General features: G+C 48.0%; 2 pseudogenes; both read right to left on the bottom strand.

Annotated features, from left to right (window-relative positions):
- Positions 1-39,623: 39,623 nt before the first annotated feature.
- On the bottom strand, positions 39,624-39,715 carry LOC143932455 (U2 spliceosomal RNA; annotated as a pseudogene).
- A 972-nt stretch (positions 39,716-40,687) lies between these two features.
- Positions 40,688-40,855, bottom strand: LOC143932458 (U2 spliceosomal RNA; annotated as a pseudogene).
- Positions 40,856-72,089: the final 31,234 nt, after the last annotated feature.

Below are 72,089 nucleotides of genomic sequence, written 5' to 3'. Positions count from 1 at the left end.
GCAGTGCCTGCCCTGTCATGTATTGTGCCATGCAGTGCCCGCCATGTCTTGTGCTGTGCCTTGAAATGTCCGCTATATAATTTGCCGTGTCCACCATGTCATGTGCTGTGCCATGCAGTGATCCCACTATGTAATGTGCAGTGCCCAACATATAATGTGCAGTTCCCACCATGTCATGTGCTGTTCTGTGCCCACCCTGCCATGTGTTGTGCTCAGCATGTAGTGTGTTGTTCCCACAGTGTAATGTGCTGTGCTGTTCAGCAGTACCCACCATGAAAATTGCTTTGCAGTGCCCACCATTTCATGTGATGTGTTGTGCCCACCATGTCATGTGCTGTACATTGTCCACCATGGCATGTGTCGTGCAGTACCCACCATGGAATGTGCTGTGCAGGGCTCACCATGTCATGTGCTGTGTCCACTATTTAATATGCTGTGCTCAAAATGTAATTGCCTGTGCTGTGTCGTGCAGTGCCCACCAATGTGCCCAATGGAATGTGCTGTGTTGTGCCCACCATGTCATGTACTCTGCCTATCTTATAATGTATTGGGCAGTGCCAACCATGTAATGCGCTCTCCCTCTCCTTCTCCCTCCCTCTCCCCCTCTCTCCATCTTAATTTTATTTATTTTCATAAAAAGGCCCACCAAAATTCTTAGCACCAGACCCATGATGCTCTTATGATCTGGTCCTGGCGGTGGCATTCATAAGTAAATAGCTGCGGCCGGCGGCATTCATATGTATATTATGTCCCCCTGCAGTAAGAAGATGATATGCTGTAACCTCTAGCAATCGAGCAGTAATATGGTACAGTAATCTCTAGCAACCAATTAACAAGCAGAAATCATTTGCTGTAACTAATCAGTGAGTCGAAATGTGTTCTGTAACCTCTAGCAACCAGTTAGTAAGCAGTAATGATATGCTGTAACCACTGGCAACCAATCACAATTGCTGCCTGATCTGATATCATAAACTGATTTTAAGTCTAGCTGCTATTTTATTATATGTCTCAGAGGTGGGGAATGAAATTGAATGGGGGGGGGGGGGCAAGTACATTTTTGCCCAGGGTCCAATCAATATTAAAGTCAGCCCTGCCTGTGGATCACAGGGGTGTCGTTTGTTCAGCACTCCCGTGACACATTTTCAGCAGACAGCAGGATGAAGCCCGCTGTCGGCTAACGGTCCAGGCTTGAGAAAGATCGCGGCCATATGGTAGGGATCTGCCCACATGCCTGGACCAGTATCCGGCTCAGCCTCTCAGAGAGCCACTAAGAGCCTGAGCCCCTGCCACAGCCCAGCGCTTCAGTGAGCGAGGGGGGGGGGGGGCAGAGCAGACAGCGGTGACTGACAGTCTCCAGCTCTCTGCTCACAGAGCTCTGAGAACCGAGCAATCAGCAGTGTTTGATTTCTTGGTTCTCAGGCTTAGAGCTGGTGGGGGTCCGATGCTGCATCCGCGTAGGTGAATATGATAAAAAAAAAATAAAATTCCCATACTTCTCTTTTCATGTAAAAAAAAAATCAGCTGAACATTTAGAATATTTACGCTAAGCTCACCAGAATAATGAACCCGAATCAATTTGGATCATTCTTTTGTCGTTTTATTTCAGATGCTTCAAACATTAACAAAAGGCCCAAATGATTACATTGTGGCATCCGAATCAACCATGCTTTTAAATTGACTGATTTTTTTTAAAAAAAATTTAATTGCCGACTCGTGAGATGGTTTTTCCCAACAGAATTCCGCTCAAGCTTGGCTTGCATACACACGGTCAAACAAAAGTTCTCTGAACTTTCGACCGTCAAGAACGCAGTGACGTACAACACTACAACGAGACGAGAAAATGAAGTTCAATGCTTCCAAGCATGCGTAGGAATTTTGCGCGCCCAGAATTGCTACAGACGATTGGAATTTCCGATCGTAATGTTTTCCGTCAGAAAAATCGAGAACCTGCTCTCAATCTTTTGCTGGTGGAAATTCCACCAGCTAAAGTCCAATGTAGCATACACACGGTCGAAAATTTCTGACCAAAACTCACATCGGACTTTTGCTGGCGGAATTTCCTATCGTGTGTACAGGTCATAAGCCTCTATCTATACAGATAGCTTAGAAAATATGGGGATACTCTCATCCTGATAATTGTAATTGGAGAGAAACTAGGGACAACCCCTGCTGAAACCCCAGTAGAGAAACAATGGACTATCTTGGTACCCAAATGTTAAAGAAAAAACATACACATTTTAATTTTATTGAGCTAGAGGATGATGCGAGGATCCAACAGGACTAAAATATCATATATATATATATATATATATATATATATATATATATATATATATATACATTGACACTTTAAGAGATTTCATATTCTGAACCTCTCACCTCAGTATTAGTCGTAGCCTCTCCGCTTTCTGCTCCAGTCTTGCAGACAGGATGATGGCTCCAAGTCGGGGGTCCTGGGCGCAGGAGTTGTAGTGTTCCTAAAGAATGGTCAGAAATTAGACACCAGTTATATTTCTGACATTACCCTTAGGGGTCTATTTATATAAAAAAAAAATTGCTGTGCAAATGCCTAATACATTCCCACAGTCATCGCAAATAACTTCCGTATTGTGTCCAATATGTGTATTTCCTATGATCATCAGCTCCATCTCTGTGATTGTGCAGTCTAACCTTTGAACAATTTCTACTTTTGTCCCCCTTTTGTAGCTTTACATTTACTGTCATTTGTCCAGTCGATAAACAGCCTCTTGATTGGAATGTATGGGACATAAGAAGTAAAGGGCCAGCCGGGAGAGCCATGTGGGATAGCCTGGATCTCCCAGGAGGGTGGACAGGTGAGTATAATGCCGCGTACACACGACCGGACTTTTTGACGGACTTGGTTCGGCAGACTGGAATCCGTCGGACAATTCGATCATGTGTGGGCTCCAGCGGACTTTTTCTTCCCAAAAGTCTGGCGGACCTAGAAATAAAACTTTCTTCAAATCTTTCGGACGGACTTGCGTCCGGCCGTAAAATCCGGTCGTCTGTGTGCCAGTCCGGCGGAATAAAACCGACGCTAGGGCAGCTATTGGCTACTGGCTATGAACTTCTTTATTCTACATCATCATGTTCAAATCATTGGACTTTTGAAGTGGTCGTGTGTGGCCAAGTCCGTTTGTTTGAAAGTCCGGCGGACCTCAGCTGCAAAGTCCATCGGATTGTCTGCCGGACCAAGTCCGTCAAAGTTTACGCGGCATAAGACTTTTTGGTGGGTACTGGAGTGTGGGATTAAAGGATACAAATGTATCCCTGTTTCTAAAGCCTCAAGTTTTTCTACCTTAATGCATTCTCTGCATTAAGGTAACAAAGTTTCTGTGTCCAGGATCCCCCCACCCAATACTTACCTGAGCTAGATATCAATCCAGCGCTGTGCACAAGAACAGCAACTCTCTCTCCTCACAGGGCAGAGAGGCAGCAATGCTAGCCATTGGCTCCTGTTGCTGTCAATCTAATCATATAATGAGGGAGCAGTTGGCGGGGCTGAGCCCCACTGTCTGTGTCTATGGATGCTCAAAAGCAAGCTGGTACAAGTGCGCCCATAAGAAGCCGCTTCCAATGGGTGCACTCGCCAAAAATTAGGAGCCAGGACAGGGGACCTCAGAAGAGGAGGATCGGGGGGCTGCTCTGCGCAAAAACACTTCACAGAGCAGGTAAGTACAACAATTATTAATTTAAAAAAATAAAATAAAAGCTTTCAAATCATATTAAACTTGAGTTTGCGCATCCCTGACAGTACTTATTGGGATTGATTTACTAAAGCTGGAGAGTGCAAAATCAGGCTCCCTTCTGCATAGAAACCAATCAGATTCCAAGTTTTGTTGCAAAACTTTAATAAAACAAGCAGATTGGCTACCATGCACAGCTGCACCAGATTCTGAGCGATCCAGGTTGGTTAACCACTTGCTGTCCATGTAACGCATATGTGCAGTAGCATAGAGGGTGGGCAGAGATTTCTGTGCTGAAAGTGCACTCAATTAAGCTCAGTGACGCTCTAGTAATGATTGGGAGCCATTGGAACCAGCTAACCATTATGTAATCACCAATCACAGTGGTCGCATGATTTGTCAATTCTTGCCACCCAGGGTGTAAAGAACCTCCTAAAGTGGTAGTAAAGTTTTTTTTTTTTTTTTTCTTGTACCTACAGTACAGGTAAGTCTATAATAAGGCTTGATTGTAGGTACAGTGAATATCTCCTAAACTTGCAATGTTTAGGAGATATTCACACCACATGTAGCTGGTGACGTTACCAGCACATGCGCTCTGAAGGACCAGCATACCCACGCCATCATTTCAGAGCTCCTAGTGATTCCCGCACGCATGCGAGGGAGTGACGCCATTGCAGCCCAGCCAATTAGATGGTCGGAGCTCTTGAATCGTTATCCTGGGAATGCTAACTGTCACAGTTGCTTGTGCGCTGTCAAACCATCAAATGGTTGGTGCCATAAATGTTCACATGAGCAGCACCATGGCAGTTTTAGATAAAACAGAAGCTAAGATGGCAGCTAAATGGCAGCTAAATGGATGGCTTTAAATACATTCAATCTGGATATTCAGCACCCAATGTAAACCTTCAATCACCTCCAGCACCAATTTAGGGAGTTATACAGAGACTGTTTCTTATGAAACAACAACTATAATGATCATACAACAATCCCCAGGTAAGCTTGTAATTCTCAATTTTTTTTTTTTATTTGTCTTGCAATGATTTTCTATATAAGAGTAGGACCACACAATACAGAGGCGCCTTGGTGTGGCGTGTGGCTTCCACATATATTTGCAAAAATGTGCATCTGAGAGCTCTGGATTTATTCAAGCTTTGGAGACGAGGCATGTTAGTCCCCAATTTCTGGCTAGTAAGGCCAAATTACTACCGCACGCACCTTACTAGCCAATTACAGACTTAGGTGTTCAACATTTTCTTTTTTTTTTTTTTTTGCTGAGTTTGGTGAAAAATTGGGAAACAGGAGGAAAGTTTGTTATATACATCAATGCCAGAACTCTCAGATAGTAGGGAATGGACACCATGGAGCTCTCATTCTGTATGCTGATATATTTGCAAATGTATGCAACTAAGACCTCTGTTTTTATTAAAATATTAGAAAAAGTTTAAATGTCTCATGACTTTTATTGTACATCATCTTATCTAATTGTTCTTGGCTGGATGAGGTTTAGGGCTCATTCACCCCAGATAGATGCTCCAGCACAGGTAGATGGAGTTCTCATACAAAGTCAATATTAATTGGTTTTGCTCACGCCAGATGCAGATTTTAGAACAACTGGGCAGGTTTAGAATTCCAGAGATGAACACAGTTCATGGTATAGGCCTCATGCCCACTGAACGTTATAAAAATGCCAGCAGCATTAGCTGTAGAAAGCTGTAGCTGTAGAACGAGTCTTGCAGTAGAATTTATCAGCGTTTTTTTTAGCAAAATGATACTGACACAAAAGCCTATGGCTCAAACGCTGATAAATTCAGAATAGCTGCGTTTTATCAAACTTAGAGCGTATTTACAGCTAAAAAACTCCTCTTAACCACTTGCCGATCAGCCCCCCTCATTATACTGCGGCAGGTTGGCACGATCCCGCGAGCCATCGTAGCTATTTGTCGGCTCTTTTGAGCAGGATAGCAGGCGCGCACGGGCCCGCTGCACTCGGGGGGTGCCGATGGTTGTGACCGGTGGTCGCAATGATAGCCGGCCACGAGCGATCGTGGGCACGAGAGGCAGAACAGGAACGTGTGTGTGTGTGTGTGTGTGTGTGTGTGTGTGTGTGTGTGTGTGCAGATGCAGATCGTGAGTTCCTAATAGCTAAAAACCACGATCTGTCATCTCCTATAGTCAGTCCCCTACCTCTACAGTTAGAACACAGTCAGGGAATACAGTTAATCCCTTGATCGCCCCCTAGGGTTAACCCCTTCCCTGCCAGTGACATTTATACAATAATCAGTGCATTTTTTTATAGCACCAATCGCTGTATAATTGTCAATCGTCCCAAAAATGTGTCAAGTGTCCGATGTGTCCACCATAATGTCACAGTCATGATAAAAATCGCAGATTGCCACCATTAATAGTAAAAAAAAAGAAAATAATAAAAATGCCATAATTCTATGCCCTATTTTTATTTTGTAGAAGCTATAACTTTTTTGCAAACCAATCAATATACGATTATTGAGATATTTTTACCAAAGATATGTAGAATACATATCGGTCTAAACTGAGAAAAAAATTGGGGATATTTATTAAAGCAAAAAGTACAAAATATTGTTTTGTTTTTTTCAAAATTGACGCTTTTTACTTTTTTATAAAAAAAAAAACTGCAGAAATGATCAAATACCACCAAAATATAACTCTACTTGTGGTAAAAAAAAGGACGTAAATTTTGTTTGGGTACACCGTCACATGACCACGCAATTGTCAGTTAAAGGGACGCAGTGCTGTATCGCAAAAAGTGCTCTGGTCATTGAGCAGCCAAATTTTCCCGGGCTGAAGTGGTTAAAACCCAAGTGTGTCTGTTTTTTTTTCCAGCTAGAGTATGCCCCAGCCAAAAAACACTGATAAGTCTTGTGTGCATGGACACATAGGATAACATGCTAACATGTTACTCTTTAAATATACTTAATTTCAGAAAGAGATGGTCTGAGACTGAAGAAGACACTCACTCCTGCTCTCATCCTTCTCTCTCAGGCCCCTCTCACACGGGCAGGATCCATCTTTTTTTCTTAGGGTATCTGTCCGAAAAAAACTGAGTGGATGACAGGTCCGTGTCCACTCTGCTATACAGAGTGGATACAGAAGCAGCCGAACTCCTCTATGGGCAGCTGGATGTAAACGGACTGCCCTCCGATCCAATCTGACTGCCCTCCGCTCCAATCTGGCTAGATGGAGGGGAACGGATCCTCTTTTTTTGCCATCCTCCATTTTTTTTGCCAGTTTGGATCAGACCTGGAGGGAGCAACGGACACAAGTCCGTTTATATCCAACTACCCATAGAAAAGAATAGAGGGCCTGAAAGATGGACCCAATTGGATCTCTTGTGTGAAAGGGGTCTCAATCTCTCATTCAGCAGATTGTGCAGGCAGTCCTCTTGTTAGTGCTGGATGAAGGGAATTAGTCTTCTTTGGTAAAACTTGTGCTATAAAACACTATTCCTATATGCAAGGGTTTTTTCAGGGAGGTGCGGGTACTCCCCCCTTCTAAATCATCCCTTTTCTCTGAGCACCATCCCTTAGTCCACCCCTACCCACCTCCCGTTATCATCCCTTGTGGAAAATACAGAACCAAGTATCATTTTATGGTGATACGTAATTTGTATGAAATTTGTTAATTATAACAAAGAACACAGTAAAATACCCAACAGCCAGCAGCTATAGACCCCCCACAAACAATGCCCCCCCCCAGAAACAATAGATCTCTTTCATCAACAATAAACCCCCCAAAAATAATACCTCCGACTAGCAACAATAGACCCACCCAGCAACAATAGATCTCCCAGCAACAATAGACCCCCCTCCCAAATTAATATCCCCCCAAAAAAATATGTGAGCACCAGCCGCCACTGTCTACAGATGTAAATCCAGTCCTGTTTGGGAGGTATGTTCAGGTACCTCTAGATTTCTAAACTTTATATCTGAGACTGATTTTTTTTTCCCACTGACAGTCTCTTCAAGATGACTTTTATATTTGGTGAATTATTACTAAATAGGACCGGAATGGTTAATCTGATCACATTGTGAACTCAGTCACAATATACAGTATATATTTGTTTTGCAATAAAGTCAAATGATGAAATGATTGTACCTTCCCCATGAAGTGCTTTCTGTAGAATCGAGCCGTAGGATCAGATTGAAGGATTCGCAATCTGTCATATGGAGGAGTGAAGTCAGACTCAGGAGAAGACAAGGAGTGGTTGGTGCCCTCTATCCAGTATCCACCACTGGGGGGCACTATAAGAAGTGGGAAAGGACGACCTGTTCTTAGCACCTGCAGAATACATTTGCACAAGTTTTAAAAGAAATAATAAATGATAAAAGAGAATCACTAAGGTTGAAAAATCAGAGTGCACCTGTCAACAGACGATTAACATTAACTCCTTGCCACATTACTGGAAGCCCTATCCCGCCATCTTCCAATCATAACTGTCACTGTGCTGGAAGTGAGCAGTGAGCACACTCTCAGCTGCCATGGACATGTATGTGTCTCCTGGCCAACACACATATGTTTTTCGTGGTCAGTAAGAGCTTAAAGTAATTACATATTCCTAACAAGTAATAAAAGATCACAAACCCTCATTCACCTCTCTAACTGCTTGTACTGTGAAGTAATTCAACCTCATACAACGAGTTGACGGGAGGGGACGAGACGACGGACGGGACAACGAGACGACGGGACAACGAGACGACGGGACGGGACGACGGACGGGACGACGGACGGGACGACGGACGGGACTACGGACAAGACGACGGACAAGACGACGGGACAAGGCGACGAGACGCGGACGGGACGACGGACGGGACGACCGACGAGACGACGGGACGAGACGACGGGACGAGACGACGGGTCGAGACGACGGGACGACGAGACGGAAGAGACGACGGACGACGAGACGGAAGAGAAGACGGACGACGAGACGACAAGATAAGACGACAAGATGAGACAACGGACGACGAGACGACAAGATAAGACGACAAGATGAGACAACGGACGACGAGACGACAAGATAAGACGACAAGATGAGACAACGGACAACGAGACGACAAGATGAGACGACGAGACGACAAGATGAGACGACGAGACGACAAGATGAGACGACGGATGACGAGACAACAAGATGAGACGACGAGACGACAAGATGAGATGACGAGACGACAAGATGAGATGACGAGACGACAAGATGAGACGACGGATGACAAGATGAGACGACAGACGACAAGATGAGATGACGGACGATGAGACGACAAGATGAGACGACGGACGACAAGATGAGACGACGGACGACGAGACGACAAGATGAGACGACGGATGACGAGACGACGGACGACGGGACGACGAGGCGACAAGATGAGACGACGGGACGAGACGGACGATGGGACGAGACCGACGACGACGGATATTCTAAATGAGGTCTCACTAAAGATCTATATAGGGGAATTAGGACCTCCTTCCTCCTACTGGTGATCCCTCTAGTGCATCCTAGAATTACATTTGGTTTTCCCACTGCCTGGTCACACTGTTTGCTCATTTTGCAATCTGAAATAAGTACCCCCAAATCATTTTCCTCTGTAGTGCTGGCTAACACTGAACCCCCAATGTTGTACTCTCTCATGGGATTTTTTTTCCCTAGGTGCATTATTTTACTTTTAGAAATATTGAACTGCAGTCTCCACTGCTTTGACCAATCTTCCAGCAATGCCAATCCATATTCCATGTTACAGACACCTCCAGGGATATCAACCCTATTAAACACCTTTGTATCATCAGCAAAAAGACATACCTTGTCCAACAAACCTTTTAGTTATATTACTTATGTATCATGGGCGTCCGCAGAACTTTTTTCAGGGGGAGGGCATCATTTTAGGGTCACCCATGCACCGCCCCTTTTCGACAATGTCATGATCACATTATCATGGTCAGAGACTGCAGACATAGTACAGTCCCTAGGATAAGTAATGGATAATGGCCAACAGGCCCTCTTACCAGATCCAGCAAAACTACAGCAGTGATCCCTCTGGCTGGACCACTCACTCTGGGTTCCCCTGGGGCGACTCTGGTCAGTAGTGTAGCATGTCTGTACCCTAGTAGTGGCTCAGTTTTTCTCTCTCTGGTGGTGCTGGGCAGCGTGGCTCTCTCTCTGGCTTCCGCCCAGCACACTTTCTTTGTCCTGTAGCGCTTTCTCCCTCATCTTTTTTCCAGGCTTCAGTCTCTCAATCTCTCTTTTGATCGAGCTGTAGCCTCTTCCCTGTGAAAAATGGGGCCGCCAATCTTTGGGACTACATGTCCCATGATGCTCTCTTAGTCTCCTTTGATTGGCCCTGAGTTATGGCCAATAGGGAAGTAACGGAGCAGGCAGGAAGCTAGGTGGGGACCCTGGTGAGAGCTCTCTCCCTGACAGGAGAAAGTGGGGGGTGAGCGGTCGGAGAATCCGTCAGAATGTGTCCTATCGGACCGTGTTGTCGGATAATCCGACTGTGTGTGGTATGCATCGGACTGATTCCGTCGGATCCAATTTTCCAACTTGTTGGAAATATTTTCCGACCAACTGGTTCGATCGGACATACTCCGATCATGTGTAGAGAATTTTGATCGGACCAAGTGCCACGCATGCTCAGATCAAATTCCTACATCAAAGCTATTGGCTACTAGCCTGAACGTAGTCCCATCGTAACAAAATTACGTCATCACGTTCTGAATGATCGGATTTTTCGACAACTTAGTCCGACCGTGTGTATGCAACAGTTTCGGACAAGATCCGACGGGCAAAATCCGACGGACAAAATCCGACGGATTTGGTTGTCGAAATCTCCAACCGTGTGTACAGGGGCTAATACATGTTGTGGCCAGCAGCAGAAAAAAAAGGACAAGCGTGTCCCACGGCCACCTGATGATGATGCACCATGTCCACGATCACCTCTGCTGACTGTAAACACAGGCTGCTTACCCACTTTTAGTGGCCTGTGAGCATCTGCCTCTCCTTGGTGGCCTTCCGGACATGATGTATTTTTTGTTTTGCAACACCACACTATACTGTATCAGATACTGTGTACACCACCAGATGTGTAGTAGAAACTCTAGACACTGTATTAGATATTGTGTACACAGCCTGCACTATATTAGAAAATGTACTTCAGCTGCACTATATTGTGTACTATGTACACCACCAGAAGTGCAGTAGAAACTGTACACACTATTAGATACTGTGTACACCACCTGCACTACATTAGAAATTGTACTTCAGCTTCACTGTATTGTGTACACTAGTGATGGCCGAACGGTTTGCCCGGTGGTTGCTTCGCGGCGAATTTCAGCTGTTCGCGGTCCGCCCAATCGGCGGACTATTGCCGCCGTTCGCCTGGCGGACTTCCGTGTTTTTACTGTGTAAAAGAACTTTGACCTGATGACACATCCATCATGGGGTACAGGACAGCCAATTGAGACATTACAGCACATGGACACTATGACATTCCCCCTAACTTATAAATACACCCGATCCGGCGGCCATTTTACATTCTTTCTTCTGTCACTATAGGGAGAGGTTGCTGTGTGGAGCAGGGAGAGATTGCAGTGACCCAAATTGCTAGCTATTTGGTACACAAAAGTTATTTTCAGGACTGGTATAGGTGTTAGGTGTACAGTGGTGTGAAAAAGTGTTTGCCCCCTTCCTCATTTCCTGTTCCTTTGCATGTTTGTCACACTTAAGTGTTTCGGAACATCAAACCAATTTAAACAATAGTCAAGGACAACACAAGTAAACACAAAATGCAATTTGTAAATGAAGGTGTTTATTATTAAAGGTGAAAAAAAATACAAACCATCATGGCCCTGTGTGAAAAAGTGATTGCCCCCCTTGTTAAAACATACTATAACTGTGGTTGTCCACACCTGAGTTCAATTTCTCTAGCCACACCCAGGCCTGATTATTGCCACACCTGTTCACAATCAAGGCATCACTTAAATAGGACACAGTAAGGTCCACCAGAAGATCCTTAAAAGCTACACATCATGCCGAGACCCAAAGAAATTCAGGAACAATTGAAAAAGAAAGTAATTGAGATCTATCAGTCTGGAAAGGGTTATAAAGCCATTTCCAAAGCTTTGGGAATCCAGCGAACCACAGTGAGAGCCATTATCCACAAATGGCGAAGACATGGAACAGTGGTGAACCTTCCCAGGAGTGGCCCGCCGCCCAAAATTACCCCAAGAGCGCAGCGACGACTCATCCAAGAGGTCACAAAAGACCCCACAACAACGTCCAAGGAACTGCAGGCCTCACTTGCCTCAGTTAAGGTCAGCGTTCATGCCTCCACCATCAGGAAAAGACTGGGCAAAAATGGCCTGCATGGCAGAGTTCCAAGGAGAAAACCACTGCTGAGCAAAAAGAACATCAAAGCTCGTCTCAATTTCTCCACAACACATCTTGATGATCCCCAAGACTTTTGGGACAACATTCTGTGGACCGATGAGACAAAAGTGGAACTCTTTGGAAGGTGTGTGTCCAAGTATATCTGGCGTAGAAGGAACACTGCATTTCATAAAAAGAACATTATACCAACAGTAAAATATGGTGGTGGTAGTGTGATGGTCTGGGGCTGTTTTGCTGCTTCAGGACCTGGAAGACTTGCCATGATAAAAGGAACTATGAATTCTGCTGTCTACCAAGAGATCCTGAAGGAGAATGTCCGACCATCTGTTCATGTACTCAAGCTGAAACGAACTTGGGTTCTGCAGCAGGACAATGATCCTAAACACACCAGCAATTCCTCCACCGAATGGCTGAAGAAAAACAAAATGAAGACTTTGGAGTGGCCTAGCCAAAGTCCTGACCTGAATCCTATTGAGATGTTGTGGTATGACCTTAAAAAGGCCGTTCATGCTCGAAAACCCTCTAATGTAACTCAATTAGGACAATTCTGCAAAGATGAGTGGGTCAAAATTCCTCCAGGACGCTGTAAAAGCCTCATTGCACGTTATCGCAAACGCTTGGTTGCAGTTGTTGCTGCTAAGGGTGGCCCAACCAGTTATTAGGTTTAGGGGGCAATCACTTTTTCACACAGGGCCATGATGGTTTGGATTTTTTTTCACCTTTAATAATAAACACCTTCATTTACAAATTGCATTTTGTGTCCACAAAAGTCCTTATAAGGACTGGTAACTTGGTCTGTCTAGGGTGCTACAGTACATAGGGTTGAGTGAGGTACAGTCTGCCTTTCTATAAGGACTGGTATAGGTCCACAGTACATAGGGTTGAGGTGCACTACTGCTGACCGCTGCCCTATACTGCAGCAGTCCTTCATTGGTATAGGGACTGACGTACAGTCTGCTAATCACTCACACACAACCTACTTGGTCCACAAAAGTCCTTATAAGGACTGGTAACTTGATCTGTCTAGGGTGTTACAGTACATAGGGTTGAGTGAGTTACAGTCTGCCATTCTATAAGGACTGGTATCGATCCACAATACATAGGGTTGAGGTTCACTACTGATGACCGCTGCCCTATACTGCAGCAGTCCTTCATCGGTATAGGGACTGAGAGTTTTGTCACAGGGTCATTTAAAAAATGACAGGCAGAGGAAGAGACAGGCTCTTCCGCAGGGGTGGTAGGGGTAGGGCAGGAGCAACAGGCTTCAGCCAAAATGGGAAGTTGCAGAAGGTGCGTTCAATTACTTTAAAGGATGCACCAGACTTGGTTGAGTGGCTCACTCAGCCTTACTCTTCTGCACCCTCCTCATCCTCTAGATCTGCACCCTCTTCTTCACTCTCTGCTATGTGCACCCCCAAAGACACTACCACCAACAACACCACCACCACCACCACCACATACCTTCCGCTTGAGTCACAGGAATTATTTTCCGATCCATATCAAGGCAGCAACTACCGCTACTCAGCAGTCGGACGACAGTACCCAGATCAGCCCAAGGAGGAGGTTGGTCCCCGGTGTTGCTGCCAACTCCGAGATCTCTACTTATAGCGGTGGGGGAGGTGACGTTGATGATGACGTGTCTAGTGATGTCACGTGGGTGCCCACAAGAGAGGAAGAGGAGGGGAGTTCAGAGGGAGATATGGACCAGGAGATAGGGAGGAGAAGCAGGAATAACTTACATTGCACAGGAGGGACAAAGCAGACTGCAAATGTATCAGGAGCGAGTCATCGACCATGTACGGTCACATCTGGCGCTCCCAGGACACCGGCACATGGCTCCGCAGTGTGGGCTTTTTTTAACGTGTCCGCTGCTGACAATAGCGTTGCCATCTGCAATCTTTGCAGTCAACGCATTAGTCGCGGTAAGCCCAACACTCACCTAGGGACGACCGCCTTAAGAAGGCACATGAGCAGCCATCACCGAGCCCAGTGGGAGCAACGGAACACACAAAGCCACACTCCAGGCTCTCACCGTCCAGCCTCGTCTTCTCCTTCTCCTTCTCCTCTCTCCTCACAATTGTCCTCCACTCCACCTTCCATCACGCCAAGCTCACGTTTTTCTGCAAAAAGGCAGGCTTCCGTGGGCCTAATGTTCGAGCGTAAAAAAATGATGACGCCGGATAACCCTCTTGCCCAACGGTTGACGGCTGGCTTGTTAGAACTCCTAGCCCGCCAACTACTGCCATATAAACTGGTGGATTCGGATGCCTTTCGCAAATTTGTGGCCATTGGAACACCACAATGGAAGGTCCCAGGAAGGAAGTATTTCTCAGAGAATGGCATCCCAGAGCTATATGGCCATGTTCAGCGGCAAGTGAAGGTATCTCTGGCACGCAGTGTCGGTGCCAAGATACATCTGACCACAGACACATGGTCTAGCAAACACGGGCAGGGAAGGTATATCCCTTTTACTGCCCACTGGGTGAACCTTCTGACGGCCGTCAAGCATGTAACCCGTGGCACCCGTGTAGATTTGGTTTTACCGCCACGGATTGCATGCAAGCCTGACTCTTCTTCTCCTCCTCCTCCTACTCCATCCTCCTCCTCAGCTGACTCCTCCTTTTCCGCTGCTAGCATCTCTTCCGCTGCGCCGCCCAAGCTCCCCAGAACCTATTCGACATGCCAGGTGAGACGTTGCCATGCCGTGCTGCGTCTGTTGTGCCTGGAAGCCAAGAGCCACACTGGCCCGGCACTCCTTTCAGCTTTGCGTTCACAGGCAGATCAGTCGCTAACACCGCTCAATTTGACAGTTGGTAAAGTGGTGTGTGACAACGGTGCCAATCTGCTTAGCGCATTGAAACAGGGCAAAATCACGCACGTGCCATGCATGGCACAGGTCTTAAACTTGGTCGTGCAGCGATTCCTTGTCAAATACCCTGGGGTCCAGGACATCTTGCGGCAGGCAAGGAAAATCTCGGCCCATTTCAGAAGATCTTACACTTCCATGGCTCGCCTTGCTGACATTCAGCGGCGACACAATCTGCCGGTCAGACGTCTTATTTGCGATTGCCCGACGCGATGGAACTCAACCTTCTATATGCTTGATAGGCTGCTCCAGCAGAAACGTGCAGTTAACGTCTACCTGTATGAACTCTGCGAACCGAATCTGGGGAGCTGGTTTTTTTTTCACCATGCCAGTGGCTGCTCATGCGCGACGCATGCAGACTTCTGCGCCCATTTGAGGAGATTACCAAACTGGTCAGTCGCAGCCATGGCGCCATCAGTGACATGGTACCTTATGCCTTCTTTATGGAGCGTGCATTGCGTCGTGTCATTGATCAAGCTGTGGAGGAGCAGGAGCGGGAAGATGAGGAAGTCGCAATGCTGGATGAATTCCCAGGGGGGCTACTCTATCTGAGACAAGTCAACAACAGGAGTCTGAAGAGGAGTCAGAGGAGGATGGTGCCGGGGCTGATGAGGAGGAGCAAGAAGAGCATGCTTTAAACCTTTCTGGGATCCCTGTTGTGCGTGGATGGGCAGAGGAGAATGAAGAGGACGACATTATCCTGGATGATGAGCAGGAGCCAGGCCACCACACCGCTTCCACTTTAGTGCAAATGGGGGCCTTCATGCTCCAGTGTTTTAATAGGGACCCCCGTATAAAAAGCATAAGGGTCAAGGACCAGTACTGGGTGGCAACGTACTTAGACCCCCGTTACAAACTGTCACGTACCTTACAGTGGAGTCAGACTGCTGAGGGTGGCCTCTCGCACGGTTCCGGTCTCCACGCCCCTGAGGATGGGGACAGGGAGCGTGAGGACACGAAAGGGTGCAGGTGCCTGAAGGTGGAAGTAGCAGACCTTGGAGATGCTGGGTCCTCACGGTAGAAGAGATGTTGACTGGTCACGTAGGTAGGCACCGGAAGGTCAGCAGGTGTGCAGGAAGCACTGCGTGTCTGTAACAGACAAGGTCGGCAACTGGCAGGCAATGCGGTACAATAACAGGAGGCAGGTGCGTAATCAGGAACAAGCAAGGGTCTGGCAACGTGCAAGCAAACAAGGTACAGATTCAGGAGACAAGCCAAAGTCGAAGTCCAAGCCGGGGTCAAAGGTAGTCCAGGAGATAGTAGCACAGGGTATCCAAAGGGCGGGTATCAGGAACGGGTCACAGGAACAAGGATCACGGGAGCAAGGTCACAGGAGCAAGGTCACAGGAGCAAGGTCACAGGAACAAGGTCACAGGAACAACGATCAGGTCTTACAGGAGTAGCTGAAGACGATCCAGCACTGATGTCAGGCCAGGATCCTGTTTATATAGAGGGGAGTGAGCCAGGATTGGTGGAAGTGGCCGTCCGTGCGTGAATACGTACATCCGTTCAGTTTGCGCGGGTGTCTTCGCGTGTTCGGATTGGCGTACGTCCACGTGTTCGGATTGGCGTACGTCCACGTGTTCGGATTAGCATACGTCCGTTCGTCCTGGAATTCGTACGCCTCTGACGGGGACACCGCGCATGACGCCTGGAACGAAGGGAAACTGCCGCTATACGGGGACGGGCATACGTATGGTGAGTTCCCTGACAGTGCCCCCCCCTTAAGGGCAGCCTCCGGGTGCCCCTTAGTACCGACCTTTGAGAGCGATGAAAAGCCCGTATAAGCCTCTGGGCATGAAGATTTGCTTCGGGTTCCCAGGAATTTTCTTCAGGGCCAAAGCCTTTCCACTTAATCAAGTATTGGTTTTGTCCTTGACGCTTCCTGTAATCCAGAATGGCTTCGATTTCAAACTCCTCCTCCCCGTCTACCAATATAGCTTCTGGAGAGCTTAACTCCCGACCCGGAAAGGAATTAGGTACATCAGGCTTAAGTAGAGAAGTGTGAAATACAGGATGGATTTTAAATGAGCCGGGAAGTTCAAGTTCATAGGCTACTGAATTAATTTTCTTCTTAATTGGAAAAGGTCCCAAATATCTCGGTCCCAATTTTTTAGAGGGACACGCCAGTTTCAGGTTTGCAGTTGACAGCCACACACGATCACCGATTTTTAAATCCAATTCCCCCCTTTTCTTCCTGTCAAAATTTTTTTTATCGTCCTCCTGAGCCTTAGAGAGGGTTTCTTTAAGTACCTGATTGTTGATAACAAAGAAATTCAGCCTATCCTGGACGGCTGGTACAGGAGAATCCGGTAAGGATGTTGGCAGGAAGGAGGGATGAAAACCATAGTTAGAGTAAAATGGTGACTGGTTTGTGGCGGAATGAGTAGAGTTATTAAATGCAAATTCTGCCAAGGGTAGTAACGAAGCCCAATCCTCCTGAGAAAAAGAAGTGAAACAACGTAAATATTGTTCTAACGTTTGATTAGTGCGTTCAGTCTGCCCGTTTGTTTGGGGATGGTAGGCTGAAGAGAAATTTTATTTGATACCCAGAGCTTCACACAATGATTTCCAAAATTTTGACGTGAATTGGACTCCACGATCAGAGACAATATCACCGGGAATTCCATGGAGTCTGACAATTTCTTTAATGAATACTCTGGCTGTCTCGGTTGCAGATGGAGTTCCCTTCATGGGGATGAAATGTGCCATTTTGGAAAAGCGATCCACCACCACGAAGATAGAGGAGAACCCCTTCAGAGGGGGGAAGCTCAACAATAAAGTCCATTGCGAACTTATCCCATGGTCTTTCAGGGATAGGTAATGGCCTCAACAATCCCCAAGCTTTATTTTTGCTGTTTTTATTCCGGAGGCAGGTTGAACAAGAGCTAACATAGTTCCTGCAGTCTTTCGCAAGGTTTGGCCACCAGAAATGCCTTTGAACTAAATTTATCGTCTTGTGACCCCCAAAGTGACCCGCCAGGGGATAGTCATGACAAGCCTGTAGAACGGAGGTGCGAAGATTTTGAGGAATGAATAGTTTACTTCCTCGCCAGAGAAGACCATCTTTTTCTTGGAGGTTAATATCTGGAGGGACTGATGCACCTTGAGACGACTGCCGAACCTGTGACAGAAAACTGGTTTGTGTTAATAGAAAGTTCCCGGCTTGCAAAATGGTGTCTGGAGGGGATGAGGCTTCGGTTTCAGAGAACATACGGGATAATGCGTCGGGTTTACTGTTCTTGGATCCTGGTCTGTAGGTTATGTGAAAATTAAAACGGGAGAAGAAGAGAGCCCATCTTGCCTGCCGGGGCCTGAGACGCTTAGCTGTTCTGAGATATTCCAAATTTTTATGATCTGTAAAAATTAATACTGGATGTGTTGCCCCCTCAAGTAGGTACCGCCATTCTTCTAAAGCCAGTTTGATTGCCAGGAGTTCCCGATCTCCCACATCGTAGTTCTTTTCTGACGTATTTAGTTTTTTGGAAAAGAACGCTACAGGATGCATTAATGATTTAGGTCCTTGGCGTTGGGATAGGATGGCGCCTACAGCGTTCTCTGAAGCGTCCACTTCCAGAGTGTAAGGTAGAGCAGGATCAGGGTGTTTGAGTATTGGGGCCGACGTGAATAGCCCTTTTAGTTTGTCGAACGCAGCTTGGGCCTCGATGGACCATCGGAAGCGGTTTTGTTTGCTGGTGAGTTGCGTGATGGGAGCTATAACACTGGAAAAGTTTTTAATAAACTTTCTATAAAAATTAGAGAATCCAATGAAGCGCTGTACCCCTTTCTTATCAGTTGGAGGTGGCCAGGATAAAATGGCTGAAACCTTTTGAGGATCCATCTCTATTCCCTCCGTTGATATTACCAGACCCAGAAAGTGAATGGTCCGTCGCTCGAATTCGCACTTCTCGGCCTTGGCGTAGAGCCCATGTTGTCTTAACCTCAGGAGAACTTGTTTCACATGGTCACGATGGGTTTCTAGAGAGTCTGAAAATACCAAAATGTCATCTAAATAAACAATTACAAACAAATCCAAAAAGTCCCTGAAAATGTCATTAACAAAATGTTGAAAAGTAGCTGGTGCGTTGCAGAGTCCGAATGGCATGACCAGGTACTCAAAGTGGCCAAAACGTGTCTGAAAGGCCGTTTTCCATTCGTCCCCCTTACGGATTCTGATTAGATTATAGGCCCCTCGTAAATCCAGTTTCGTAAATATTTTGGCTGATCGAAGTCTCTGGAATAATTCTGGAATCAATGGAAGGGGGTAGCGATTTTTAATCGTCACTTTATTTAAATCCCTGTAATCCACACATGGGCGGAGCGAATGATCTTTCTTTTCAACGAAAAATATTCCAGCACCGGCTGGGGAAGAGGAATGTCGAATAAATCCTTTCTTGAGGTTCTCATTGATGTATTCTTTGAGGACCAGGAGTTCAGGTTCCGATAGAGGGAATATCCTCCCGAATGGAATTTCGGCTCCAGGTAGTAACTCGATTGGGCAATCGTAGACCCGATGAGGAGGGAGTGTGTCTGCCTTTCTTTTGTGAAACACGTCCAGGAATCTGTGGTATGTGACTGGGACCAACCTCTGGAGCTCAGATGTAGAACCCGAACAGGCAATGACCGGATCCAGGTGGTTTGAGGTCCTGACACAATTTTGGAGGCAGTAAGTGGACCGAAACACGACCTCACCGGTTATCCAGTTTATTTGGGGATTATGGGCTTGTAGCCATGGCATTCCTAAAATAATTGGGAAGAGTGGTGAAGAAATGACATCCAGGCAGATTAATTCTTGGTGATCGGATAGAATGTTGGCAAGTAGTGGCTGAGTCTCATGGGTAATAGGACCTGATCTGATGTTGGATCCATCAGCTAACCTTATAGAAAGTTGGCGTTGCTTGGGTACCAATGGAATGTTGTGTTGTAGAACGAGAGTATGGTCAATGAAGCAACTACAGGCGCCCGAATCAATTATAGCTTGGACCTGGAGTGTTCCTCCTGGAAGCTGTAAGGAAAAGGGAACAGCTATATGAATTGATTTTGTCAGAGGTAATGCATTGGATACAAGAGGTGAGTCTTTGAACTTACGAATCTTATTTGGACATGTATTCGCATAGTGACCAGTTTCCCCGCAGTAAAGGCAAAGGTTATTCTGGCGCCGGCGTAGCTTCTCTTCAGGAGACAATGGTGAGCGAAGTAGCCCTAATTGCATTGGCTCTGGAGCTTCGGAAATGGGAGCAGGTGTGGAAGCAGGAGGATAATTCGGAACCTTGGGTAACATCCAAGTGGGGCGAAACTGGCCAACTCTTTCAGACCTCCGTTCCCTAAGACGGCGGTCAATTTGGATCGATACCTGTATGAGGTCTTCCAAAGAACTGGGAACTTCGATACGGGCCAACTCGTCTTTTAATGATTCGGACAATCCGATGCGGAATTGATAACGTAGGGCGGCGTCGTTCCATTGAGTGTCAGAACTCCACCGCCTAAAGTCCGTCACATAATCCTCTACAGGTCTGCGACCCTGTCGCAGAGCATGGAGACTGGCCTCAGCAGTTGTGGCACGCTGAGGATCGTCGTATAATTTAGCCATCTCATTCAGAAAAGAGTCCATGGTATAAAGTAAAGGGCTGGCCTGTTCCAAGAGGCGATGGGCCCAGGTCTGAGGTTCCCCCAGAAGCAAGGAGACGATGAACCCTACTTTTGTGCTTTCCAAGGAGAAAGTGCGAGGCTGTAGCAGGAAGTATAGTTGGCATGCATTACGAAAAGCACGGAATTTGCTGCGATCTCCGGAAAATCGCTCTGGAGTAGGAACTCGAGGCTCCGGGGACGGCACCACTATTGCAGGCATGGATGCTGGGGTTGCCGGACTGGCGGACCGAGATGCTGTAGCCCCTTGGGAGGCAGTAGTGTTTGGAGTTAATGTCTCCACCCTCTGCTCGAGTTGATGGTAACCATCCTGCAGGCCTTGAACTGCTTGGGTAAGGGCAGAGATTTGTTGGCACAGAGCTTCCAAAGGTGAGGCCCCCCTGTCTGACTCCATGTTTCTGGCTGGATCGTACTGTCACGTACCTTACAGTGGAGTCAGACTGCTGAGGGTGGCCTCTCGCACGGTTCCGGTCTCCACGCCCCTGAGGATGGGGACAGGGAGCGTGAGGACACGAAAGGGTGCAGGTGCCTGAAGGTGGAAGTAGCAGACCTTGGAGATGCTGGGTCCTCACGGTAGAAGAGATGTTGACTGGTCACGTAGGTAGGCACCGGAAGGTCAGCAGGTGTGCAGGAAGCACTGCGTGTCTGTAACAGGCAAGGTCGGCAACTGGCAGGCAATGCGGTACAATAACAGGAGGCAGGTGCGTAATCAGGAACAAGCAAGGGTCTGGCAACGTGCAAGCAAACAAGGTACAGATTCAGGAGACAAGCCAAAGTCGAAGTCCAAGCCGGGGTCAAAGGTAGTCCAGGAGATAGTAGCACAGGGTATCCAAAGGGCGGGTATCAGGAACGGGTCACAGGAACAAGGATCACGGGAGCAAGGTCACAGGAGCAAGGTCACAGGAACAAGGTCACAGGAACAACGATCAGGTCTTACAGGAGTAGCTGAAGACGATCCAGCACTGATGTCAGGCCAGGATCCTGTTTATATAGAGGGGAGTGAGCCAGGATTGGTGGAAGTGGCCGTCCGTGCGTGAATACGTACATCCGTTCAGTTTGCGCGGGTGTCTTCGCGTGTTCGGATTGGCGTACGTCCACGTGTTCGGATTGGCGTACGTCCACGTGTTCGGATTAGCATACGTCCGTTCGTCCTGGAATTCGTACGCCTCTGACGGGGACACCGCGCATGACGCCTGGAACGAAGGGAAACTGCCGCTATACGGGGACGGGCATACGTATGGTGAGTTCCAAACACAAAATGGCGGAAATGTTAGCGCCGTCACAGAGGGCTGTCAGAATGCAGCACTTCCAGGCCTTGCTTCGAGAAATGCTGCATTCTGCTTTTACGTGCGCTGGCAGAGGAGCAATTCCCACTCCCAGAGAAGGAGTTGCGGGTACCAATCCAACAGCGCCTGCAAGAAGAGGCCGGTTTGAAGATGTGTTGGTGACTTTGGATATGAGGTCATTCTTTCAGCCAACCCATCGACAGGTGTCATCCGGATCCAGCATCAGGGAACGCCTAGACCGTCAGGTGTCCGACTACATCAGGTTAACGGCCGATGTGGACGCTCTGAGGAGTGATGAACCCCTGGACTACTGGGTGGGCAGGCTTGACCTCTGGCCAGAGCTTGCCCAATTTGCAATAGAACTGTTGGCTTGCCCCTCATCCAGTGTCCTGTCCAAAAGGACGTTCAGCACAGCAGGGGGGATCGTGAACGATAAGCGTACTCGCCTAGCTCACGACAGTGTTAACTACCTCACATTTCTAAAAATGAATGAGGCATGGATCTCGGAGGAATTCAACACATGTGACCAGTAGACCATGTATATGTCTATAAACAATTTTTTTAATCGAGCACAGAGACCTTCTTTCTTCACTTGGCTCACTTCCTTCTCCAAAAAAAGCACACCGTACTATATGCCCGTACCCTCCTCTTTGAAGAGGTTGTCATATTTCTACTGGGGCTGCTTATTATGAGGGGCTCCCACCATCCCTGTGCTGTGCTGACATCCTCCTGGGGCTGTACCTCTGCTGTGCATATTATGAGGGGCTCCCACCATCCCTGTGCTGTGCTGACTTCCTCCTGGGGCTGTACCTCTGCTGTGCATATTTTGAAGTGCTCCCACCATCCCTGTGCTATGCTCATTATGAGGGGCTCCCACCATCCCTGTGCTGTGCTGACATACTCCTGGGGCTGCTTATTATGAGGGGTTCCCACCATCCCTGTGCTATGCTCATTATGAGGGGCTCCCACCATCCCTGTGCTATGCTCATTATGAGGGGCTCCCACCATCCCTGTGCTATGCTGATTTCCTCCTTGGGCTGCTTACGGTGCAGGTGTCAGTGCTGTATATCACGGTGCTGATGTCAGTGCTCTCTGTCACGGTGCTGCTGTCAGTGCTGTATATCACGGTGCTGGTGTGAGTGCTTTATGTCACGCTGCTGATGTCAGTGCTCTCTGTCACGGTGCTGCTGTCAGTGCTGTATATCACGGTGCTGGTGTGAGTGCTTTATGTCACGCTGCTGATGTCAGTGCTCTCTATCACGGTGCTGCTGTCAGTGCTGTATATTACGGTGCTGGTGTGAGTGCTTTATGTCACGCTGCTGATGTCAGTGCTCTCTATCACGGTGCTGCTGTCAGTGCTGTATATCACGGTGCTGGTGTGAGTGCTTTATGTCATGCTGCTGATGTCAGTGCTCTCTATCACGGTGCTGTTGTCAGATGACTCTATCACGGTGCAGGTGTCATTGCTGTATGTCACGCTGCTGATGTCAGTGCTCTCTGTCACGGTGCTGGTGTCAGATTACTCTATCATGGTGCAGGTGTCATTGCTGTATGTCACGCTGCTGGTGATCATCTCCTGCACCCTCTTCTTTGCCTACCCTGGTCCCTGACCTTCCCTCTCCTCCATTGCCTTCATGCGCTCCACAGTCCTGAATTGTCACAACAATTTCCCATATAAAAAAAGAATGCTTGTAGTTGTCGATCCCAGATTCACCTCATACATGTGTTATGTCATTGGCCATGTAGTGGGACTATGTTTGCACAGCTATTAATTATTTTGTGGCTGCAAATTTGACCTGTAGGTTTGCAAAGTTTGCCTCCCATTGAAGTCAATGGGGCCCGCCGCGAACGTTCCGGTTCGCGAACTATCGGCCGCGTTCGCGGTCCGCGTTTGCGAAACGTCCCGACGGAAGTTCGTCCATCACTAGTGTACACCACCAAAAGTGTAGTAGAAACTGTACACACTGTATTAGATACTGTCAGATGGAGGTACTCACCAAGGCCGAGATGCAGAGAGCGGTTCACTCTTGCGACTAAGCGCACTCCAACCCCTGGAGATGGTACAGAAGGTGAATGGCATAAAGAGGCACAAGCTACCAGCAGGCTGGGCAAGGCTTGCGTGAAGGTCAGCATAAGGCTTGGCAGCCATGCAGGAGCAGGTAAGTATGAACCCAAACAGAGACTGAAGAAAAGCAGAGTCCGGGACACAGACCAGGGGTCTAGCACCAGGAGGAAGTTTGTGCGTAGGCTGGGAGCCAAGAAACTGTGGACTTGAGGTAAGTTCAAGAACCAGCTGAGGGTCTAGGCACAAGAGACTGAAGATAATCCAGATCACACCAGAGGAATAAGCAGAGTCCGTAAAGCAAGCCAGAGGTCAGGTTCAGAAGATCAAGGCAGGTCAGGGTCAATCCGGGTCACAACAGGCAATCGGTAAACAGGAAACAGGAATAAGGTCACAGGAAGCTGAAGACAAGCCAGCGATTTGTTTGAGAGAGGAGGCAGCTTTTATAGGCAGCAAGGAAGTCATGTTATGCGTGCACATGCACGCACGCCATTCCGTGGGGCCGCAAACGTGTGTGCGTTGAAGCGGCCCAAACGTGCGTGTGCCAGAGCGCCGTTCTGCTGTGCATGCGCACAGGGAAACGCCGAAGCTGGCAAGGTTAATTCAGATTTCTTCTCTGACAGATACTGTGTACAATGCCTGCACTGTATTAGAAACAGTACTAAGGCTGCACTGTATTGTGTACTGTGTACACCACAAGAAGTGTTGTAGAAACAGTACGAGAAAAAAAAAAAAAAAAAAAAAAATATATATATATATATATATATATATATATATATATATATATATATATATATTTTATTTTATTTTTTTCATATTAATACACTGCCTGCACTGACTGAATATTGAGTAAACACTGAATATATCGTCCAATCTAACTCAAGTTTCTCTCTGTCCACGCCAACAACACTACTAGTAGTGTTGGTAGCTGGTAGAAACCATGGAGCCCTGTACAGCCTACCTGACGGGGCCCCCTTTGACTCCACCCTTGGCCTAGCCTTTAGCCCCACCCCTGGTCCCTTCCCTGACGCCACCTGCTGTGTGTATGTCCTAATGCTGATTTTCATAAGACACAGTGAGGATTTTGGGGACTCTATCCAGATACTAGTGTCACTCACAGCCTCAAGTCAGTCTCGGCATCTGTCCCAAGGGAGTGGAGCATGTACACAAAATCAATCCACCTGAGAAGGCAGCCGGATGACCTGAATTATAATTTAGCAGAGCAGGTTGCAGTGTAGGGTATGTACTTACACCCCGAAATCTATTAAAAAGTCCCTGCAATGACCTCCTGGAATCCACAGCTCACCTGAAGGGGCCCAGGAAAATGTGTTTATACACCCCCAAGTGGGGATTGGAGGGGTTTATTTTAGTCCGCATGCAGTGTCTTAGAAATAGTTTGCGTAAGATGAGCTACTGCCCACTCACCAATCCTGTGACACCCAGGGGAAAGGGAAAGAAGTTCTGGAACAGGCTCTTGAGAATGCCTGACTGGCAACCCAGAAACCGTAAGGGCCAGCGGAATTGGTATAGGTGCCCCACACAGCAGATAAGGGGGTCTGCGACAAGTAACCTGTGCCCGGCTGTCACTGCTTCCAGGAAAGGGTCACACCTTGCTCAGCTGTAATGTTTTCCCAGTAGGGAAAAAGGAAACAATTCTTCCCTCTCAGGCTACCCCCAACTCATCCTCACCACCTCATTGTCCCCTCTAATCTCCCCAGGTCTTCTTTGCCGCCTCCTGGTGTTCTTTCCCCTCCTTATCTCCCCTCCTCCTGGGCATGCTGTGGGCAACAGTCCACTCCCAGGCAATCGCTACCCAGGACTACATGTCCCATGGTCCTCTCCTGCTCTGACTCTTCCTTTATTGGCTCTGGTGATGGCCAATGAGCAAAGTAAGAGAGGGGATGGCAGTCCTGATCTGCCCTGCTCTCTGTGTGAAGAGGAGAGGGAGGTGGAGGAAATCCCCTGCAGCTGTGGCTCTGCTTGAATCCCTTCCCTGAGCCTGTCAGTGTCAGTGCCGCTGCCTTGTGGTTCCTGTGGCCGCGTTGGTTGGTGGTATGTGGGGGGGGAGCATGGCTTGGGTCGGCACCCGCTACATTAGTATGCTCTTTTTTTGTGCCAGACATGGACTATACAGCTGCCACCTGCCGGGGCCCCTCATGGGCCTGGGCCCAGTACAACAGGACTGAGAGACCTGGGACCTCTTCGGTGTCTGGCGTTGACTCTTCCCACTGAGCTATCTGGGATGCTGGACAGCTCCGTACCTGATCTATTGGACAACCCTGCCTTGTGTCTTGATTGCTGTTGAACCTTGAACTCCTTGCTCCTCCTATGAACTTCCTATATAAGCCTTGATCAGCACTTCCTCTTTGCCAGATTATTGTACCTTCTCAGCCAGTGCCTGGCTCTTGTCTTCCCTGCTGCTGTCTGTATTATGCTACCACTCATTATCGACCCTTGGCTTGTTCCTTGACTACTCTACTGCCTGGTCCCAACTTGCAACTACTCATTACCGACCTTTTGGTTTGTTTACTGACCGCTCTGCTGTTTGATCCTTATCTGCTCAAAAGCTTCTGGACTCCTCCTTGCTCACACTCTTGAAAACAACAAGAGATGCTGGCACTTAGTGATCAAATGTCAATGACAAAATTAAATAAAATAATTAGGTGGATCAATAACCAAAAAGATAGTAATAGAGTCCATGTCCAAAAGTATATATGACAAATACTTGGTACATTATGGCTTGTCCAATCAAGTTCTTGCTGGATGGATGGATGTGCACAGTTACAGAAGGCAGTTCCTCTCCAGAGTGAAGTCAACTGTCATGGTTATGCAATAGTTTGTCTGCTTACCTGTTCCCATGTGTTCATCTAGAGACAAGCCGACCCTCACCTGTCTGCTTTTGTAATCCATCCTCTGGCATGGCTCCACCCTAGCTCCTATCAGGGAGCTCTATATTAACCTGTGCACTGCAGGCCATCCCTGCTGATCAACCTTTGTGTGTTAGCTTCCTGTTACCTGCTGTGTGCTCTTCTGTTGTTCCGTTACCGACTTTGGCGTGTCCTTGACTATCCCTGTTTGCCTGTGATCCTGACCTTTTGGCGTGTCCCTGACTATTCCTGTCTGTTGTGGCCCCGACCTTGGCTTTGTCCCTCACCATCCCTGTCCTCCTGTTGCCTACTGTGGGTGTGAGCTGGGGGACCCTGGGGGTCGCAACCTGAAGCCAGTTGCAGCCAAGTCCATCCTCACCACTAGAGGCGCTGGTGAACATCTGCTGGCTCTTAGACTCCGCGCCCCAGGGAATCTTACGCTCTAACCCCAGTGGGATCTGGCCCCCGTCCGCAGCAGTCAGCCGTAGGGTCCACAACCTTGCGGTGCACTCCTGATCCCTACGGTGTGCATCTGTCACCTCGCCTCAAGGTGACCTGACATCAACTCACAAATGTAGGCAGAGAATATGTAAAAGATAGAAGAGCACCACTCAGTAAAAATGCTTTTAATTCTTTAAAAAAAATGTATAATATCACTTACATGTTAGAAAGCACTGGGTTATAGGTAAGCAAGTGGTTGCTGTCACAGACTAGTTTCTGAAAGTCCAGGTCCAAGCAACTGTAATGACATCCGCAAGACGCTGGGGTGGAGCTCAGCTGTGTCTCACACTCGGCAGAATGCAAAGGGACTCGTGGAGACAGCGTGTGACGTCAGCAGGGGACACAACGCGTTTCTGAGCATGCGCGAAGTCCGTAGGGCACATGCGGGCTCCTTTCTCAAGTGTTAGCATAGAGAAGGAGTAGCAAAGATGGCATTTAAATACAGCACTTGAATAAACAAACAAACAATGTGGCTTGTTCCTCTCCATATGAACACATGTCTGCTGAAGGAAACATGAACTAAAAGGTGGCCATATCAATAAAGGATACTTGTAGACATTGCACTCACCATGAGGCCCCTTTCACAGGGGGCGGATCAGTAATGATCCGCCCCGTGATGATCTGCATGCTCAGCGGGGATCTCTCCGTTTGTCCCCGCTGAGCCCGGCGGATGACAGGGCGGTCCCGGCACACTGTGCAGGGACCGCCCTGTCAGCTCTCTGTTCTCCTCTATGGGGGATCGGATGAACACGGACCGTCTGTGTTCATCCAATCTGCTCTGCAGATGGATAGAAAAATAGGATTTTCCTCCGTCTGCAGAATCGGACAATAGCGGAGGCGGACGATATCGGGTGTCTGTGGATGTTCATCCGCAGACACCCGCTATCCCATAGGGATGCATGTATGTCCGTATTTCAACCGCAAACGGATGGATGAAATATGGACATACTGTCCGCATGTGTGAAAGGGGCCTTATATTCAAGAAAATAAAAAGAAAATCTTAAAGCTGAGATACAACTATAAGACCTTAAATAGAAACACAGAAAAACAGACAGCTGGCAGCATTCTAATTACTAGATAATGCTAATTTATAATTTATAAGAAGTAGCTATTATTAAAGCAGACCAAATTTTAAAAATAAAATTGGGATTGTTTTTAAAAAAATATATAAAAATATAAAAAAATATAAAAGTTATTATACGTATCGGATTTCACCAAACACAGGGTACCTCAATATTATGGCAAAAAAAATACTAATATGTACACTAGAAACATTTAAAGTGACAATTGGAGCCTATATCTATAAAAAGACACATGTGCCCAAATGTAAATGCATGTAATTCTAAACTCATATGAACATAAAAGAAGCTCATATAAAACATAAACAAAGTAGTAAAAAGAAAAAAGATTTTAAATTAAAAAGGAATAATAGCCTTATTATCAAAAAAAAGTAACAAGCTTAGAGAATAGTATGCATCTCGATTTCTTAATTGAGGCCATTAGGGGCAAGAGTGTCCAAGGTAAAAATCCAAAAAGTTTCACACTCACATAGTTTCAAGAAACGTTCTGCTTCATAAATACCTCCAGGTATAGATTCAATAACCCACACCCGGAGGCCCATCGTGGACTGATCGTGAAACTCTAAAAAATGCAGTGGCACGCTATGTTTGTTTGTCAGACCCCAATTCGATAAGTCGACGATGCTTACCAAAACATTGTCTGAGAGGACAAATAGTGCGACCTACATATAACATTTTACATGGACAGGTCAGGCCATAAACTACACAGTTGCTGGAACAATTATGAAATGAAATTGATTCAATTGGTAAGTTACTCCTTTATGGGTAAAGTTTTTTTGACCGTGATTAACAAAATCACAGGTTTTACAAAGGGGTTTATTACACTTATACATCCCTACAAGTGGAATAAGACAGAGGGGATTGGAATCACGTTTACATTTTAGCTTACTGGGTGCTATCTTATTTTTAAGAGTAGGAGCTCTCCTATAAGTGACCTTAGGTCTGTCACTCAAGGTGGCACTTAAATGGGGGTCCTGCTTTAAAATGTTCCAGTGTCCAGTGACCCATGGCACAGCAATAGGAGCTAACTTTGCACCTTCCTATGCCAACCTAACCATGGGCCTGTGGGAAAAGCGATATATATGGAATAACAATCCCTTTGCCCAACAGGTGGTGTTTTTTGGTCGATATATTGACAATATCGTCGTTATCTGGGATGGTACTTCATCCCAGGCTGACAATTTTGCCACTTATTGCAACACGAATGACCTGGGGCACTCTTTTTCTTCAGTCTGGAATAAGGACAGCTTAGCTTTCCTTGATCTAGAGCTCAACCATGAAGGTAGCAACATTTTTTCTCGTAATTACACAAAACCGACCGTGGGCAATTCATATCTGCACTATGAGAGCTGTTATCACCCTTTGTGGGTGAAAAACATCCCCAAAGGACAGTTCTGTAAGCTCAGACAGAATTGTACTAAGGATTGTGATCATATCTCTCAGAGCTCTCTCTTGAAAGAAAAGTTCATTAGGGAAAGGTTATCCCCCAGAATTGGTAGAACAGGCATACAACATCTTTCTTCCTGGTAAGAAACCTGAGGTTGCTAAACCCCCGGAACAACCTGTTGTACGTTTCATTACACGTTTTCATAGACAGTACAAAAAATTTGAACTTATTCTTGGAAAACACTGGAACATTTTAAAGCAGGACTCCCATTTGAGTGCCACCTTGAGTGACAGACCTAAGGTCACTTATAGGAGGGCTCCTACTCTTAAAAATAAGATAGCACCCAGTAAGCTAAAATGTAAACGTGATTCCAATCCCCTCTGTCTTATTTCACTTGTAGGGATGTATAAGTGTAATAAACCCCTTTGTAAAACCTGTGATTTTGTTAATCACGGTCAAAAAAACGTTACCCATGAAAGGAGTAACTTACCAATCAAATCAATTTCATAATTGTTCCAGCAACTATGTAGTTTATGGCCTGACCTGTCCATGTAAAATGCTATATGTAGGTCGCACTATTTGTCCTCTCAGACAACGTTTTGGTAAGCATTGTCGACTTATCGAATTGAGGTCTGACAAACATAGCGTGCCACTGCATTTTTTAGAGTTTCACGATCAGTCCACAATGGGCCTCCAGGTGTGAGTTATTGAATCTATACCTGGAGGTATTTCTGAAGCAGAACACTTCTCGAAACTATGTGAGCCTCAAATTTTTTGGATTTTTACCTTGGACACTCTTGCCCTTAATGGCCTCAATGAAGAAATCAAGATACTTTTCTCTAAGCTTGTTACATTTTTTTGATAATAAGGCTATTATTCCTTTTAAATTTTTTCTTTTTTTTTCTTTTTACTACTTTGTCTATATTTATATGAGCTTATTTTATGTTCATATGAGTTTAGAATTACATGTATTTACATTTGGGCACATGTGTCTTTTGATAGATATAGGCTCCAATTGCCACTTTAAATGTTTCTAGTATACATATTAGTATTTCGTTTTTTTGCCATAATATTGAGGTACCCTGTGTTTGGTGGAATCCAATACATATAATTCATATATATATATATGTATATATATATATATATATATATATATATATATATATATTAATATATTATATATTTTTTATTTATTCATTTATATATTTAAAAAAAAAACATTATCCCAATTTTATTTTTAAAATTGGTCTGCTTTAATAATAGCTACTTCTTATAAATTAGCATTATCTAGTAATTAGAATGCTGCCAACTGTCTTGTTTTCTGTGTTTCTATTTAAGGTCTTATAGTTGTATCCCGGCTTTTTTAAGATTTTCTTTTCTTTTCTTTTATACTTGTGACTATAATGGCGACGTGCAATGTCTACAAATATCCTTTATTGATATGGCCACCTTTTAGTTCATGTTTCCTTGAGCAGACAATAGGCTGTAAGCCACATTGTTTGTTTGTTTATTCAAGTGCTGTAGTTAAATGCCATCTTTGCTACTCCCCCTCTATGCTAACACTTGAGAAAGGAGCAAGCATGTGCCCTACGGACTTTGCACATGCTCAGAAACACGTTGTGTCCCCTGCTGACGTCACACGCTGTCTCCCTGAGTCCCTTTGCATTCTGCCGAGTGTGAGAGACAGCTGAGCTCCCCCCAGCATCTTGCGGATATCATTACAGTTGCTTGGACCTGGACTTTCGGAAACTAGTCTGTGACCGCAGCCACTTGCTTATGTATAACCCAGTGCTTTCTAACATGTAAGTGATATTATAAATTTTTATAAAGAATTAAAAGCATTTTTACTGAGTGGCGCTCTTCTATCTTTTACATATTCTCTGCTCACACTCATGTGGTGCAAACCTGAGGACTGCCACCTGGTACTAGCATTATGACTCCAGATCAACTTTGTTTGCAAATATTCTGCAAGTCTACTGCAAGTTCTGGTTCAGTTGTGTTGTGCTATAGTCATCCCACCACAGGGGTCACTGTGGCTGATTTTTCATGCTGTAGACTTGCAGAGCTCTTGCTGTAGAATCACCACTTTGCTCTTGCTAGAGACTTGCCATGCAAATTTGCTACAAATTGGAAAAGTGTCAACTAGAACTTGCTCCGCAAGTGTACGATTTGCCAGTCAGAATGGGCAGCAAGTTAACAGACTTAAAATTCAACACTGCCACAAATTTCTGGCAAGTTATCCTTGCTATCTGGGGTACAGTCCACTTTAATAAGCACAAGGATAAGTATTTTTTATGATTTAATCAAACACATGACTTTTTAAAGAGGACAAGAGGCAGATTTGGCTGGTCCCCAAAAAATTACACAGAGAAAGGGTAATGGAATCTGTGAAGAGCATTGTCCTCTGTATAGGCATAGGGGGAAATCTTATTTTTAGAACCTAAGAATTTTGTGCAGTTCACCCAACTGTGATAAGTTTATTACATGTAGAGTCCAGTTGGAATAATAATATTAATATCCATGTGTGGGCTCCATGCAATTGCCAATAGCAGCAGTGAGGGCCTAAGAAATGAACAGAAACCAAGTTACTATGGGAGTCCGTGATTTGTAATTTAAAGTGACTCTTTCATGAGATGAAAATTTTCAGCGCTAAACTGGCAAAAAAAAGTTTTTCATTTGACACATTTCCAGGTATTGTTGGATGTCTAGTTCCCATTGCTGTGTCCACTAGCGAAGTAGCAGCAGGTGAGCTTAAGTGTCTGTAGCACAGACCTCTGATGAGCCCCGCTGATTTGTCCCAGGTTCTCTTCCCAAATGGGTGTACAAGCAGCCAGGCACACAACAAATCAGACAGTCTCACAACTAAATGACCATGCTTTAATGCTCCTTGAACTTGGTTAGGGTGCAGGGTGAGCTTATGCATACTGCGAATTTAATGCTTCAAGAAGCCAAAAGGACACTCTGTGCCTTGTCTACACTTTCCGGGATAATGCCCCTTAATAGAAGAACAAGCAACCCTGGGACTCCAAGCAAAATCACTAGAACCCTACATCAGTGGCAGCTGGCGTTTTTTTTTTTGGGGGGTGCAAAGAATATCCCCCTATACTCGCTGTCAGCCGGTCGGTCCGGCACTTACCCCATCTAGGTGGTGGGCTGCGGCTCTTGTGTCTTCTCCTCTATCGGCGGCGTCCGTCGTGCGGCTCTTCCCCTCCCACTAGGCATCCAAAATAAGATAGCCTGTCCTTTCAGCCAATCGGGTGATGGGTTGATGGGTCTCAAGACCCGCCTCCTGATTGGCTGGGAGGAGGATCGGTGTTACAATTGTAACACATCTGGGTGGGCATGGTTCACATTCTCTGCGCCCGAGCCCACCCTATTTTTAAGTCTATTAGAGCCTTTGGCTCTAATCGGGTGCTTCGATCCCCCCCCCCCCCATTGGAATCCATGCATCCGGGATCCTCCAAGGGGCTGGACGGCGCACGTGCGCCCTTAATGGACAGGCCATCTACACCTATACTCACAATGTCCCCATATACTTGGAAGCCTTTGTACAATATCAGCTAGACATTTCTCCTGTGAATCTTCAGGACAGATCCTCAATGAATCTCCTTGATTTGGCTCCAGATATTTATAAAAAAAAATAGTCCTCCCAGCTCCCGCTGAGCTTGGACCTTGGTGAACTCCTGCAGACTACACCTACACTGCCCAGAAGTTTAGCAGCCCTTAAAGCGGACCTCCACCCTAAAGTGGAACTTCTGCTCATTGGAACCCTCCCGCGCCACAATTGGTACCTTTCAGGGGGGAGGGGGGTGCAGATACCTGTACAGTACAGGTATCTGCACCCACTTCCGGCATAGATATCCCCAGAATCTGCGGATATTTATGCCACTTCCCGCGGGTCCCCCGCTGTCTGCTGGGAAACACACAGATCCCAGAGACAGCGGGGACCATCCTTATTGCGCAGCGCGACTCGCGCATGCGCAGTAGGGAACCGGGAAATGAAGCCGCAAGGCTCCACTTTCTGATTCCCATACCCAAGATGGCAGCGGCAGCACCCGAGAGACGATCGAGAGATCGACTTCGGGTGCCGACATCGCGGGCGCGCTGGGCGGGTAAGTGTCCTTATTTTAAGTCAGCAGCTGCAGTATTTGTAGCTGCTGGCTTTTAAAAAAATTGTGGAACTCCCGCTTTAAGGCTGGGGTCTTCTCCTCCTGGACAAGAACCCTGCTGCTCCAGGCCCCCAGCCACCTACTGAGATTTTTCTCCCAGGGATTGGCTGAGACCATATAAATATTCAGGCCAAAGATCTACCTCTTCCAACCTACTAGAAGGCAAGAGGAAGTAGCTGCAGCCAAAAATGGACACACACCACACCAATGTTTACAGAGGAGCCAAAGAACTATATTTACCTGAACCTCTCCAGCAATCTATTCTATGAGGACTGCACAGCTCTTCAAGTGAATGAAGTTCAATGGTTTGGACAATGTGACAGATACATCTGCATCCGTTGCCCTTATTTAATCTGTAACTGTCCAACATCTACCAAAAAAAACAACATATTAGTTTATTGTACATCCTATCCTGTTTTCTGTTAAGGCTTTGGTCACATTTATGTGGGTGGTTGCGGGTGTGGGAATCGCAGCGATTCCCGCACCCATAACCACTCGCAGTCAAAATACACTGCACTTTTGAAAACGTGCAGGGCTGCCATTCATTCTGACTGGCAAGCTCACACATCTAAAAACGCAGCACATTTAAGGGTGCAGGAACTCTCGGCCAATGCTATTTTATAATGATGCAGGAACCTTTTTCCTGTGGGAAATGCAGGCATGGCAGCCCTGAACAGATGGACTGATGTGCCTGTGCAAACGTGGCCCACAAACCATAGATGTGACCCAAGACTCAAGCTAAGGGCCACTTTCACATGAAAGATTCTGCTTCGAGTCCAGTGAGATTCCACTTCCAGCACACTCTGTACGGTTAGAGAGTGGCTCGTGCCTTTAGATTTTTAGTGATGTCTAATTTAAAGTGTATATAAAATCATGGACTTTAGTAATGTATCCCTCTGTTCCCATATACCCCAATGGCTGCCCCCTCATCACGGATCACTCCTGAAGCAAAACGGACCGCCAGCGGGAGGGGGTTCGATCTGACCCCCCACCCGCTGGAAGGCAGGCACATACAGGTACATGCATGTGCCTGTCCGTGCCATTGTGCCAACGTATATGTACAGGCGGCGGTCCTTAACTGGTTAAAAATCACATTTTAGGAAAGTTTGGAGTGATAAAATAAGCTGTGCTGATGACTAGTATATTTATATACTGTAGCATATATGGTTAAAGCGGTTGTATACTCAAATTTTACACTTTTACCTACAGGTAAGCCTATAATAAGTCTTACCTGTAGGTAAAATTAATATCTCCTAAACCTGTACGGTTTAGGAGATATTTCCCTATGCATGCAGCCACTGATGTCAGTGGCGCATGCGCTCTAAATGCCCCAGCTGAAGGTCTGGTAGCGTTGCGGACCTTGCCGGGAAGAAAACTCCTGCGCCCTTGCACGGGAGTGACATCATCGAGGCTCAGGCCACTCACAGCGCCAGAGGTGCAAACCCGGAAGAATGTCGGCTCCCTCGGCGTGGACCGGGCACCAATACGGGGGCTTCGTTCTGAGGTAAGTGTTTGATAATGAGCTAGTATGCACTGCATACTAGCTCATTATATCTTTGCCTTGCAGGGGGGTTCCCCCCCCTTTTTTTTTATGTGCGGGTTTACTAGCGCTTTAAGATGCACTTTCATTTCTACTTACTTTGTATGTATACTTTCTATGTATTTTTTTTATATCAGCTGTTATGTAGAATGTTACAGTTTTTACTTTTCTGTACAACTTTATATAACAGGAAAACTATTGCCAGACACAATTATAAATTGAAGTAGGGCTGAAACAACTAATCGATTAATCGACAACTAATCGATTATGAAATGAATCGATTACTATTTTCATAATCGATTAATCGCCAGTAACATAATAGGGTTAAAAAACTAAAATGAGCCCTTTATATTACAAAAAGAGCAAATAATCGCTACTGTGATTACTTCTTTCACTGTTCTACAGTAAAAAAATGAACCCCTTACAGTAGTGATTATTTGCTTTTTTTCTACTATAAAGGGCTAATTTGAGTTTTTTTAATCCCATTATGTTACTAAACGTCTTAGGCCTGGTTCACATCTATGTGTTTATTGGTGCTTTTTGCAGAACTGCACTACAGTTCATTTACATGGTTTCCTATGGGACACGTTCATATCTGAAAGGGTCAGGGACTTATAACGCAAAATGGTGCTTTATTGGTTCAATATACTTCAATGGAGAAGCTGCAGAAAAGCATGTAATGCGTTTTTGCAGCAATTGGTGTTTTTTAATCTGCCCAAAAAAAAAAGCAAAAATGCAAATTGCAGTAAAATCACGTGCGCAAAAATCAAAACGTACAGCAAAAAGCACTGCAGAAACAGATCAAAAGCAAACTGCATAGGGGTGTACCGAGCCTTATGCTGGCCTCACCGATCAATTTTCAGGTGAGAATATTCAGACGAAAAATCTTTGTACATTCGTTGAATGAAAGAATTTTTTTTGAAATTTTCACTTGTTTTTAACATTCTGTTTTTAAAATGAATGTAATTTCTGAACGAAAACCACATACACTGTCTGAAAATTCCTTTGACTAAGAGGTTTTCTATTATTTCCAAATTTTCCCGTCATTGTGGTTGAAAATGAATGCCAATTTGACCCACTTTTTTTTTTTAAGGTTATTAACCGATTAATCGATTAATCGAAACAATAATCGGCCAACTAATCGATTATGAAAAAATTAGTTGCAGCCCTAGTTTGAAGCTTGTATGTAGATTCTGCAGGCACAAAGCCTTGATCTGCTATTCCATGTTTTACAATGACCAAGTGACAATACTTAACAGATGAACCCACCGGCCACCACTGATTGTACAGAAAGAAAAGGGAACAATTAAGGTGTAACTCGGTGTGTGGCCAGCAAACGTGGGGAAGGCCCTTTTTTTCACTCCTACTGGAAATTATCAAGGGAAACAAATTTTATGTATTAAGGTTGGTTTATGTATAACCACCCACTGCGATACAATCCTCCTTTCTATTTTGGGATACCCCTGGACTATTGCATCTAGAGGAGTACAACCCTGGAGGATTATCGGATTCTTTTTTTATTCCTTTTTGGAGTTTCCTGTCCCCTAGCTTTATGCCTTTTTAAAGCTTATACTACTATCACCATCTCTTTATAGATGATCTTCGTTTATCTATAGGGAATAAAAACGCCAAAATCTCCTGATGAAGCGTTTTATAGAACGCGTAACATGTAGAGCATCCCTGAGCTGAGTCATCCATGATACACTGTTTTAAAAAAAAATGTTTTTATTTTTTCTGTTCGGTTATATATGCATCATAACAAAATGGAAATGTATGAGTCTTTTGTCTAATTGTGATGTAATTAGATCATACTAGACAGTGTAATCATTATGCTCTGAGACATTTAATGTATGTTTTTTTGTTTTTTTTTAAATAAATATTGTTAAAATTATTTTAAAGAATTTGTGTCTATGCCTAAAAAGTCCATCACTGTCAACAATAGTTGTTTTGTTTTATAGTAATGTAGAACATAGACAGAATATATCACACAGCCCATCAATATATAACAAAGGCATAACTACAACCTTCAGGGCCCTGGTGCAAGAAACCACGAAGGGGCCCTCCTGACCTCTAGTCCTGGGGCTCTTCACTTACAACGTGGGGCCTTTTATTATGGTCCCACAGCGGCCCCCTTCCTGCCATCTTGCCCCCCCCCCCCATGGTGGTAGAACACAAGGGTCCAGTCGCAAGTACAAACTTTGTGACCCTGGTAATTCCGCCACTGTGTTCCACCTGTATTTAAGACCTGCACTCCCAGCTTCTGAAAGGCTTTTAAACAGGATGTTACAGACAGGCTCAGTGAGCAGACCGTGAGTAGATCACCCAGCATACCCGTCACTGACCTCAGGAATATGAGCCGCAGTTGTGCAGGAGGAAAGCTCTGACAGTGGGGGCGTGTCCTATGTCTACATACGTTTGCCAATAGGTGTCCGTCGTTCCCATCTCAAAATGTTGGGAGGTATGCTATTCCCACTCCTGGCTACAACCAACATGGCATACTGAGATGGGGTACTGCGCCTTGCGGTCCTACAGAACAATGGAGAAAATGCAAGTGTCTGGACAGCATCAAACTTGGACTTGCACCTTTGTCAAAGTATGCTTGGGCAGCCTCTGTTTAGGCAGTTAGGATTTGAAAATGTATTGCACCTGATTGTATTGCACTGTTATGGACTTTGCCATGCGAAGTTCCAAAAATATCTAAAATGTTCTAAGCTTGGTCTTAAGTTACTCAAGGGGTGCATGGAAGATTATGGTGTTGTATCAGAGGCCTGTAAAGCACACACAAGGTATGAAGTGAGGCCACTAAAAAGGATTAATTCAGCAGGACAGTTGGAGAGAAGTTGCCACGGGTAACAAAGAACTAGTGGGGAGTGTATAAGCTGCCAGTCATAATAGCATTAGACCTGGTGATAATTACAGGTCCTCCAGCAGCAGGGGGGTCAGTGATCTGACTCCCTCCCTAGCAGTTGGTTCCTCATAATATCTGGGACCAAACCCATGGTACAGAGGCCCCATTTTATTTTGCCCGTGGTGTGTGAACACACTCCAAAAACTCCATCTGGTGCCAAAAAACATGCACACACATAAAGAGTAATACACAAAATGTGCAATGGGTGTACTATGGTCCTCCAAAAGAAGGACCTTACCCTGATCCCCCGGGTGTTAGGCTCCAGACGGGGACTGAAATACTCACTATGGCCCATCAGGCCAAAACCAGACGGACCCCTTTCTCAGGAGGGTCTGCCGAAACAGACTCACCCAAGTATTAGGTGTGGGCTACTCTGAGAGAGAGCGAACCAAGCCAGAAGGCCATGTCAACCCCCTCCCAAGACTTTCAGGGCAAGCCCGAGGACCTACACCCTACTAGTCGCACAGTGTCAAACGTGTACACATCAAACAAAAGAATACAAGTGAGAAACACAGGCTAATACATAAAAGAAAGTGGGGAGAAGGAAGTGTAGAGAGGAAGTGAAAAGTGACTATTATGCAATACAATGGCCGGCCCTTTGGCCAGGAATAAAATATTTGTCTGGTCCTAACCAAAAGGCTCAGCCTTAGAGGCAGGGGTGGAAAAAAGTATGCAAAGTGCAGTGACCTTGGTGCCATAATTCAAGTGATCCGGATCCCCTTGAATCTACGGCACTGCTGGACTGCCACTCAAGGGGTACATACATCACAGGCTTCTTTCAACCCCGGCTCGCAGCCAAACCAGTGCAGCCTCTGCCCCTACCAGGAAGGCATGTAGCTCTGAGAGCTTAGGGAAAGCCCCTAACCATAAGGATCCACCACCACTCCTATCATTTCTACCTAATTACATTTCGGAAATACTAACCTCCCCCCCGGTGGGAAAGGGGGGGGCAGTGTTCTTTCCCAAAAAACTGACGGAAACAGGAACAACACCAATCTAGACCAGAAGGCCAGTGACCCAACCCTCAGCCAGACCCAGTGTTTTTCCATCCCTTCCGGCTTTCTCTAAAGGAGACCTATTACAGCCCTCAGTAATCCTTCGAGCAGTCCGGTTTTGGCTCTTCCTGATACTAACCGTCCAGGTTACCATTACACCAAGTGGATTTGCATAGCCACCGCCACCTCTAACCCACTGCCGTGGATCTGGCACAGTAACACAGCACCACCACTTGGTAACTGATAAGAACAGATACTACACTTGACCTGAGCCAAAAGGCAGAGAAGCGATACCCCATTTTTTTCGATTGAAAAGCCTGTGGCGTGCAAAACACACCCAAAAACTTCCACCCAGTGCCAAAAAAAGTGCACACACATCAAGAGTGAACACAAAAACGGGTGTCTGCTGTCCTCCACAAGGAAGGACCTTACCCTGATCCCCAGGGGCGTTAGGCTCCAGATGGGGACTGAGGTACCAATACATGGCCCATCCAGCTGAAGCCGGATGACCCCCTTTCTCAGGAAGGTCTGCCGAAACAGCCCCACCCAGGTACCAGGGTAGGGGCTCCCCCGAAGGGAGACCCCCCCAAAGAGAAGGCGAACCAGGCCAGAAGGCCTATGTCCACCCTCCCACACAACTTTCAGGGTTGGCCCGAGGACCGACACCCTACTCGTCAAACGTGCAGTGACAACATAAAACGTGACACACAACACACAAAGTAAATAAATAAAGTGGGGAAGGGATAGTGAAGAGGGAGAGTGAAAAGGTGGCCATTGTGAATACAATGACCAGGCCCTCCGGCCAGGAATCAAAAATTCCTCTGGTCCTAGCCAAAAGACCCGGTCCTAGAGGCAGGTTTGAAAAAGCGTGTATACAGTGAAGTGACCACGGTGCCAGACTTCAAAGTGATTAAATCACAGTGAGAGTAAGGCACCCCTGAACTGCCACTTCAGGGGCACATCACCATAGGCTTTTCAACAGAAGCATCCCAGACCACAGCAGCCCCCACCCCAGCCAGAAAGGCATGGAGATCCAGAAGGTTAGTGAGAGCCCTTTGCCATCAGGCCTCACCCTCGCTCCCATCACTCCTACCTAATTACATTTGGGAAGTACTGGCCGTTTCCCCGGTGGGAAAAAGGGGAACCAACGTTCCCTCCCGAAAAACTGACCGGAGCTAAAGCTGCCCCAATCCAGGCCAGAAAGCCAGGGTCCCCTCCCCTGGCGCCGACCAGTGGTTCTCCATCCTCATCAGAAGGCTTCCCTTTAGGCTACAAACCGCTCCGGGTTACCTTCACACTAGCAGGTTTTGCATAGCAACCGCCACCCCTGGTCCACCTCGCCGTAGAACAGGGACAGAAGCAAGCGCCACCTCCTGGTAACTGATAAGAACAGATACTACACTTGATCTTAGCCAAAAGGCCGAAAAGCGATACCCCATAGTCTATTTGCATGGTATGAGAGAGTGAAGGAGTTAATATTGAGCATGCATAAGGTCTATGATATTTGCTCGGTCGGTCCCCATTTGGTCACTGGGAGTGACGTGGCAGAAAAATGTTGGACTGGTGGAGAACAGGGGACAGCACATTTCACAGAGGAATTATGAACTGGGGGAACCGCCATAATGTTTGACATTCACGTGAAAGCAGCATTTTGTGAGAAGGTCCTGGCCAATCACAGCCCAGAGCCCTGTGTTGACAAACAATACAGGGCTCTGTAGAGAAGGAAGAATCTTTTATAGTGACAGTGTATAGTATTATCCCTAATCGCTGTATTAGTGTCACTGGTGATGTCAGTGTCAGTTATCGTACCTCCCAGGCAGCATCAGTTATTGTCAGATTACCCACTGTACTATCACAGTCCCACTAAAAGTCACCGATGGCCACCATTACTAGTATAACATAATAAATAACTAAAAATTCCAGTATATAGTATATAACAGCCATTCTCAACCAGGGCTCCGTGGAACCCTGGGGTTCCTCCAGAGGTTGCTATCGATTCCTTGAGCTGTGGCTGATGAACCATCTATTTGATGATGCCTACAGAGTTTAAGATTCAGCATCACTTAGCAAAGCCAGCAGCATGACACCAAATATCTTTTTAGCTGTCTTTAAGAGTGGCATTCTGAACACCACTTTATGGGGGACATTCTTCCTATTGACCATCAATATAAGGAGCATTGTTCCTATTGAGCCCTGATAATTTGGTTTTAGTTATGCCACGTACACATGATCGGACTATCGGGCGGACTTGGTTCAGCCGACCAGAGTCCGCCGGACAATCCGCCCGTGTGTTGGCTCCGGCAAACTTTTTGTTCCCAAAAGTCCGGCGGACTTAGAAAGAAGTTTTGACTCAAAATTGTCCGCCAGACTGCCCGTCTGTGTGCTAGTCCGCCGGACTTTTGAAATGAACGGACTTGCCCACACACGGAGAAAAGTCTGTTCATTTTGAATGCGGCTCCAGGTAGACGGGACTAGCGCAGGAAGTCAATGCCGCCGCCTCCATCGGCGAGTTTGACACCTCGCTAGCCCCGTCACCTGGTATGGACTTAAGCCCTACGCCGAAAAAAAGTCCCCCAAAGTCCATAGCAGCCCCTATCCGAGCACGCAGCCCGGCCGGTCAGGAAAGGGGATGGGGACAAGCGAGCACCCCCCCTCTTGAGCCATACCAGGCCGCATGCCCTCAACATGGAGGGGTGCTTTGGGGAAGGGGGGCCCTGCGGCCCCCCACGCCAAAGCACTTTGTCCCCATGTTGATGAAGACAAGGGCCTCTTCCCTACAGCCCTGGCCGTTGGTTGTCGGGGTCTGCGGGTGGGGGGCTTATCCTGACACCATAACAACCATGGTGCCATGCTGATTGAAGCCCCAAAACTGGGTGTTTGGCGTATCCTTATCTGCTTTACTATATCTACTTTCTCTCTCTCTCTCTCTCTCTCTCTCTCTCTCTCTCTCTCACTCCCCCTCCCTCCCTCCCTTTTTTCCTTCCTTCTTTCTTTCCTTCTGTAGCACTGACCCCCGAATGAGCTGCTGATTTGACTTGGGCCTGCACTCTACTGAGAAACCCCCCCCCCCCCCCCCTTCTGAACGACTCTGTCCCCTTGGCACAGTTGTGGTGCAAAAATAATACAATACAGTGTAAACAGTATTGTTGCCTTATAGATTTTAAAGGTTAACAGTATAAAGACATGTACATAGCTGTAGGGCAACGTAAGCGTAGGACATACATGACAGGGTGCAAGGCTTACGCAGGGGAATGGTACGAGGGGTTAAGAAAGTTGCAAGGCTTACCTGATTGGAGGATGGAGTAAGAGGGGGTGGAGTAGAGTTGATGTGAAGGCACATGAGTTTAGGAAGGTCAGCAGTCTGGAGCAGCAGGTCAGGAGGAACGTTCAGGATCAGCTCCCTGGAAAAGATGAGTGGGTTAGAGCAGCTTTGGGAACAGCTTAGGTCGGCAGCAGAACAGCATGGCGCAGACTGGTTGCAAAGCCAAATTGCGGCCACCCGTCAGGGGGTAGGGCAGGGACCTTCTGCAGATAGGGTACCCCCGACACGGGCAAGGAGGTCACAGCCCCCTGTGCGCCTTAGCCCTGACATTGCCCCCCGGAGTCAACGCCGGCTTGGGAGCCCCAGCTGGGCCCCTTCAGGTCCCCCTGCCAAACAGACGCCCCAGTCAGCTAGCGGGGGGCCTAAGAGGAATCCCCGTCCATGGCAGAGTCCCAGAGGGAGGGAGGTCACTTACCGGGACGGGTCTCAGGCCACCTCCAGGACCGCGCGATCGGTGGTGGTTCCAGTGGTTCCCCCTGGTGATGCTCCGGTCGGGGGGGCTGCTCGACGGGGGAGAGTGGGGTCCTCGGGCGCCGGCCTTGTCTCTGAAGCGGCCGGCGGCCTGCCACGTGGGTGCGCCATCTTAGCTTCCGGGGGGGGGCCCATCAGTGAGTGCAGAGCGGCAGTCGGGTGGCCACGCCTCCGGGCATGTTTCTGTGCCTGGGAGGGAGGGCCGGAGGAGGAGCAGCGCACGCTCGAACAGTGCGGCGCACGCTGATGCGGCGGGACCGGAAGTGAGGTCGGTGTAAACAAAGAACATGGCGGCCGCCATGCACCGAACAGGCAAAACGATCGGGGATGGCCTGGGCTGTCTGGCACACCAGCGCGGAGGCCCCCGAGTCAGGCGAGGCGAGTTCAGAAGACAGCAGCATGGAAGAGGGGGAGCTGCCAGATGAAGAATGCGCACCGCCGGCGGCAGTGGGGACAGCGGCTGGAGGGCCTTCCAGGCGGCAGCAGCCCGGTAAGTCATCGGGGTCTTTGGGGGGGTTGATCGCTGGGGTTAGTGGGGGGGAGGGGGAGAGGGGGTACCAGCGGGGGTAGCGGGGGGGGGGGTGAGTTGTTGTCGGTGCTAAAAGAGTTGCTGAGCCGCCTGGGGGGCGGCTCGAGGCCGGCGCCCGCCCTGATTGACCCGTGGGTAGGGCCGCCTCCCACGGCTTCGGTGGAGGGGGGGAGGGTAGTTCCCGCCGGGCAGGGGTTGTCGGGGGGTGGGGTGGCGGCGGAGACGCAGACGGAGAAGGAGGCGGAGGCGAGGAAGGACGGCGAGGGAACAAGTAGTGCTGCGGTGGACAAAGACAAAGATGCTGAGAGGATTCGCCTGGCGGATGCGGCGAGGAGCGAAGTTTATGTGTGCTTTGAGGGACCATTAGGAGCGCATTTGAAGAAGGAGGTGAGGGAGAAGATTTGGAAAGACGAGTTTGTGGAAATCTTCTCGTTGTTGCCGTTGGAAAAGTTTAATTTAGACAGGGTCAAGCCGGATGAGAGCAAAAAAGAAGAGGAGGAGAGGAGGAGATATAGGCGTATTCCACGCACGTTTGCGAACTGGCTGCAAGCGTTTGCGATTTTAGCTAGCGTGATTGGGGAAAAGGCGCCGGAGAATTGTTCAGCATTATTCTGTTACCTTGAGGCCATTAGTGAGGCGCACAGGGTTTATGGGGGCTTGGCCTGGCTACGTTATGACGAACAGTTTCGTCAACGGAAAGCGGTGCGCCCGGCTATTAGATGGGACCACAAGGACATCAGCCTGTGGATGAAGTTGATGACTTCGTCCAGGGCCCATGGACAGTTTTTTCCAGGGGGGGGCGGCGTCGCCGCCTCAGCAGGATCGCTGGCCCCAAAAAAGAAAGGAGTTTGCTGGCAATTTAATGAGGGGACGTGCAAGTTTGGTAACACCTGTCGTTACAAGCATGAGTGTTCGGGATGCAGTGGAGGGCACCCCTTCGCACGTTGTTTCCGGCAAGGAAAAGGTCGTACTGGGGACTTCGCTGGAAAAAGGGATGACGCCGGTGAGGCTGGAAAGGATGCTTCTTTTCCTAAGTAGGTATCCTGATCGTGTGGCGGCGGGGTTGTTGGAGGCTGGTTTTAGGGATGGGTTTCGGATTCCGAGTGCATTGAGGGAGGTTCCCCCGCTGGCAAAAAATTTAAAGTCGGCTTTAATGCATGAACAAGTGGTGTCAGCAAAACTAGCTAAGGAGGTAGCACTGGGCCGGATGGCCGGCCCATTTCTTACCCCTCCGATGGCGGATCTGGTGGTCTCGCCTTTGGGTGTGGTTCCGAAAAAGGAACCGGGGCAATTCAGGATGATTCACCACCTGTCTTACCCCAGGGGCGGATCGGTAAATGATGGTATTGGCCCGCAAGCTTGTGCGGTTACTTATACGTCATTTGATGAGGCGAAAACGGATGTGGAGGCGGCGTTTCGTTTGTTGCCGGTGCACCCAGGGAGTATGCGCTTGTTTGGTTGTTGCTGGCAGGGATCTTATTTTGTTGATCGCTGCTTGCCTATGGGATGTTCTATCTCGTGTGCGCTTTTTGAGCTGTTCAGTTCGTTTTTTGAATGGGCTGTGCGGGAGACGGCGGGGGTCAACTCGGTCATCCATTACCTGGATGACTTCCTGTGTGTGGGGCCCCCAGGATCCCGCGGCTGCGGGATACTGCTGGGGACATTACAGCATCTGGCCGAACGGTTTGGGGTTCCCTTGGCGAGGGAGAAGACGGAGGGTCCCAGGTCGGAGATAGTGTTTTTGGGAATCACGATTGATTCCATGGCCATGGAATGTAGGTTGCCTGAGGAGAAGGTGGTGGCGCTGAGGCAGGAGGTGGGCGCAACTCAGGTTGAAGGAATTGCAATCGCTCCTGGGCAAATTGAATTTTGCTTGCAGGATCATGCCTATGGGCGGATTTTTTGCAGGAGGCTGGCGGCGGCCACAGCAGGTGTGAAGGTGCCCACTCACTTTGTGAGGTTGTCCAGAGAGTTACGGGACAATCTGGGGGTGTGGGGGGTGTTTCTGGTTGAGTTTAATGGGAGAGCGATAGTGCAGGAGGGACCGGTCAGCAACGCTGATTTGGTGTTGTTTACCGACGAGGCAGGTTCGGCGGGTTATGGAGCTTATTGCCAAGGGCAATGGAGTGCTGAACCATGGCTAAACCATGGCCGGAACCTTGGAAGGAGGCGGGGTTCTTAAAAAGCCTGGTCTTACTGGAGCTTTTTCCCATAGTTCTGGCTGTGGAATTGTAGGGGAACAAGCTTCGGGATAAAAAAGTGCGATTCAATTGTGACAACATGGGGGTGGTGGTGGCCATAAATAATGTTTCGGCTTCCTCGCCCCCGGTGGTCAGGTTGTTAAGGAGGTTGGTGCTCAGCTGTTTACGGATTAATGCGTTTTTTTATGCGGTGCATATCCCTGGGATTGAGAATAAGTTGGCGGATGCTTTGTCTCGTTTCCAATGGGAGGACTTTCGCAGACTGGCGCCGGACGTAAACAGACGCGGGGACCCGTGCCCTCCAGAGATGTGGGGGATTGCGTTGAAATCATCGGAGGACTGATTTAGCAGTCGTTGAGTGAAGGTACTCGAGCGGCTTATCAGGCAGTGTGGAGGGAATGGTCGAACTGGTTGGGTGAGGTTGGGGGGTCGGAGGGCCCTGCAGAGCTGCTGATGTGGGTGTTAGGGTTTATCTGTTATAATTATGTGTTCGGGGTATCTGGGTCGGCAGTTAGCAAGAAAATGTCGGCTTTGGCCTTTTTGTTTCAATGTAAGGGGTTGGTGGATGTGACTAAGGATTTTCTAGTTAGAAAGGCGTTGAGGGGGTTTTAGAAAAGGGGCGGCGAAAAGGGATTCTCGGCGCCCAATTTCTTTTGAGGTTTTGGGCATTTTGTTGAGCCACATCGGGGAAGTGTGTCTTTGGTTTTTGAACAAAAACTTTTCCGAGCTGCTTTCCTGGTGGCATTCTTTGGGGCGTTTCGGATAGGGGAATTGGTGTCACCTTCCAAAAATGCTCCGGGGGGTTTGGGGAGAGGGGACGTTTACTGGGCCCCTTCTTCGGTGGTAATTTTGGTCAGGAAGTCCAAAACAGATCAGTTGGGTAGAGGGGTACGGGTAGAGTTGTTTCGGGGGAGCGGACCCTAGTTTTTGTCCGGTGGAGGCTTTAAGGGTTTATTTAGAGGTTCGCCTGGAACGGGACGGGGTTTTATTCATGCATGAAGATGGTTCGTGCCTTTCGCGGTTCCAATTTACGGCAGTGTTGAGGAAGTGTTTGCAGAGCGGGGGTTTGTCTCCAGGAGATTATGCTGCTCATTCCTTCAGGATAGGGGCGGCCACGGAGGCAGCTAGATGGGGCTTGCCAGAGGAAGTTATTAAGCAAATTGGGCGATGGGAGTCTCGGAGATATGTGCTCTATGTGCGGCCACACCTTTTGTAAAAGGGGTGGGAATATGGTTCCTTGGGTCGGTCGACTGTATGTTTTTTGTTGTTTTGGGTTGTGTTGGGTTAATTTTTGGCCATGTCATTTCAGAGCCGGGATGTCTCATTTGGATTTTGGGACATTCTTTTGTGTTCTGGGGGGCTAGACAGGCGGATGTCCGGCCGGATGGCAGGCAACTCAGACTGTCATGGGAGGAAGGCCGAGTTCGGTGGATTGGCATTCCAGGGATGATGTGGCACAAAGTGGTTCCGGAGGTCCATCGTTATGCGGGCCTGGATCGGGCACCGGACGTATTGGTCCTACATGTGGGAGGTAATGACTTGGTTGTCAGGCCGATGGGACTTCATCAGGCTTCGTACTGCCTTCCCGGACATGATTATTGTGTGGTCCGATATTGTGGCACGCATGTCTTGGAGGGGGCCCCGGTCTTGGGAGAAAATTAATAAGACGAGGATAAAGGTGAACAGAGAGGTGGGGAGGTTTGTGGCCCGTAATGGTGGTATTGTGGTGAGGCATTGGGAGTTGGAAGTGAATACGTGGAGGTATTTACGGGGGGATGATGTCCACCTTAACCCGGTCGGGATTGACCTGTGGGCTTTGGGTCTGGAGGATGGTATTGGCAGGGCTTTGCAGGTTTGGCGGCAGGCACAAGGGTGAGGTGTCACTCATGTGCTGCTGTGGCGGTAGGGTCCTTGACGGCTGATATACAATTTATACTGTTTCAAGATGAGGTTTTGAAAAGTTAGGACCCATCATATGTATGGAGTCCTCCCGGGTGGTCTGGCGGCTGGCCAGACTGACGAGCTAATAAGTTGGGGGTCTGTGGTCAATTGGTAAGTCCCCAAGGCAAGTTGGCGGCTGGGGACGAATGCCATAAAAAAGTTGGGATTACAGGCTCAAGAAAAAATTAGGTCGTCAGGGATCAACAACTGTTGATCTGATGAGCTGGTTTTTGTTACAAGAAAATAGATGGTAAAATAAAATGGTTTACAGAAGTTTTAAATAAAAAGTTTATTTTTGGTTTATTGGTAAAATAAAGGCCTAAAAGGCCATTTACATCCAGCAGGTGTCTGTGTCATTATTTATAGAATAAGGTATAAGAGGGGGGTGTACATGTATGGATTGGCGTAGTAAGGTATCTGGCTACCTTGTCATGTACCTGTGTCTATCCCTCAGGATCCCCTGGCTCAACCTGGTGATGAAAAACAGTACACCACACACTTGTACTCTTAAACAGGAATACTTTTACTGAAAATATAGCAAATAGGTGGTTACAGAGTTTGCACTGTCGTCCCAAATTAGAACACCAGCACAACATAAGTCAACAGGCAAATACAATAAACAACATGCAAGTATGTTAAAGGGGTTGTAAAGGTAAATTTTTTATTTTCTACATAGGTTCCTTTAAGCTAGTGCATTGTTGGTTCACTTATCTTTTCCTTCGATTTCCCTTCTAAATGTTTTTTTTTCTTTGTTTTCTTTGTCTGAATTTCTCACTTCCTGTTCCTCCTCAGTAAGCTGTTCAGTAGGCTGTTCTGGCTGACTAACCACCAGCTCGGATGATGGTGAGAAGTTTACTGAGGAGAAACAGGAAGTGAGATATTCAGACAAAGAAAAAAAACATTTAGAAGGGAAATCAAAGGAAAAGGTAAGTGAACCAACAATGCACTAGCTTAAAGGAAACTATGTAGAAAATAAAAAAATTACCTTTACAACCCCTTTAATATCTAGACCTGGGAGCTCCCCTTATTTAAAGTCTACGTGAGGCTTCACTTAATGTATTTACTCCTTTATCTTCTTTCTTCACTAGCTTAAATAGTTCCTTAAATAATTGTAATTCAAAGGGGTAAGTAGAGAAAGTTAACTTAGAACACTCCAGGTATAACTCCAGAAACTTGTAATCACACTTAGGTACTAAAGTGTAATGGGCCTTGAGCCTATTAAAATGGAAGTAAACCCTTCCAAACAACTTTGACCTACAGGTAAGCCTAGATTAAGGCTTACCTGTAGGTCCAAGTAATATCTCCTAAACCTATATGGTTTAGGAGATATTTGCCCGAAAATGGGCACCGCTGTCTACGGCGCATGCGCCGTAGACAGCGGCGCGCAGGCGCACTAAATGCGGCAAGTCCAAGAATGGATTTGCCAAATTTGTCTACTCCCGTGCGCATGCGCGGGAGTGACGTCATCGCGGCTCCGGCGAATGGCAGCGTCGGAGCTCCGAGACGCGACTCCCGTGCGCATGCGCGGGAGTGACGTCATCGCGGCTTCTCCGCTGTCATTCGTCGGAGCTGCGAGAGACGCCACAACCAAGATGGATGCGGCGGACTACAGGTGACAGCGGCGACTTCGCTGGCTCCTGTGTCAGGTAAGTGACACATAATGAGCTACTATGCGATGCATAGTAGTCCATTATGCTTTACCTTTGCAGGGAAAAAAAGAGGAAGTAAACCCATCAGGGTTTACTTCCTCTTTAAGTATCAGTTGCTCAATTACGCTTCCATGGAACAACAGGTCCCAGCAAGACCTATTAGTAAGTCTAAGTACGTGTAATAGATTAAACAGTGGGCAGCAGCCCGCTCACCAATTGGATCAGAGTTCTGAGTGATGGCTTGAGTCCTACAACTGTAGCTTGCTTCCGCTGACTAGGCCAGATGCTCCGTGTCACTCCACTGACTGGATCCGGCTCTCCGCTGCTCCAACAAGCGTCTCCAATCCCCGTCGTTCTGATCACCAGCTCTTAGCTCCGTCAAGTCACCCAGCAAACAGTCCGGTTTGCACTCTGCGGTGACTATCTACCGATGCATCCGAGAACCTCACACACAGTTCCGCACAGGCAGGCAACGTGGTTCCAAGAGACCAATATGGCAGCTGCAGTCCCTTTTATACCCTACCCAGCATGCACTGCATATCAAAGTATTCATGAGTAGGTCACACAGACTCCTGGGTAGATGAGGTCAAATGACCAAAGTAAACACAGTCACTTCCAGTTATCTTTCCAACACCATAGAAAAAGAAAATAGCTAAAGTCCATTTCCAGTTTTGGTCACTAGATGGCATCCAATACTAGTGAATAACATTGTCCATAAATTTACATTGTACTTCACATTAATTGCATTAATACACAATTATATCCCCGCTACACTTCTTTCTTTCCTTCCTTCCTTCTTCCCTTCCTTCTTTCCTTCTTTCTTTCCTTCCTTCTTTGTTTCCTTCTTTCTCCCTCCATCCCTCTCTTCCTTCTCCTCCCATTCCTCTTTCATCTCAGACTCTAACCACACCCGTTAAGCCACGCCCAATATTTAGTTTAGACCTCACCCCTTTTTTTGCAGTAATTTTCATCTCCCCGCTACAACACGCCTACAAATGAATGCTCTGCCCCCTACTTATAATAAGACTCTCTCTACAAACAAAAAAGTGTCCCTATACATTTTTTGAGAATGTTGGCAACTATGCAAACACAGCATATACTGTGTATGTAATCAGCATCACCATGTCCTTATTTTTTCTTTTTTTTTAAATCCACCAAAAAAGACATTTAATGCAGTATATAGCTGGTGTCACGCACCATTCTGAAGGAGTGCTTGCTGTCAGAAAGTCTCTTTGCTGAATTCTGATGGGAAGTGTTAGAACTATTGTTAAATGAGTGTCTACAGAACGTGGACAAAAGTTGTAGAAAAATCTGCATATGGGTTAATACTTTGCTGAGAGCCACTGATTGCTGCTGGTCCCGGAATTTTAGGATCGATGTTCTTAGACCTCCTGAAAGCGTTTGGCTTCAACCCTTACTTAGGAAGGCTCTCCTCAAGGGGGTAACGTACCGCCATGCATTTTGGGACCTAAAAAGATCCGTTGCGACCGCCCCCATTCCTGTAAATGAACTTATCGAATAAGTCAGATACGGAAACACCTTAGGTGTAGGGGCTGGCTTACTGGACCCAAAAGGGACCGCTACCTCAGCAGAGGAATCTGCTGTGTCCTGAATTTTCAGGGTATCACGCACAGCTGTGATAAGTGATAAGTGCTCCAACAAGCACTTTGTCTTGCGCGGACCCGGACGGGGACTCATCCTCACTGTCCGATCGGTCCTGGTCAGCATCATCTGAAACAACAGAGCAGGGGGTCACCAGCCTCAGCGGGGCCCGAGTCTGCATCAGAGCTCTCCCCAGAAGATGGGGGGCAGGGGCCGCTTTTTTCTGCCTTTGCACCCACGCACCGCTTCCATCTTGGCAACGAACCTGTTAAGGACTGCTGATAAGCATCCAGAGGCACTGCACTGTCTGCAGGCGAACTGGTCGCAATTGCCTTCGGGGGAAGAAACACCAGTTTCAGAAGCCATGCTGACCCTACCCTGTCTGCCACCTGTTGGGGACTTAGGACAGTGATGGCCCCACCCCCCTAACTGCTGCCGGTTGAGGGTCCCCCACCGCAGCACTCACCATCCTGACAGAGTTCTGCGCTGTCCAGCTAGGTGTGCCTGTGTCCTGTGTCAGCTCACAGATGCTTGTGAGAGAAAACAGCGATGTGCTGAGCCTCAGGGAACAGCGCCGGGCATGAAAAATGTGTTTAGGCTACGACAAAATGGCCACTGAGCATCCAGTATAAAGGACATAATCACAGGGAAAATGGCCTCTGAACTACAAAAAAAGGTTTCTGACCATGCTCCTCCCTGGTCACACCAAAAATGGCCACCGAGCACTGTATACAGAGAGGGACAGTGAAACCCAGGCAGAGGAAATGGCGGCAAACAGCGATCAGCAAATACAGACCTCCAGACACCCAGGGGAGAGACAACAGGCATCCAGGGCACAGTCACCCAGCGCAGCCCCCCACCCAAGGTGAGAGCCCCCCAGGGGGCCCCTGTCCATGTGGCACACACCGCTAAGCAGACCATGCAGCATCCCCCACGGGGGGAGGGAAGATGGGGACAGGAAAAGAGGAGAGGGAGGTGAAGGACCCCCAAATCAACCTACCAGGGAATGCCCAGCTGCTCAGCCCCACCGAGGCAGGGAGAGCTGTACTTACCAGTCCTGATGAGCTGGGGAAACATTCCATCACAGACCCACTCTACGATCAGTACGGGGTGGCTGCTGGCCCGGCACACTGTGATGCAGACATCAGTAGCCCAGTCATATGTGTGCCCCAGAGCATTACGCTCACCGGCCGCCCCTGGAGCCTGAGGGGCATGTCATGGCCGACCCAGCGCGGAGCTCTAGTCTGCACACGCTCGCTGGCCAGGCTGGAGAGACTACAAGGATAAGGGTATCCAGCCTGTCACCCTGCCGGCTGTTGTTAACAGATCTCAGGATCTTAATCTTGCGCAAAAAAGGCAAACTTCTGCAGAAAAAAAATTCACGGATCGATGGGCCAACAGGGTTCCTAGGTCCTTCTCCTTCACTAGGCAGAAAAAAAAACACTGAGGCTGCAGGAAGCAGGCTGGAGGGTTGTTACTGAAGGGACCACCCCTTTGAGCGGAACTAGAAAGTTCTGTTTTTTGTACATGTTAACATTTTCTGCCTAGTCCTCTCCTGAACGTGGCGTAACAACCCAATGGTCAAGAATAAAGGAGCTGTGTCAGTCAGTGAACGTAAGAGAAACACCTTATTGTATATATACAAAGAAAGCTTTTAGGATAAGGATTTATAGCAAATGTTTAACCACTTGCTTACTGGGCACTTAAACCCCCCCTCAGTCCCAGACCAATTTTAAGCTTTCAGCGCTGATGCACTTTGAATGACAATTGGGCGGGCATACAACACTGTACCCAAGTTAAATTTTTATCATTTGTTTCCCACAAATAGAGCTTTCTTTTGGTGGTATTTAATTACAGCTGGGAGTTTTATTTGTTGCTAAACAAACAAAAAAAGATGCAAAAAAAAAATAAAAAATCATGTTTAATAGTTTGTTATAAAATTTTGCAAACAGGTCATTTTTCTCCTTCATTGAAGTGCGCTGATGAGGCGGCACTGATAGGCTGCACTGGTGGGCACTGATAGGCTGCATTGGTGGGCACTGATAGGCTGCATTGGTGGGCACTGATAGGCTGCACTGGTGGGCACTGATAGGCATAGTTAAGGCGGCACTAATAGGCACAGATAAGGCGGCACCGATGGGCACAGATAAGGCGGCACTGATGGGCAAAGATGGGCACAGATAAGATGGCACGGATGGGTGGCACAGATGGGTGGCACGGATGGGTGGCACTAAGGGGCACTGATAGGTACCACTGATAGATGGGACTGATGGGCACTGATAGGTGGCACTCCTAGGTGGCTCTGATAGGTGGCACTGCTGGGCACTGATGGGTGGCACTGCTGGGCACTGATGGGCACTGGTAGATGACACTGATGGGCACGGATATGTGGCACTGGGGTGCAGCACCTTTGTTGAGGCAGATTGTGGGCACTGCTGGGTGGCACTGTGGGCACTGCTGGGTGGCACTGCTGGGTGGCACTGTGGGCACTGCTGGGTGGGGTGGCACTGTGGGCACTGCTGGGTGGCACTATGGGCACTGCTGGGTGGCACTGACGGGGGCACTTATTTTTTAATCATCTTTATTGATGAGGGGGCAGGTGGGCACTGGCAGGGCTGGCCGTGATCGGGACTGATGTCCCGATCACGGCCGCCGGTGATCGGCTCTTTTTTTTTCTCCTCGCGCTGTCAGCGCGAGGAGGAATAATAGCCGATTACCGGCTCCGTTATATCACATGATCAGCTGTCATTGGCTGACAGCTGATCACGTTATAAGGGGTCGGGATCGACCCCTTGCTCTAATCGGTGATCAGGCGAGTCTCATAGACTCGCCGATCACAGAGTGCGCCGCGCGCGCCCCTCAGGGGGCGTGCAGGCCGCTCGTGCATGGGACTACGTCAATAGACGTAGTCCCGGAAAAGGAGATCCGCGCTGTAGCCGTCATTCGGCTATAGCGCGGGTCTCAAGTGGTTAAAGTGGTTGTAAACCCTTACAAACCACTTTGACCTACAGGTAAGCCTAGATTAAGGCTTACCTGTAGGTCCAAGCAATATCTCCTAAACCTATATGGTTTAGGAGATATTTGCCCGAAAACGGGCACCGCTGTCTACGGCGCATGCACCGTAGACAGCGGCGCGCAGGCGCACTGAGCGCGGCATTCTCAGCGACAGAGCTGCCACGCATGTCAGCTCCCGTGCGCATGCGCGGGAGTGACGTCATCGCGGCTTCGCTGAATGACAGCAGCGGAGCTGCGAGACCCCACCAACAAGATGGATGCGGCGGACTACAGGGGACAGCGGTTACTTCGCTGGCTCCTGTGTCAGGTAAGTGACACATAATGGGCTACTATGCGATGCATAGTAGTCCATTATGCTTTGCCTTTGCAGGGAATGAAAGAGGAAGTAAACTCATCAGGGTTTACTTCCTCTTTAAAGAGGAAGTAAACCATGGTGGGTTTTACTTCCTCTTTATTTCCCTGCAAAGGTAAAGCATAATGGGCTACTATGCGTCACATAGTAGCCCATTATATGTCATTTACCTGAAACCGAAGCCCACAATGTATCATTTGTCCCCACGAGCAGCGAGTGTTCATCTTCACCCCTCTTCCTTCCGGAGCCGCAAACTCTGGCTCTGTGACTGGCCAGAGTCGCGTGATGTCACTCATGTTAATGCCAGTCACGGCATGACCCCTATTAGAAACGGCAGGATATGCCCTTTCTAAAGAGCGCATGCGCCAATGGCATCGGCACTCGGCTTTTTAGTAAAACCGTGGAGGTTTAGGAGATATTTCAAGCACCTACAGGTAAGCGTTAATATAGGCTCACCTGTAGGTAAAAGTGGTTGTACAGAGTGTACAACCACTTTAAATGCTTACATTTTCACTGGTTCCTCCTTTCCACCTGTAGCACACTACTCCCTTGGGAGCTGCTGGGTAGTTCATACAGTACTGCTAACATACCTCTGTTCTTCCACCCCGCATGATTCACAACAGACACAGTCAATAAAGGTTGAACAAATAACTTTTATTCTTCTTGTTGCAGTTCAGGTGTAATGGTGATAGTGGAAAGTATGAGCTGCCTCCTTCTTCTGATTCCTCTGAGTATCTAAGTCCCTTAACCTTAGTAAACTGACCAGTGCCCCTCTGAAAAGCACCTTAGTAATTGGATGCTGGAAGTCACAGGCCTCACCTGCCCATCTTGCCTCCTGTGATCCTCCCCAGGCCAGTTCAGGAAAGTCCGGATAACATCCCAGTCTACTCCATCCTCTTTGCAGCTACTTCCCGCATCTTGTGGATAGAACCATCCCAGCTGGGATGCCTGGTTTACTTCCCCAGGGTTTCTTAGATGACTTGGTGTGCTTGAACCATCCGCCATTGAGGTCTCTGACCCCTCAGGCTGTCAGGTTTTGGTTCCTGCTCTCCAGAGCTGGGGTCTCTGAAACCCCAGGCCTTCAAGCCTGCTCTTTAGAGTCACATTTTGGCTGCTACTCTGAACTCAGTTTCTTCTCATCCTCTCCAGGAAGAATGTGACCTCAGTATATATCAGTCCCACCCCTGCCCATACAAATTAATGATTGAGCCAGAGCCATATACACTGCCTGCACTCCAGTCCCTGAACCGCCTCCTTTCCAGAACGTTTCTTAGCCCTTGTACATACGGTCGGACATTCCGACGGAAAATGTCTGATCGGACCGTGTTGCCGGATAATCCGACTGTGTGTGGGCTCCATCGGACTGTTTCCGTCGGAATATCCGACGGACAACGTTTTAGAGCTGGGCTATAAAACTTTTCGACAATATGATCCGATCGGACTTTCTCAGATTGTGTGTAGAAAATTCCGATTGGACAAAGTGCCACACATGCTCAGATCAAATTCCTAGACCAAACCTATTGGCTACTAGCCTGAAAGTAGTCCTGTCGTAACGAAATAACGTCATCACGTTACGTACGATCGGATTTTCCGACAACTTTGTCCAACCGTGTGTATGCAACACAACACGCAACGGACAAAATAAGTTGGACAAAATCTGATGGATTTTGTTGTCGGAATGTCCGACCATGTGTACAAGGGCTTAGGGAAAGCAAGGGGGGGGGGAGGGGTTTCCAGGGCAGAGTACAGGTGGTCAAACCTCCCATATTCTACTACTCCTCCCAAACCAAACTAACCAGGCCTAAACAAAAAAGGGTAAGGTACTGGCAATTTTACCTAACTCTTACCTAATAGTACCCACCTAAAGGTGGTGGGCGCTACACACCACATCAATAGGGATGGCCTTGCGGTTAGCCCCGGCGGTCAGTTCGCAGTGAATTTTGCATGTTCGCGATTCGCCAAACTGGCGGACTTGTCGCTGTTCGCGCGGCGGACATATGCGTTTACAAGAACTTTGACCCATGATGACACATCCATCATGGGGTACAGGACAGCCAATTGAAACATTTCAGCACATGGACAATTGGACATTCCCCCTACCTTATAAATAGACCTGATCTGGCGGCCATTTTACATTCTGTCTTTTGTCAGTGTAGGGAGAGGTTGCTGTGTGGAGCAGGGACAGACTGTAGTGACACAAATCGCTAGCTATTAGGTCCACAAAAGTCCTTTTAAGGACTGGTATTGGTGTACAGTATATAGGGTTCTGGTGTACAGTATATAGGGTTCTGGTGCACTGCTGCTGACTGCTGTGCTGCTGATTGCTGAGTGCACTGCTGACCGATTCTGCAGCTGTCTTTTATCAGTGTAGGGACAGTACGCTGTGTGGACCAGGGACAGTCAGTTTAATCACTAGCTATTACTATTAGGTCCACAAAGGTCCTTTTATGGACTGGTATAGGTATACAGTATATAGGGTTGTACACGTATAATATACTTTCTTTCAAATATAGAAAGCCTATTATACTTGACTGCTGACCGATTCTGCAGCTGTCTTTTATCAGTGTAGGGACTGAGGGACTGCAAATCACTAGCTACTAGGTTCACAAAGGTCCTCTAAGGACTGGTATATGTGTACTATTTAGTGTGCAGTATATACTGGTGTAATACACGTATAAAATACTTGCACATATAGAAAGCATAGTATAGTGCATTTCCACTGTGCAGCATTGTGACTGCTGAGCGGTTCTGCAGTGATACTACAAAGAGTGACAAACGCAATTTAAAAAAAAAGTATTATAACTGGTGTGATAGACCAGTGGCCCCCAAAAACTACAGATTGAAGCGGGGTGTTATATACCTTCTTCCACATACATACTGCACTTCTCTAGAGACTTTTGTCACAGGGTCATTTAAAAAATGACAGGCAGAGGAAGAGGCAGGCCTTTCTGCAGGGGTGGTAGGGGTAGGGCAGGAGCAACAGACTTGAGCCAAAGTGGCAAATTGCAGAAGGTGCGTGCGATTACGTCAAAGGACACACCAGACTTGGTTTAGTGGCTCACTCAACCTTACTCTTCTGCACCCTCCTCATCCTCTCAATCTGCACCCTCTTCACTCTCTGCTGTGTGCACCCCCAAAGACACAACCACCAACACCACCACCATATACCTTCCGCTTGAGTCACAGGAATTATTTTCCGATCCATCACAAGACATGCGCAGCCATTCTTGACATTGGATCAGGAAGAGGAGGTAGCAACAACCGCCACTCAGCAGTCTGACGACAGTACCCAGATCAGCCCAAGGAGGAGGTTGGTCCCTGCTCTTGCTGCCTACTCCGAGATCTCTAATTATAGCGGTGGGGAAGATGACGTCGATGATGACGTGTCTAGTGATGTCACGTGGGTGCCCACAAGAGAGGAAGAGGAGGAGCGTTCAGAGGGAGATATGGACCAGCAGATAGGGAGGAGAAGCAGGAGGAACTTAGATTGCACAGGAGGGACAAAGCAGACTGCCAATGTATCAGGAGCGAGGCATCAACCATGTACGGTCACATCTGGCGCTCCCAGGATGCCGGCACATGGCTCAGCAGTGTGGGCTTTTTTTAACGTGTCCGCAGCTGACAATAGTGTTGCCATCTGCAATCTTTGCACTCAACGCATAAGTCGCGGTAAGCCCAACACTCACAACCGCCTTAAGAAGGCACATGAGCTGCCATCACCGAGCCCAGTGGGAGCAACGGAACCCACAAAGCCACACTCCAGACTCTCACCATCCAGCCTCGTCTTCTACTTCTCCTTCTCCTCTCTCCTCACAATTGTCCTCCACTCCACCTTCCATCATGCCGTCCTCACTTTTTTCTGCATAAAGGCAGGCTTCTGTGGGCCAAATGTTCGAGCGTAAAAAAATTATGACGCCGGATAACCCTCTTGCCCAACGGTTGACGGCTGGCTTGTCAGAACTGATAGCCCGCCAACTACTGCCATATAAACTGTTGGACTCGTAGGCCTTTCGAAAATTTGTGGCCATTGGAACACCACAATGGAAGGTCCCAGGAAGGAAGTATTTCTCACAGAAGGGCATCCCAGAGCTATATGGCCATGTTCAGCGGCAAGTGAATGTATCTCTGGCACACAGTGTCGGTGCCAAGATACATCTGACCATAGACTAGACATGGGCGCCGTCAATAAATTCGTTTCGTTCTCTTCCGTTACGGTTCGTATTAAAATTAATTTGTACTTCGTATTTCGTGTCCGAAATTCCGTTTAGTTTCATACGAATTGTCGTTAGGTTCGTTAACTTGTACGAACGTTCGTTACGATGAATTTAAAGGCAAAAATATGTATATGAATTAATAAAAATGCGGCGCTACCTAAAAGTGCTAAAAAGTATACAATGAATAATAATCACAAATTATAAAAATAAATGTATATCAAATACTATCCATTAAATGCAACATAAATACTATTGGAAATGAATGTAAATATTCCAAAAAATGAGCATGCAACCAATATGTGTACAAAAATGATGAATAAGGGTCCGTGAAAAAATCAAGTGATTATATAAAAATAATCTGCATTAATAATCCAAATATAAACAGACATATAAAATATATCAATTAAAAATAGATAAATATATAAAGTGAAAGTTCGTGAAAAAAAGGCAGATAAAGTGATTATTTAAATAATCAATATAAACACGTGATTGTCCATAAAATAACGTGCACTGATAACTTGTAAATTTGCAAAAATAAAGTTCATGCAAAAAAGTGTGAAAATCAATTCCCAAACGTGGCAATCCACTGCAAACTTCAGTGCTTAATGAGTGCACCACCTATTTCCCCCAGCCTCTCACCTCCAATAACTGGTAAATAGGCACTGTGTATAAAGATAGCTGCTGGCTTCTTATTCATTCAGTCACACTGCTCCACCGCTGTTAGTGTTTCACTGTATGGCTATATATTTCATGCCCTCCCAATAGATCACAAAATACAGCAGAGTATGCAGCAGACGCGAACTTCCGGTTTCGGCCGTAACCGGAAGTGGTAGGTCCGACACCAAATTCCTTCCCTGACGCGTTGCGTTACAGCACGTAACTTTTTCCCTTTGAAAAAGTTACGTGCTGTAACGCAACGCGTCAGGGAAGGAATTTGGTGTCGGACCTACCACTTCCGGTTACGGCCGAAACCGGAAGTTCGCGTCTGCTGCATACTCTGCTGTATTTTGTGATCTATTGGGAGGGCATGAAATATATAGCCATACAGTGAAACACTAACAGCGGTGGAGCAGTGTGACTGAATGAATAAGAAGCCAGCAGCTATCTTTATACACAGTGCCTATTTACCAGTTATTGGAGGTGAGAGGCTGGGGGAAATAGGTGGTGCACTCATTAAGCACTGAAGTTTGCAGTGGATTGCCACGTTTGGGAATTGATTTTCACACTTTTTTGCATGAACTTTATTTTTGCAAATTTACAAGTTATCAGTGCACGTTATTTTATGGACAATCACGTGTTTATATTGATTATTTAAATAATCACTTTATCTGCCTTTTTTTCACGAACTTTCACTTTATATATTTATCTATTTTTAATTGATATATTTTATATGTCTGTTTATATTTGGATTATTAATGCAGATTATTTTTATATAATCACTTGATTTTTTCACGGACCCTTATTCATCATTTTTGTACACATATTGGTTGCATGCTCATTTTTTGGAATATTTACATTCATTTCCAATAGTATTTATGTTGCATTTAATGGATAGTATTTGATATACATTTATTTTTATAATTTGTGATTATTATTCATTGTATACTTTTTAGCACTTTTAGGTAGCGCCGCATTTTTATTAATTCATATACTTATTTTTGGTGCTGAGATCACTGCTTTTATGCTGGCTGCTTCCTATGTACATCTATTTTATATTTAGCCTTCCTATAACATATTAGGTGAAGCGCACTAGTTTTCCCTTTACAAAGGCAAAAATATACCTCAATATGACAGTCGATGCTGATGGAAGTTTGGTTTTTATCCAAAATACGAAATTCCGTTGAAGAATTTCCTATCCGAAATACAAATTTTCATTAGATGAGAAAGAGAGAAGCAGATTGTCTGCCATGCACTGCTGGTCCAGTTTTCGCCTGCTCCTCCTGGGGCTGCTTATTATGAGGGGCTCCCAGCATCCCTGTGCTATGCTGACTTCCTCCTGGGGCTGTACATCTGCTGTGCTCATTATGAGGGGCTCCCACCATCCCTGTGCTGTGCTGACTTCCTCCTAGGGGTGCTTATTATGAGGGTCTCCCACCCTCCCTGTGCTATGCTGACTTCCTTCTGGGGCTGTAACTCTGCTGTGCATATTATGAGGGGCTCCCACCATCCCTGTGCTGTGCTGACTTCCTCCTGGGGCTGCTTATTATGAGGGGCTCCCACCATCCCTGTGCTGTGCTGACTTCCTCCTGGGGCTGCTTATTATGAGGGGCTCCCACCATCCCTGTGCTATGCTGACTTCCTCCTGGGGCTGTACCTCTGCTGTGCATATTATGAGGGGCTCCCACCATCCCAGTGCTGTGCTGACTTCCTCCTGGGGCTGCTTATTATGAGGGGCTCCCACCATCCATGTGCTATGCTGACTTCCTCCTGGGGCTGTACCTCTGCTGTGCATATTATGAGGGGCTCCCACCATCCCTGTGCTGACTTCCTCCTGGGGCTGCTTATTATGAGGGGCTCCCACCATCCCTGTGCTGTGCTGACTTCCTCCTGGGGCTGCTTATTATGAGGGGCTCCCACCATCCCTGTGCTGTGCTGATTTCCTCCTGGGGCTGCTTATTATGAGGGGCTCCCACCATCCCTGTGCTATGCTGGCTTCCTCCTGGGGCTGTACCCCTGCTGTGCTCGGTATGTCAGTACAGCACAGGAATAGTGGAAACCCCTCATAATGAGCACAGCAGAGGTACAGCCCCAGGAGGAAGTCAGCACAGCACAGGGATGGTGGGAGCCCCTCATAATATGCACAGCAGAGGTACAGCCCCAGGAGGAAGTCAGCATAGCACAGGGATGGTGGGAGCCCCTCATAATAAGCAGCCCCAGGAGGAAGTCAGCATAGCACAGGGATGGTGGGAGCCCCTCATAATGAGCACAGCAGAGGTACAGCCCCAGGAGGAAGCCAGCACAGCACAGGGATGGTGGGAGCCCCTCATAATAAGCAGCCCCAGAAGGAAGTCAGCACAGCACAGGGATGGTGGGAGCCCCTCATAATAAGCAGCCCCAGGAGGAAGTCAGCATAGCACAGGGATGGTGGGAGCCCCTCATAATGAGCACAGCAGAAGTACAGCCTCAGGAGGAAATCAGCATAGCACAGGGATGGTGGGAGCCGCTCATAATAAGCAGCCCCAGGAGGAAGTCAGCATAGCACAGGGATGGTGGGAGCCCCTCATAATGAGCACAGCGGAGGTACAGCCCCAGGAGGAAGCCAGCACAGCACAGGGATGGTGGGAGCCCCTCATAATAAGCAGCCCCAGGAGGAAGTTAGCACAGCACAGGGATGGTGGGAGCCCCTCATAATAAGCAGCCACAGGAGGAAGTCAGCATAGCACAGGGATGGTGGGAGCCCCTCATAATGAGCACAGCAGAGGTACAGCCCCAGGAGGAAGTCAGCATAGCACAGGGATGGTGGGAGCCCCTCATAATAAGCAGCCCCAGGAGGAAGTCAGCATAGCACAGGGATGGTGGGAGCCCCTAATAATGAGCACAGCAGAGGTACAGCCCCAGGAGGAAGTCAACATAGCACAGGGATGGTGGGAGCCCCTCATAATAAGCAGCCCCAGGAGGAAGTCAGCATAGCACAGGGATGGTGGGAGCCCCTCATAATAAGCAGCCCCAGGAGGAAGTCAGCATAGCACAGGGATGGTGGGAGCCCCTCATAATGAGCACAGCAGAGGTACAGCCCCAGGAGGAAGCCAGCACAGCACAGGGATGGTGGGAGCCCCTCATAATAAGCAGCCCCAGAAGGAAGTCAGCACAGCACAGGGATGGTGGGAGCCCCTCATAATAAGCAGCCCCAGGAGGAAGTCAGCATAGCACAGGGATGGTGGGAGCCCCTCATAATGAGCACAGCAGAGGTACAGCCCCAGGAGGAAATCAGCATAGCACAGGGATGGTGGGAGCCCCTCATAATCAGCCCCAGGAGGAAGTCAGCATAGCACAGGGATGGTGGGAGCCCCTCATAATAAGCAGCCCCAGGAGGAAGTCAGCACAGCACAGGGATGGTGGGAGCCCCTCATAATAAGCATCCCCAGGAGAAAGTCAGCATAGTACAGGGATGGTGGGAGCCCCTCATAATGAGCACAGCAGAGGTACAGCCCCAGGAGGAAGTCAGCATAGCACAGGGATGGTGGGAGCCCCTCATAATAAGCAGCCCCAGGAGGAAGTCAGCATAGCACAGGGATGGTGGGAGCCCCTCATAATAAGCAGCCCCAGGAGGAAGTCAGCATAGCACAGGGATGGTGGGAGCCCCTCATAATGAGCACAGCAGAGGTACAGCCCCAGGAGGAAGTCAGCACAGCACAGGGATGGTGGGAGCCCCTCATAATAAGCAGCCCCAGGAGGAAGTCAGCATAGCACAGGGATGGTGGGAGCCCCTCATAATGAGCACAGCAGAGGTACAGCCCCAGGAGGAAATCAGCATAGCACAGGGATGGTGGGAGCCCCTCATAATAAGCAGCCCCAGGAGGAAGTCAGCATAGCACAGGGATGGTGGGAGCCCCTCATAATAAGCAGCCCCAGGAGGAAGTCAGCATAGCACAGGGATGGTGGGAGCCCCTCATAATAAGCAGCCCCAGGAGGAACTCAACATAGCACAGGGATGGTGGGAGCCCCTCATAATGAGCACAGCAGAGGTACAGCCCCAGGAGGAAGTCAGCACAGCACAGGGATGGTGGGAACCCCTCATAATAAGCAGCCCCAGGAGGAAGTTAGCACAGCACAGGGATGGTGGGAGCCCCTCATAATAAGCAGCCACAGGAGGAAGTCAGCATAGCACAGGGATGGTGGGAGCCCCTCATAATAAGCAGCCCCAGGAGGAAGTCAGCATAGCACAGGGATGGTGGGAGCCCCTCATAATGAGCACAGCAGAGGTACAGCCCCAGGAGGAAGCCAGCACAGCACAGGGATGGTGGGAGCCCCTCATAATAAGCAGCCCCAGAAGGAAGTCAGCACAGCACAGGGATGGTGGGAGCCCCTCATAATAAGCAGCCCCAGGAGGAAGTCAGCATAGCACAGGGATGGTGGGAGCCCCTCATAATGAGCACAGCAGAGGTACAGCCCCAGGAGGAAATCAGCATAGCACAGGGATGGTGGGAGCCCCTCATAATCAGCCCCAGGAGGAAGTCAGCATAGCACAGGGATGGTGGGAGCCCCTCATAATAAGCAGCCCCAGGAGGAAGTCAGCACAGCACAGGGATGGTGGGAGCCCCTCATAATAAGCATCCCCAGGAGAAAGTCAGCATAGTACAGGGATGGTGGGAGCCCCTCATAATGAGCACAGCAGAGGTACAGCCCCAGGAGGAAGTCAGCATAGCACAGGGATGGTGGGAGCCCCTCATAATAAGCAGCCCCAGGAGGAAGTCAGCATAGCACAGGGATGGTGGGAGCCCCTCATAATAAGCAGCCCCAGGAGGAAGTCAGCATAGCACAGGGATGGTGGGAGCCCCTCATAATGAGCACAGCAGAGGTACAGCCCCAGGAGGAAGTCAGCACAGCACAGGGATGGTGGGAGCCCCTCATAATAAGCAGCCCCAGGAGGAAGTCAGCATAGCACAGGGATGGTGGGAGCCCCTCATAATGAGCACAGCAGAGGTACAGCCCCAGGAGGAAATCAGCATAGCACAGGGATGGTGGGAGCCCCTCATAATAAGCAGCCCCAGGAGGAAGTCAGCATAGCACAGGGATGGTGGGAGCCCCTCATAATAAGCAGCCCCAGGAGGAAGTCAGCATAGCACAGGGATGGTGGGAGCCCCTCATAATAAGCAGCCCCAGGAGGAACTCAACATAGCACAGGGATGGTGGGAGCCCCTCATAATGAGCACAGCAGAGGTACAGCCCCAGGAGGAAGTCAGCACAGCACAGGGATGGTGGGAACCCCTCATAATAAGCAGCCCCAGGAGGAAGTTAGCACAGCACAGGGATGGTGGGAGCCCCTCATAATAAGCAGCCACAGGAGGAAGTCAGCATAGCACAGGGATGGTGGGAGCCCCTCATAATGAGCACAGCAGAGGTACAGCCCCAGGAGGAAGTCAGCATAGCACAGGGATGGTGGGAGCCCCTCATAATAAGCAGCCCCAGGAGGAAGTCAGCATAGCACAGGGATGGTGGGAGCCCCTAATAATGAGCACAGCAGAGGTACAGCCCCAGGAGGAAGTCAGCATAGCACAGGGATGGTGGGAGCCCCTCATAATAAGCAGCCCCAGGAGGAAGTCAGCATAGCACAGGGATGGTGGGAGCCGCTCATAATAAGCAGCCCCAGGAGGAAGTCAGCATAGCACAGGGATGGTGGGAGCCCCTCATAATGAGCACAGCAGAGGTACAGCCCCAGGAGGATGTCAGCACAGCACAGGAATGGTAGGAGCCCCTCATAATAAGCAGCCCCAGGAGGAAGTCAGCACAGCACAGGGATGGTGGGAGCCCTTCATAATAAGCAGCCCCAGGAGGAAGTCAGCATAGCACAGGGATGGTGGGAGCCCCTCATAATGAGCACAGCAGAGGTACAGCCCCAGGAGGAAGTCAGCATAGCACAGGGATGGTGGGAGCCCCTCATAATAAGCATAATGACTGAGTCGTCGATGCGACGACAACTGATCCGAAATTCGTAAACAAAAGTTCGTATTGTGTACAAAATTCGGACGCATGGCAATTCGTATTTCAGATCCTCCCGAACGTACGAATTTTGGGAAATTCGTATGAATTTGAGATTCGTATGAAACGAATCGCACGTGTCTACCACAGACACACGGTCTAGCAAACACGGGCAGGGAAGGCATATAACTTTTACTGCTCACTGGGTGAACCTTCTGACGGCTGTCAACCATGTAACCCGTGGCACCCGTGTAGATTTGGTTTTACCGCCACGTATTGCATGCAGGCCTGCCTCTTCTTCTCCTCCTCCTACTCCATCCTCCTCCCTCTCCTCCTCGGCTGACTCCTCCTTTTCCGCTGCTAGTGTCTCTTCCGCTGCATCGCCCAAGCTCCCCAGAACCTATTTGACATGCCAGGTGAGACGTTGCCATGCTGTGCTGCATCTGTTGTATCTGGAAGCCAAGAGCCACACTGGCCCTGCACTCCTTTCAGCTTTGTGTTCACAGGCAGATCAGTGGCTAACTCCGCTTAATTTGACAGTTGGTAAAGTGGTGTATGACAATGGTGCCAATCTGCTTAGTGCATTGAAACAGGGCAAAATTACACACGTGCCTTGCATGGCACACGTCTTAAACTTGATCGTGCAGCGATTCGTTGTCCAATACCCTGGGTCCAGGACATCTTGCGGCAGGCAAGGAAAATCTCGGCCCATTTCAGGAGATCTTACACGGCCACGGCTCGCCTTGCTGACATTCAGCGGCGACACAATCTGCAGGTCAGACGTCTTATTTGCGATTGCCCGACGTGATGGAACTCAACCTTCTATATGCTTGATAGGCTGCTCCAGCAGAAACGTGCAGTTAACGACTACCTGTACGAACTCTGCGTCAGAACAAATTCTGGGGAAATTGTTTTTTTTTCACCGCGCCAGTGGCTGCTCATGCGTGATGCATGCAGACTTCTGCAGCCATTTTATGAGATCACCAAACTGGTCAGTCGCAGCCATGGCGCCATCAGTGACATGGTACCGTATGCCTTCTTTATGGAGCATGCATTGCGTTGTGTCTTTGATCAAGCCATGGAGGAGCAGGAGCAGGAAGATGAGGAAGTTGCAATGCTGGATGAATTCCCAGGGGGGGCTACTCTATCTGAGACAAGTGAACAACAGGAGTCTGAAAAAGAGTCCGAGGAGGATGGTGCCGGGCGGATGAGGAGGAGCAAGAAGAGCATGCTTTAAAACTTTCTGGGATCCCTGTTGTGCGTGGATGGGGAGAGGAGAACGAGGAGGACAACATTATCCTGGATGATGAGCAGGAGCCAGCCCACCACACCGCTTCCAGTTTAGTCCAAATGGGGGCCTTCATGCTCCAGTGTTTTTTTCAGGGACCCCCATATAAAAAGCATAAAGGTCAAGGACCAGTACTGGGTGGCAACATACTTAGACCCCCGGTACAAACACAAAATGGCAGAAATGTTACCACCATCACAAAGGGTTGTCAGAATGGAGCACTTCCAGGCCTTGCTTCGAGAAATGCTGCATTCTGCTTCTGCGTGCGCTGGCAGAGGAGGAATTCCCACTCCCAAAGAAAGAGTTGCGGGTACCAATCCAACAGCACCTGCAAGAAGAGGGCGGTTTGAAGATGTGTTGGTGACTTCTGATATGAGGTCATTCTTTCAGCCGACCCATCGACGGGTCTCATCCGGATCCAGCATCAGGGAACGCCTAGACCGACAGGTGTCCGACTACATCGGGTTAACAGCCGATGTGGATGCTCTGAGGAATGATGAACCCCTGGACTACTGGCTGGGCAGGCTTGACCTCTGGCCAGAGCTTGCCCAATTTGCAATAGAACTGTTGGCTTGCCCCTTGTCCAGTGTCCTGTCCGAAAGGACGTTCAGAGCAGCAGGGGGGATCGTGACCGATAAGCGCACTCGCCTAGCTCACGACAGTGTTGACTACCTCACATTTATAAAAATGAATGAGGCATGGATCTTGGAGGAATTCAACACATGTGACCAGTAGACCATGTATATGCATAACTCTATAAACGATTTATTTAATAAATTATTTTTCTACCTTTGGCTCACTTCCTTGTACAAAAAAAGCACACCATACTATATGCCCGTACCCTCCTGTTTGAAGAGGTTGAGCGGTGTCATATTTTTGGGTCCCACAGCGAGTTGCTGGTATCAGTGCTGCTGTCAGTGCTCTCTATCTCGTTGCTGGTGTCAGTACTCTCTCTCTATCTCGGTGCTGGTGTGGTGTCAGTGCTCTCTCTCGGTGCTGGTGTGGCCTCAGTGCTCTCTATCTTGGTGCTGGTGTGATGTCAGTGCTCTCTATCACGGTGCTGGTGGGGTGTCAGTACTCTCGATCTCGCTGCTGGTGTCAGTGCTCTCTTTCTATCTTGGTGCTGGTGTCAGTGCTCTCTATCTTGGTGCTGGTGTCAGTGCTCTCTATCTCGGTGCTGGTGTCAGTGCCCTCTCTCTATCTCGGTGCTGGTGTGGTCCCAGTGCTCTCTATCTCGGTGCTAGTGTGGTCCCAGTGCTCTCTATCATGGTGCTGGTGTCAGTGTTCTCTATCACGGTGCTGGTGTGGTGTCAGTGCTCTCTATCTCTGTGCTGGTGTGGTCTCAGTGCTCTCTATCGCAGTGATGGTGTAGTGTCAGTGCTCTCCATCTCGCTGCTGGTGTCAGTGCTCTCTCTCTATCACGGTGCTGGTGTCAGTGCTCTCTCTCTCTATCTCGGTGCTGGTGTGGTGTCAGTGCTCTCTATCTCCTTGCTGGTGTGGTCTCAGTGCTCTCTATCACAGTGCTGGTGTCAGTGCTCTCTATCACGGGGCTGGTGTGGTGTCAGTGCTCTCTATCTCGGTGCTGGTATGGTCTCAGTGCTCTCTATCACGGTGCTGGTGTCAGGGCTTTCTATCACGGTGCTGGTGTGGTGTCAGTGCTCTCTATCTCGGTGCTGGTGTCAGTGCTCTCTCTCTATCTCGGTGCTGGTGTGGTCACAGTTCTCTCTATCATGGTGCTGGTGTCAGTGTTCTCTATCACGGTGCTGGTGTGGTGTCAGTGCTCTCTATCTCGTTGCTGGTGTGGTCTCAGTGCTCTCTATCTCGGTGCTGGTGTGGTCTCAGTGCTCTCTATCACGGTGCTGGTGTAGTGTCAGTGCTCTCTATCTCGCTTTGGTGTCAGTGCTCTCTCTATCTCTGTGCTGGTGTCAGTGCTCTCTATCTCGGTGCTGGTGTCAGTGCTCTCTCTCTATCTCGGGGGTGGTGTGGTGTCAGAGAGCTCTGAGACCACACCAGCAACGAGATAGAGAGCACTGACACCACACCAGCACCGAGATAGAGAGAGAGCACTGACACCAGCACAGAGATAGAGAGCACTGACACCAGCACAGAGATAGAGAGAGCACTGACACCAAAACGAGATAGAGAGCACTGACACTACACCAGCACCGTGATAGAGAGCACTGAGACCACACCAGCACCGAGATAGAGAGCACGAACACCACACCAGCACCGTGATAGAGAGTACTGACACCTTCACCGTGATAGAGAGCACTGAGACCACACCAGCACCGAGATAGAGAGCACTATCACGGTGCTGGTGTCAGTGCTCTTTATCACGGTGCTGGTGTCAGTGCTCTCTATCACAGTGCTGGTGTGGTGTCAGTGCTCTCTATCTCGGGGCTGCTGTGGTCTCAGTGCTCTCTATCACGGTGCTGGTGTGGGGTGTGGTGTCAGTGCTCTCTATCTTGGTGCTGGTGTCAGGGCTCTCTATCACGGTGCTGGTGTCAGTGCTCTCACAGTGCTGGTGTGGTGTCAGTGCTCTTTATCTCGGTGCTGGTGTCAATGCTCTCTATCACGGTGCTGGTGTCAGTGCTCTCTATCTCGGTGCTGGTGTCAGTGCTCTCTATCACGATGCTGGTGTCAGTGCTCAGTCTCTATCGTGGTGCTGGTTTCAGACAGTGAGGGAGATAGCAGCGGAGAAGCCAATCAGCAGGCAGTGCCAGCACCATGGATCAGCACTGAACTGGCACCTCCGCATCACCGCAGTGGAGCCCTGCATAGGTGGGGGTAAGGGCCAGGCAGAGGGAGGGGCTCAAGCACAGGTTGGCACGCTGGGACACTGGCACAGGACTGCGCTGCCCTGACTGTGGCACTGATCATCTCCTGCACCCCCTTCATAGCCTGCCCTGACCTTGCCTCTCCTCCATGGCCTTCATGTGCTCCTGAATTGTCAAAATGTCACAGATAAAAAAAGAATGCTTGTCGTTGTCGATCCCAGATTCACTTAATACTTTTGTTATGTCAGTGTCCATGTTGTGGGACTATGGGTGCACAGCTAGTAAGTATTTTGTGGCTGAAAATATGACCTGTAGGTTTTGTAAGGTTAGCCTGCCATTAAAGTAAATGGGGTCCGCCGCAAACTTTGCAGTTTCGCGGTTTGCGTTCGCGAAACGTCCCATTGGAAGTTCGTCCATCACTACTCATCAATGTACTAATGTAATTTTAAAATACATTTTTTTATGTTTTATTTTTGTATTTTTATTAAGTGATCAGATCACTGTGTCTCTTTGCTTAACTATGCAATACATGGCTGGTGGGATGGGTCAGCAGGGTGCTGTACATAGCTTCCCATAAACAACACAGCACCCTGTCTCAGTATTATTTTAAAATCGGGCGCACATGGGGGTTGATTTACGAAAGGCAAATCCACTTTGCACTACAAGTGTACATGGAAGTGCAGTCACTTTAGATCTAAGGGGAAAATCTGAACTGAGGGAAGCTCTGCTGATTTTATCATCCAATCATATATAATCAAAAATGCTGTTTTTTTATTTTCTTTGCATGTCCCCCTCAGATCCACAGCAACTGCACTTCCATGTGTACTTGTAGCGCAAAGTAAATTTGCCTTTAGCAAATAAACCCCACTTTGCGTTCAACCAATGGGTTAATCAAACCCCCCCCCCAGCTAGAACACTCCGATCAGAGCCAATGGCTGAGAGCACTAATCAGGAATGGGTCCGCTTCTGGTTTTCCAGCATGCTTGTCTGAAAGAAGCTAGCCAAATGGCTGTTGATATCGCCTGTTTTTCAATTTTTATCTGGCCGATGTCTCCCGACGTTCAGCCTGTGTGTACCCGGCTTAAGAGCCCTTTGCCCTGGTGCAAACAGTGGGGCTAGCTCATGGGAGGTAGTCAAATATTAAAATTCTTTGATGGATGAGCAACATGTTTTATCTCACCCCCGTTCCCCCTTTAGATGCAAAGGCAATAGCTGGCAGTGTACAGATGATGCAGCCACAAAGCCTTGGCTTGGCATCTGCAGCAGGAATTTTATACCCCCCCCCCCAAAGCCCCAACGCTTTCATTGGCCATTAAGAATGAGCTACGGGGCGTTCACATGGTCCACGTGCAGAGCCCGCCAGGAATTCGGCACATCACTGCGCTAATCACAGGCAGTGAGACATTTCCCTGATGCATGGCTGCAGAGATCGGGCAATGTCTCACTGCCTGTTATTAGCGCAGCACTGCGTCGACTTCCTGGCGGGCTCTGCACGTGGAGTGTGCGAACACACCGGAGCTCATCCTTATTGGCCATAGTGCCAAGAGGTTAACACAGGCCACGAGGCGGCAATACAATACCTCCTTGCTGTCTGTCAAATGCTCTCTCAAGAGTGATCTGAATACGGATCGCTCTTCAGTGGCTAAAGCAAGTGTGAATGAGCCAGCTGCCAATGGACTGAAAATCAGACATTCACAATTTTTTCAAAGACAACATGCACAGTAGTGAATTACAGTGTGTTGAGGTGCATTCCTTTAGTATGTAGGGTGCTATTAAAAATAAATGGCACTGTGACACACTAATGCATTTGATGAAAAAACATTTTTTTGTGACAATACTAATTCAGCACTGTGCTCTTCTTCCCACATGGTTTTCCAAACATCCCCAGGTATGGTAATAGGAAAAATAAAAACTCTGCAGGCCCAACAAATCAGGTTCCTATTATTTTTTTCCAGTGCAAAAATATTATGCATCAGACCCACCAGGAAAGTTCCTACAGGTCTCCAAAGAACAGCTGCTAATCACATAAAAATAGCAGACCTTTGCTAAGGCTGCATTCACACCTATGCATTTTTAGTGCTTTTTGCAGATTTTCACTACAGTCCATTTACCATGGTTTCCTATGGAACACGTTCTGTAGTGCAAATCTGCAAAATCCAAAAAGCACTAAAAATGCATAGGTGTGAATCCAGCCTTAAACAGGATTCAGGTGAAGGCACCTAAGACAACACCTGTGGACTTAACAACCTGACACAGGAAGGACTTTTTTTGTTTTTTTTCCATTTAAAGTAGACATCAGGCAGATGGTTTGGGTAAGAACTGGTGCATGTCATTCATTGTTCTTGATGTTTGCTGATGATAATGTTTGACAACAGATTGTCTCCAGGGACAAACATTAATTAATTTATGAATTTCTTTTGCACTCATCTTTTACTGTGTGTGCAAATAAAGTCACGCTGGACTGATTCTAACATCCTGTAAAGACCGTATGAAATATTAATACTGACCTAATAACCTGTTTCTGCAAGATATTATCATTTATGGACCTGCAAATCGTACAAGAGACCAAAAACCCAAGAAACTGGTTTATTTAGGGATTAAACTGTCTCATACGCTGTGATTAAATGTGAATTCAGCTGGGGAAAGGCAAAAAATTCCAGTTATTC

Source organism: Lithobates pipiens, unplaced genomic scaffold (genome assembly GCF_037356315.1).
Source record: "Lithobates pipiens isolate NorthernLeopardFrog02 unplaced genomic scaffold, aLitPip1_a1.2 Scaffold_25, whole genome shotgun sequence".
Classification (NCBI taxonomy): Eukaryota; Metazoa; Chordata; class Amphibia; order Anura; family Ranidae; genus Lithobates; species Lithobates pipiens.
This window is presented reverse-complemented; position numbering and strand designations above follow the sequence as displayed.